Below are 72,089 nucleotides of genomic sequence, written 5' to 3' on the forward strand. Positions count from 1 at the left end.
TGATGCAAAATCATAGGTTTCTAAATCATTATATAGAATTGCATAAAATTCACAACACAGAAACAGGCCATTCGCTGGTGTTTATGCTCCACACGAGCCTCCTCCTACTTTATTTACTTCATCTCACCCTATCCACAAATCAAATTTTCATACCTTTACAGATGATTTGCCTAAAATTGAAACTATGTGCATCCAATGTGCCTTAATTGCACAAATGCCTGGTCCCAAAAAACAGTCTAAATTGGTCACTGGACGTATTTGCAATATCAGTCGGAACTAACATGGACAAGAAGACAATTGCTGTATAAACTTTGACTGAGCACTAGGTGACACTATCAACAAACAGTAACAAGTGACCTCACAAACTGAGGCTACATTCACAAAGAAGTCCTTACTACTTGAAGGAATAGAAATTTTAAGGCGCTGCTTTCCTCCAGTTAGTTTTATTTCCCCTTGTCTCTCCAAATCTCCTGAAGGTGGTGACTCTACTGATTGGCCTCTAGTGCAGTAAATAAAATTGTCACTGCCTCCTTGGTAAACGTCAGCCCATGGAAAACGGAAGCCTTTGAAAAAGAAAAGTCTTTGGAAAACCAATCTCTTTGGTAAACTACAGGAAACTCTCTTTTAACCGGCACCTGAATTATCTGGAAATCTCTCTTAACCGGCAAAATTCAGGAGTAGGTTCAGGTAAGTTTTACTATATATTAGTGGCTGTGTAACCAGGGTTCCTGGATCTGTGGCCGTGTAACCGGGACTCCAGCACAAGTGCCGTGTAACCGGGGCTCCTGCACCTGTGGCCGTGCAACAGGGACTCCTGGATCTGTGGCCGTGTAACCGGGGCTCCTGCACCTGTGGCCGTGTACGGGGCTCTCGTACCTTGGTAAGTATACCTCTCTGTAATCCGGACTTTTTGATCAGCTGGCACCACGCCAGTTCTGTCGGTGCCGGATAAAAAAGAGTTTCCTGTAAACTCATGGTTAATTCACACTCTCGGAAAACCCACGCTCTTGAAAAACGGGCGCCAGATCTGATCCTGCCAGTTTCCCGCGGGCAGTTAGGTTAAAATTCCCCTGTTATCATTTCGGAACAGTAGTGGTCTCAACACTGAGCCCTGGAGTATCCCACTTAGTACTTCCTCCACCCTGACATGATTCCACTAATGATTTTTATTGTTTTTTTACCCTTCAGCCAATTTCTTACACAGTCCCAAGATTTGCCCTGAATTCCCACAGCTTTGAGTTTAACTTATAACCTTTCATGTGGATTATTGTCAAATGCTATTTGGGAGTTTAGGCACAACAGGGCTGATTTTAACTAGCTGAAATCAGTTTTAACAGGATAGTAATGGTCTCAAAATAGGGTCAGTAGACTAACTGCCTCTTTAACACCAATACTCCACCAGGCATCATTTTAAAGGGGCCTTCTCATGGGTGGCCAGAGTGCCTGCCTGTTTACTGCGCAAATAGGGTCCTGTGATGTACGTAGGATCCTGATTGCAATTTTAAGGGACACATGGATGTTTGTCCATGTGTCCTGGTGTCGAGTGGCCTTAAAGGGACTGCTGATGGTCACTCCAAAAATAGCCCTGAAACATTTTCCATGTTATATTTCTGTGGAGCCAGGAGGAGCAGGAGTGCTCTTCCTGGCTCTACAAACATACTGCAAACTGATGTCGGCTCGAGCTCTTCCGCTTCTGCTTTGCCAGGACCTACCTGCAGGCTGCACAACATCTAAACTAAAGTGTGGTCAGACCAAGGTCCTATATAAGTTTAACATAACTTCTCTGCTTTTTGAATTCTATTCCTCTAGAAATGAACCCCAGTGCTTTATTTGCATATTTTATGAATTTGTTAACCTGCATCGTTACTTTTAGTGATTTGTGAATCTGTAGCCCTGAATCCTTTGCTCCTCTACCCCATTTAGACACTTCCTGGATATTAACTATACCCACCAATTTTGTGTTGCTTGTAAGTTTTGATATTGTACTTCCGATTCACGAATCCAAATCATTTATGTAAATGGTGAACCACAGTGGTCCCAGCACCAATCCCTGTGGTACACCATTTCCCACCTTCTGCCAGTCTGAGTAACTTAAATGACTATTTATTGCAAATAACATGTACACAATTTTAAATGAAATTAAAAGATAATTGCCATCTGCTTATCCTGATGTTTTGTCTGACATTGCCCTCTGCCAGATAATACTTAAGTCATTCTTTACATTGCAATTTTTAAAGTGTTAACAAAGATATCTCGATACTTAATATTTAAAGATCGTCCTAGCAATCATTTTGTTTGAGATAATATCATGATATATTGCAAAACTGTTCTCAATTTTGCACTGAAACAAGTTCACATGCCTCCCCTTGTAAAAAAAAAGCTTGAGAGTCTCCCAAACAGAGTTTGTAAACAAATTGGGGAGCAGTTGAAGTGGCTGCTACTGAGTTTACACTGGATTTAGATCTCGATCTGAAGTATTATTAGGAGAGCGCAATATGCGCTGCAATAATATTTACACCTACAACAAGTTGTATGAAAACTGACGTGATTATTTCATTACCATTAGCGTTGCTGTTACTCTAACTGTGAATTGTGTAATTATTCATGTAAATAGACCCTAATTAAATTTTGACACACTGACTAATTCCTCTGCTTCTAGACTGAATGTGGTTCACCCAGGTTAAGTGTTTAACAATTTAATAAGGCCATTGTATGTAATTCTGGAAGGACCATCTGTAAACATTTGAACTTGTTAACTAAGTCCAGGAATGAAAAGCATATGACGTGTACTTTCACGTCTATTTCCCTGGATTCTGTTACTCTGATGTGGTACCGTTCCATTGTTACAACATCCGGAGTCCACATTAAACCAAATAGTGGTAAATATATATTTTGGGTTGTTTCCCACAAAGCATAGCTGGTTAACCCTGGACAGGTTGATGGTTAGTCACAAAGCCAAGTACAGTACAATAATAATAATGCGCTGCATACAATTAACATAAAATACCCCTAAACACTGGCAAAGCATTCATGAATCGAATGTAGAAGAAGAAAAGGTACAGGACTGACTGTTTCGTAACACTACATCTGATCTCCAGCAGTGTCCTTGTTTAAAATGTCAAGGTTTCTAACTTGACTCTATTGCGCCACTGACATAGAATAGAATAGACACTTTCGGCCCAAGGTGATGAAACATAAAAAACTCTGTTTTCAGTTAGGAAATTTTTTTGTTTCTAATCAGCAAATGATGCAAGTGTAGCTATTTTCAAATTCAAGTATTTTTAATTTATTATTAAAATTCATAAATTATAGTGCAAAAGTCTTACTGAAGGCCTACCTGTACAAATTAAACTGACCACTTGGCCCACTTCTGACTCATCGCTATCCTCTCTGTGGTGTTTTCAAATTAGTTTTCCAGGAAATTTTACAAAAAGTTCACAATGGGAAGTTTGGCGTAATTAATGGCGTACATAGCTGTTCATGCTGTTCAAGGAAATTCCGGGCCACTAGGTCAAATTACTATGTCAACATTTTCCATTACATTTCTCTATGTCCACTGTCACAATGGCCCAGAACTTGGTGTCGGGGGCTTGCCGCGCGTGCAAGCCCCCGATGTGCACTTACTCGGCGCGCCGACATCTGAAACCTGGCCCGCAGTGGATTTCCTGTCAGTGGCCCGGTTCTGATGTCGGCGCGCTGTGCTAACCTGACCCAGCGGTGTAGTTAGTGCGATGTGCCGGCTGGGATCAGGTGAGCACTGTTCAGCCAATCAGGGGAGGGGAAACTTCATTCATAAGTTTGAGAGTAAGAACTGTCAAACTCATGAAAAGTACTGCACCCCAAAACACTACTTAAACTTTAAATAAAATTTTAAAAAACATCCCAATCTTTAAATTAAGTATAAATAAGTTAAAAAAAATAATTTAAACAATAATTTTTTTTTTTGAAAAAAATAAATTTTTAATAAAAAGGGTCTAAAACTAAACTTACCTTATTGTAGATTCTTTAAAATAATAAACCTGTGGAAATTTTTTTTCTAAATTGCACTAAAACACCACTTACCTGTAAAAATAAATACTTACGTGTGCTTTTTACAAGCGTAAAGACCGGAGGCCTTTACACATGCACAAATCCCCCAAAACAGAGGAAACTCAAGACGCACGTGCTGCCCCCTACAGCGCACGCACTAGCCTCTTCACCTCTTGGGTTAGAGGAGAGGAAATGCCGGTTTTCAGCGCATGCGCTGTGCATGCTGAAAACCGGCATTTCTTCCGGCCAGACGCGTGAGTACCCCTTCCGTACTCACGTGTTTGGGGAGGAATTACTGCCCCATTGTAGTGGTAGCCCTTCCCCCAATGTAGGCACTGTGTTAGATTTGCCCAGTTCTGATCGGCATTTGGATTTTTATCCTGTTTCTGAAGTGAGACAACATGAAATTTTGTTCTCCTTTTAACTTTTGATTGTTTCGACTAGATTTTTCCTGTTTCTGAAGTGAGACAAGTTGATTTTATTTTTTACTTTCATGAAACTTATTTTTTATTTTCATGAACAGTCTTCATACTTTTACCTGTTAGCTGCAAAGTGCACACAGATGTGGGATTTTTTATATATAATAGACATAGATATTTACACTCTAAATGAAGTTTTAGCTATATATCAAAATTTACACTATCAATATTAGCACTATAAATATCTACATTAACATTTACTGTACATATAACATATTTACAGTATATAGTTATATGTCAATATTTACATTATTACTATATGAAGATTTGTTCTATATGTATATTTATGCATGAATACTCACACTATATATTGACATCAAATTTTACAGCACAGGAACAGGCCATTCGGCCCGACAGGTTTATTCTGCTGTTAATGCTCCACATGAGCCTCCTCCCACCTTACTTCATCAAACCCTAACAGCATATCCTTCTACTCCTTTCTCCCTAATAAGTCCTTCCCCTTAAATGCATCTATGCTATTCACCTCAATCACTCCATGTGGTAGCAAGTTGCACAATCTCTGAGTAAAGAAATTACATTTATATATAATTTTTGCACTATTATATATAAGCATTTGCACTATATTAACAATTGTATTTGATATATCAACATTTGCACTAAATATATCAATATGCACTATATATATCAGTATTTACACTATATATATACATTTGCACTATATTCAAGAAGGAGTTAGGTATATTTCTTAAGGCTAAAGGGATCAAGGGATATGGGGAGAAAGCAGGGACAGGGTACTGAATTTGGATGATCAGCCATTATCACATTGAATGGCGGAGTGGGCTTGAGGGGCCGAATGGCCTACTCCTGCTCCTATCTTCTATGTTTCTATGTTTCTATATCAATCTTTTATTTAGGCCTGCTTTTATCAGCGTAAGAGTTTTAAAAAACAGAAAAATAAAATAATGGCCCAGAAATTCGGGTTGGGGGCTTCCCGCGGGTGCAAGCCCCCGACCTGCACTTACCTTGCGCGCCGGCCGTTGAGCTGTGGGCCCGCATGGGATTCCGATCCTGGGCCTGTTCCAACTGCCGGCGCGCAGTGCTTGCGTATCCCAGGGGCGCAGTTAGTTCGATCACGTGGGCCATGGAGAGCCAATCGTAGCAGGGAATCTCTATTCATAAGTCTGACAGGAAGTGCTGTCAAACTTATAAATACTATGGGCCCCAAAACATCACTAAATCTTCAAATAATTTTTTTTTTAAATCACATTTTTTAAATAAACTATAAATTACATGAAATAACTATTTTAAACAATAATTTAAGTTTAAAATTTAAAATTTTTTTTTTCTAACGGCTAAAAATAAACTTACCTTTCTTTAAAGTATTTAAAAATAATAAACCTATGGAAAAAATGTTTTAATTTTAATTAATTCACCACTTACCTTGTAAAAAGCAGGCCTTACGCCTGCTTTTTATATGTCTAACTTCTGCAGACTTACCTTACCGGGAAAACCTGTAAAAAAAAAACACCGAAATTCGATGTGCATGCGCAGCCTCTCCCGCGCACGCATTCGACCTCTGAACCCCTGCTTTCAGGGGAACGGAAGTGCCGGTTTCCCGCGCATGCGCAGTGCATGCAGGAAACCGGCACTTCCATTGGGCTTACGGGTGAGTACCCCGTGCGTACTCACCCGTGGAGACCCGAATTTCTGGGCCATTATCAATAATTTATACATTTAAAAACTTATCAAATAAGGTAAGTTTATTTTTAGCCCCTTTAAAACATGTAAATTTATTTTTCAAAAAATTTATTTTTTGTTTTAAATATTTAATTAAATGTCATTTTAATTAATTTTAATGTTTTTTTAAATTTATTTGATGTCTAGGAGTATTTTTTTGGGGTATTCCCATTCATACTTAGGGGGATTCCATACATACGGAATCCCGATAAGATTGAATGGGGATCCCCCTTCTGTCGTTCATTGGTCCGGCCCACGTGACCCCAGGGGTACTTGCGAACCGCCTGCGCCCCTGGGATACTTGGGCCTCTGCCCACGCATACCCGGAGAAGCCCAGGACCGCAGAGTCTCCGTACCTCCCAGACTACCAGGTAGGCACGGATTTTATTTGCGGATCGGAGGCATTTCCCCACTGGAAGCCTCCGACCGCAAATTCAGGGCCATTATATGTTTATAAATCAAGATTTGAAATATACATTTTTATTTATCAAAATAGTAATATTAAATGTACTACGTGTAATATTTTGCAAGAATTGAGTTTCCATAATGGAAGAAATCTTAAACAACTGTTTTCCACAATTAACTGGCGATTGCTTGAACAAAGATGTATGCCTAGCTGATTTCCAGCACTCGGGGGATTACTGCCAGCAGTTAATGTGGAAACGTTTGGAGCGGCTATCCAAGTGGAATGGAAAATATTCAGGATTTTACATGTCACCATATAAATGATCTGCACGCTTTTATTTTGGTTGCTGCTTCAAAGGATGTGAACATAGAATATGGTTAATTTGATGAGGAGAGTAAAGAGGATTAGTTCTGTACGCCTGAAGGAGACAGATTGGTTTTACAGAATGAGAGGACAACAACTGGGAAGAGTGATGTCAGCTGAAGTTTGCTTTAAGCTTCCTAAACTGTGCTGTATGGGAGGTAGACAGACAGCAGGCATCTAAATGTGATTGGATTAGACATGCCTGTAACTCTGAAGTGGCTGCACAAGTCTCTGTTGAGCTGGTGCTGGATCTGCTGTGAACCTGCTGAGGTGCTGGTCTACACATTTCTGCTTCCCCAGCATGCCATCTAGATGTTTCACTATCAATGGACAGAAAACTCCTACGTGCTGCTCCCTGTCTTCTTAAGCAGCAGACCTTTAACCTATTCCCGCTGAAAGCTGGGATCTATCACTACCATCTGTTTGCATGACACACAGAACAGGAAATGGACGTGCCATTGCTAAGAGCAACACTAGAAATGATTTTGTCCTAAGGAGACCCTGATGGTTATTCACGATCTGTTCAGTATAAAGTGTGTTTTTGATACATTTTTCATTGTTTTTTATTCGGATACATCTTATCACCCCTAAAAACATTAGTAAGTAGGGAGTCTAATATTTCCAGTGAATCTCAAAGTCACTGCGTTTATCAGCACAAAAGATATAAATTCAGCAAAATGAGAGCAAATAATTTCTTGAAATCAGTCTGCAGAATTACCAATATAATTCCATAATAATATTTTTCTTAAAAACATCATAATGGGGTTAGCGTACTGAACACTGAAATATTTGCAGGTAGGCCTATATACACACCATATTTATCATCCTGTAAGATTTGTTGATTAGAATGAAAGGTAGTTGGATGTTATAGCACAGAAACTGGCTGGTATGTGCCTGGATGTTTTCTTAGGGGGTGACTTTCCGAAATCTTTCTCTGCTCTGCCACCATATCTTCGCCGGAGGTCTAGCAGAACCCGTTTAATTGTGTGAACAGGGTTTCCACCGCACATCCAGCGAAGTTCTGACGGCGGAGCAGGAAAAGCTCTCAGGAAATTTGCACTGTTAGGCCAGAATTTTGCCGGCGCTCCTAGGGCGGGTTCGGAGGCGGGTCCGCTGTCAAAATCTAAAAGATTGACAGCAGGTCGGGATCCCGCTCTGAACCCATGTCAGTTTCCCAAGTGCGGGGTCTGCCTGCGCTTTGCAGAACCGACACTAAGTGGCGGATCAGCCAGTTGAGATAGTTAAGAGGGTCTTTAAAGGTAGTTGAACAGCATTTTACCATTATATATAAAAAAAATTAAAAATATATAATAACTTATGTGTGTGTGTGTATATATATATATATATATATATATTCTCAACCGACAATTAGGCAAACCAAAAAAATAAAAATTGTTTTTTTTTCCTTTGCTTTTTTTCTAGACTTTTCTAGACATTTTTCCATGATGCTCCCGTTGCTCGGGGATCACGTCAGGTAAGTGTGTCGGGTTCTCTATGTCTCTCCATTGCTGTGAATAAGTGACAGCTGCAAAAGTGGTATAAAAGCTACCATTTCACAGCTGTTCACTTTCAAATGTCAGAAGTTTGAGCCTTCAGGATTTGGAAGACAGTTTTGAGCTGTATGCAGTTTGGAAGTGTTTGGAGGAAACTCTCTATCCACTGTCACCTCCTTAGAGCAAGCTCTCTCACCATTGACAGATCGTTTCTGTCATCTCAACTTCAGCTGCCGTCTATTCCAGCAACATCGGTGCCCTTGAAAAAATCTCACCTGGTCCTCAGAATCCCACCACGATCAGCCCCAACACCAACATCACCAGGCACACCAGCAGCACCAACAACAACACCAACCTTCTCCGCAATCACCTGATGCTGCACAGAACACAGGGCATCAGCACCCAACCACATTGGTGCCCGGGAGACCAGCGATGGCCTCACCATGGACAGATTTACTTCACTTGACGCTGAACACCCCAGCTGCTACATGATGCACCAGGTTGACACCACCCAACACCACCACCACACCAGCATCCCTACAATGTCCAAGCCATTCCTTTTACACTCATCACCATTGGGGAGGAGGTGTGGGGGGGAGGGTACCGTTATGTCTCACCATTCACTGGAACTCACTAAGACACTTCCAAAGGTGCACACAAATCTGTCCAAGAAGGTAAAGTGTTGAAAATAAAAATTTCAATGCTTGACAACACATCAACAGATACTTTACATGAACATTGGCTAAAGCACACAAGTGCCTACCATTGTGTGTTGTTAGTTTGAATGATTGTACAAGGATGAGCGTGAGTGTGAGGGGTGGCTAGTGAGATGGGGATGTGATAATGTAGATAGAGAGGGATGGGTGGAGGTGTAAGGTAAGTTGGTGTAAGGATGTGCAGGAGTAGGGTAGGGAAGGCAGAGTGATGGGGATATGATGAGTGGCAGAGGAGGATGAGGTTGAGTGTGGCTTTGCAGTAACGTTTCGTGATCTACTGAGATCATTGAAAGGTTTGCGCCACTGCAGCCTGGTCCTCCTGATGACATCCATGCTTGTGTCCTCCTGTGCAATGTGGAGCCAGGCTGTGTTGGTGTCCTGGGCAGGTCTCTTCCGCCCATTGGAAGGGAAGAGAAACTCCCTGTGTGCTGTGACTCCCTCCATAAGTCATGGGAGAGCCTGGGTGCAGCCGTACACCTTTGTGCAGTGCTTGTCAGTGTTTGCAGCACCTTAATGCTGCAGGACACTGACAGCACAACAGTCAAAATCAATGTGGACATGGTCCCTTTAAGGAAACCGGCTGATGACGTGTCATCAGATGATGTCGTCAGACCTGCTTCCTTTTAATTGGCCGGGAATCTCGCAGGGCGGGCTTATCAAGCCAATCAGGGCAAAATCACTTGGAGGAGGCGGGATGAAGACGGGTGCGGGGTTTGAGATCACTGTCTACTCCGGCTGCACTGGACTCGCCACGGCTGGCGAAATCGCGGCCTTAGTCTTTTTTTACTCTTGATATCTAGACTGTTGCTGTCTTACCTGCTTGTCTCCCAGAGTACTACTGAAGAGTGGAGGCTGAACAGTGCTTTTAAAAGGCTGCACAGAAATTTCCTGCAAGTTCAGCTCCCTACACCCATTTAGCATGGGTTTTACACCAGTATGCAAATGAGCTTACCCAGGAAACTTGCATGCTACTCCCTCTGCTGGCCACCAATCTTGTCGCAGCAATGATTCGCTTTAAGGGGCAACAGTGGAGTTAATCATATTGAAGACATTTGAGGCCTTTAACTAACAATATTTGTGGTTGTAGTTCTAAACCCAGGCAGCAGCCGTTCATTCACCACCTCCCCTCCACTCTCGCAGGGAAACTTCGGATGGTATAAAGAGAGCAGCGAAGCATATTTTCTATTTGTGAGCATGCGTAGTTTTTTGAAAAAGGGATAAGTTGACTGCAACCTAAGGTTATCCAAATGGATCCAATGGATAAAAGTTAGGTATTTGTAAAGTAAATCAAAACTATCCAGCTTGGATCATCTTGAGTTTTCAATTTGGATGGTTTGAACTCTAAAATATTTGCTTTAAGTATAATCTTTATTTAAATGCATGTTTCAATTTTTAACAATATGAAGAATTGATTTGAAAATAAACATGTCTTTTGAACTGATTGCTATTTTAATTATATTAGTTGTTGAATTTGTTCTCCTTTATTTTCCTGAGAAAACTAGCACTTGCAGAACGCCTTTAATGTCTCAGGGCCTCTCGAAGTACTTCGCAGCCAGTGAATTACTTTTGAAGTGTAGTTACTTGTTTTGTAGGCAAACGTGGTGGCCAATTTGGGCACAGCAGCGGTAAACAAAAGAGGGTAGAGATTCCAGTGGCACCGTTGTTGGGTGGAACTCCGACCCGTCGCTTTGGCTCTTCCATGACTTTATCCTGAAGCCTGGGCATGGGGTCATTACCAATAATAGGGGCTGGGGGCCCACATCAGTAGTGCTGCAGCAGGGGTTCCCACTCAGCAAACAACACAGAATCTCAGAGCAGCGGAACTATAGGCAGGTAGGCTAAAGAATTTATTCCCTCTGTATCAGGCCCAGAATCAAATGGCATTTGATCCCTCTTTCCTGGTGGGGTCCACTTGCAGCCCAGAACAGCATCTATCCATGCCTTCTGCAGGCACCAATATGACTGGGCCTTATGGCACCATATCTAATAGTCGTGACACTTCCAAAATACTTCATTGGCTGTAAAGCGCTTTGGGACACCATGAGGTTGTGAAAGGCGCTATATAAATGCAAGTCTTTCTTTTTCTTTCCTATCTGGTGGGATTCCCGGGGTATCCCAGGGCTGTGGTAGCAACATGGGGGAGTGGGGCAGAAAGAAGTGCCCAATTCTGCCTGGTCGGGAATTTCGGTCATTGTTTGTATGCGATGGAATCTGGAACTTCCACCAACTCTAAGCCTGAATTCCACCTCAAGAAGGAGTTGAATTTCTGGGCTAAGAAATCTAGATTATGCCTCCCTCCATTAACTGAGCTGAATCTAAACCCACTTCCTCTTTACATCTGGAACCAAACAGGAATTTAATACAACTGAAAAATACTTAACACAAGCATTGCGTCCACCACCTTAATCTTAATTTGCTCACATCATGGCACACTTTAGTCCCAGTTGAATGAGACTCCACTACAGAGGTTTAATTTCACATTTATTCCAAAGTAAGATAATTTAGATGCTGAATTTTAATTTGGAGCAATTTAAATTTTAGTGTTAATAAAACTTAAGCTTATTGTGCCGATAGAAGAGCAGCTGACAGATTGGTATTACAAAACGAGTCACATTCTGGCTTGCTACTCTGAACAGAGTATTTGTACTGTCTCCAGCCTAGAAATAGTGTGTCCTTGTTGCTTCATAAACTGCCCGGTTCCTGATAAGCCTAATTCCTGAGATAGCTACTGTGCTTTTAAGCTTGCTTCAAAATAAGCGGCGTCCTTTTATGTGACTTGCTCTGCCAAGGACAGACTGACCATTCAGCTGACTGGCTAATCAGTAATAGGTAACATTGCTGGGTCTGACCGTGCTCTGCAGCAGCTCAACTCTTTTCCACATATTTGCGAAATTGTGCACAGAATAAATGACATGAAAGAAGAAACCGAAAGCATAACTGTTCCCCCGTGCGCTGGGTATGTCCATCAGCTACCCTCATTACAACTGATTTTATATGATGAAATATCCCCTGCTCACCACAGAAGTCAGCGATTATAAATCAGATATTTTTTTTTTGTAACTTAAATAATTTAAAAAGCATTCCTCAGTAATGGAAATGAAAAATCTGCAAAAGCTGTTTTGTTTAAAATCAGCATATTTGGAGTGTCCGTGAGGTTTGGCGCGCGAGTGCGGTTTGGTGTGCCTATGCAATTACTCAGGACTGATTTTTTTGGTTCTCCCCTCTGCTCCAGTGCTGCATTGAGGTAATAGACCTGGAATACGCTGCACCTGTCCAGGCCCAAGAGCACTGGGAGTTTCTATCCTGGGCTATTAACGTGGCCTGTGAATACCACTACTGTAGGCCTGTCCACTGGTTGGACTTTGTGCCAGAAATCAGTGCAGAAAACAGGAGTGCAGCTGTGGGAGCCTTCAGGCCCGCAGAATCTGGGCTTTCTGGCTGCTGCCAAAGCCCAAAGGTCATCCTAAGGGGTGGCAGTAAAAGTTTCGCTGACTTTCCTGCTCCCTCTTCAGCTTGACCCCAGGTCCCCTCCCCACAGGCCCTCTGATTCACACTGGTCCCCAGCACCAGGCGCAATGCCTACTTTTTCGAGCATGAAACCAATAGGCGAAGAGGAGTTAGGTGCAGGAGACTGGGAATGTAACCTCCCACCTCATTCCAGTGGGATTGTCCGGTCTCCCTCTACTGCAGGCGCTGACCCTGGTTCCCACCTCTGGGAAGCCTTGGAAATCCCAGGATTATGTAAAATGGAGGGAGAACTTGCAAAACTTGGGAATGTGAACACCTGGGGGCAAAGGTCAAGAGAATTAGTCCTTATAGCTGTCAAGAAAATCCCTAGTCATTAAATTAATGAAAGGTACACACTTTAAGATGTCATAACCCACCTTCTCCCTTTACAGATGCTAACTGACTTGCTCTGTATTTCCAACATTTTCTGTTTTATTTCATATTTCCAGAATCTGCAGTTTTCCTTTTTACTTTCCTATTCATTAATCATTTGTTTGTCTGATAGCCATTGCTTTGCTCCTGCATCTGATTAAACAGCTGCTCTCCTGTCGGTGATTTTCAAAGATTACTTTTAAAAATTCACATCTAAGGGCTTGTGCTGGAACACACAAATATGTTCACATGGGAACTGCTGATTTATGAGGCACCAAAAAGCACTGGAACCAATTCATCTGGATATAAGAGCTTTCTTCCATCAGGATATAATTGGTGTTGATTTTAAAGAGCAGAGTTAAAAGGTAAAGGGTAAATATTTCTGTGACCTATCTTACTGTGCATCACTGTCCTATATTGAAATTATCCTGTGATATTTTGCTCAATGTTCACAGCTCAAAAAATTCCAGGCTCCTTTGTATAGTCTGTTTCTCCAGAGTTTCCACCAACAGCTCAAAACACATGGGCCTATGTTTTCTTACGTTGTCGAGTTTTCACTAAAGGTACATTAGAGTGGGACTTCAATCCATGGCACAATCCTGGTCGGAATCTCTAGGTGGGCCCCACTTTAACTCTTCAATGGTTAAATACACTTGATCTCACTTGATGTGTCTTGATGTATTTCCTACATTACAACAGTGACTACACTTCAAAAAGTACTTCATTGGCTGTAAAGTGCTTTGGGACGTCTGGTGACCGTGAAAGGCGCTATATAAATGCAAGTCTTTCTTTTTCCTCTGAACTTACTCCAAACCCCTCTAGAGGCCCAGGAAAATGGGAATTATCAAGGTATCTGTGTCCCACCAGAAGGGTTGTAGATTTTCGGGGCCATTTACCTTCTGATGGTACAAAAATCAAGAGTCAATTGTGACTCGTAACAACTACTTTTATTTTGATACTTAAAATATCTATAAGCAAATGTTTTGCTCCAGAGGCAGAATCACAAGACACTGCAAAATGTTGGAAAGTGCACCAAAAATGTTAAAAAAAAACAATTTCTTGTGAGGCCATGTCAGGTTTGGATAAAAATACAATATACGACTGTAATTAGTCAGAAGCAAAGTTCTTGTAATTTGAAGATTGTATGAAGACTCCCTTTAAATGCAATCAGCAAGCAATGCTAAATGCATCCTAGTAACGGGTGGTCCAAAGGTAGAAATGACAGAAATCGGATGGTTGACAACACAGCAGCACTTAAACATTATTGACATACGCTGGCCAGTATTTGGGCGGGTGCTACTGGCCACTGACCTCAAGCCCAAAGGAGAATGGCCTTCTGAAACAACCCAAGATCAATGGAGCCTAACACTGCCCCGGAAAGCTCGTTGACTGGTAGGTGACCTGAAATCCTCCAATGACTCTTTCACCATTTGGCTGGACCTTTGGCAGTCTAAAGCTGCTATCAGACTGAGAACAGAGTTCTTCATGCCAGTACTATTTGCTCAGTGTACATGATCAAGGCACAGGCATCGCTTTCATGCGAGACAGCTTTAGGGAGACGCCAGGTAATCAATAATAGAAAACATGGTTTGTGTTTCCAGGCAGAGCTTATCCAGATTTTCAAGGATATTCTAGTTGTACAGTAAATTACTTTTAATGTCATTATTTTCCATGGAAATGTTTGTGCCTGTGCCTGCTCAAGCAATTGCTGCAAAATATATTTGTATGTAGAATAGTCAGTTATTTGTACAAAAAGTGTGGTAATATAGTTTTCAGTATTTGCATATTGGAATCAACGTTAATTAGTTACCAGTTTCCTTACGTGTGTATCAGTTTTCTGTTACATTTTGTGTGGCATATCATGACCATTATGTATCTGTGATACCATGTGCCTGTGTCCCCTTGGGCCCGTGTGCCTGTATATCCTTGGGCCCGTGTGCCTGTGTCCCCTTGGGCCCGTGTGCCTGCGTCCCCTTGGGCCCGTGTGCCTGCGTCCCCTTGGGCCCGTGTGCCTGTGTCCCCTTGGACCCATGTGTCTGTGTCCCCTTGGGCCCGTGTGCCTGTGTCCCCTTGGGCCCGTGTGCCTGTGTCCCCTTGGGCCCGTGTGCCTGTGTCCCCTTGGACCCGTGTGCTTGTGTCCCCTTGGACCCGTGTGCCTGTGTCCCCTTGGACCCGTGTGCCTGTGTCCCCTTGGGCCCGTGGGCCTGCGTACCCTTGGGCCCATGGATTTGTGTATCCTTGGGCCTGTGCAACTGCGTACCCTTGGGCCCGTGTATATGCATACCCTTGGTCCCGTGGATCTGCGTACCCTTGGGCCCGTGGGCCTGTGTCCCCTTGGGCCCATGGGCCTGCGTAGCCTTGGGCCCGTGGGCCTGCGTAGCCTTGGGCCCGTGGACCTGCGTAGCCTTGGGCCCGTGGACCTGCGTAGCCTTGGGCCCGTGGACCTGCGTACCCTTGGGCCCGTGGACCTGCGTACCCTTGGGCCCGTGCATCTGCGTACCCTTGGGCCCGTGGACCTGCGTGCCCATGGACCTGCGTACCCTTGGGCCCGTGTAACTGCGTCCCCTTGGGCCCGTGGACCTGCGTGCCCATGGACCTGCGTACCCTTGGGCCCGTGTAACTGCGTCCCCTTGGGCCCGTGGACCTGCGTAGCCTTGGGCCCGTGGACCTGCGTAGCCTTGGGCCCGTGGACCTGCGTAGCCTTGGGTCCGTGTAACTGTGTACCTTTGGGCCCATGGACCTGCGTAGCCTTGGGCCCATGTACCTGCGTACCTTTGGGCCCGTGTACCTGCGTACCCTTGGGCCCGTGTACCTGCATACCTTTGGACCCGTGTACCTGCGTACCCTTGGGCCCATGTATCTGTGATAACAATAGCCAGAGTGAGCAGGCACTCACATTCGCCTCTCTGGCTGGCTTCCCACGGGTTCAAGGTGCCATCGATTACACACACATGGCAATTGGAGCACCACCACAGCAACCAGGAGTTTATATCAAAGGATAGTCGTCCATCAATGCGTAGCTGGTGTGCAACCACAAGAAGAGGTTCCTGCAGGTGTGCGCCAGATTCCCTGGGAGCTGTCATTGATGCTTTCATACTACGGCAGTCCAACATTCCAGACCTTTTCATTCCAGGAAGCGGACTTAATGGTTGGCTCATAGGAGACACGGGATACCCACTTCAAACTTGGCTCATAACACCTGAGGAACCCACCAATGAGGTGCAGGAGTGTTACAACGAGACCCACATGACCACAAGGTGTGTCATAGAGCAATTTATCGGAATGCTGTAGATGCACTTCAGGTGCCTAGATAGGTCTGGAGGCACCCTTCAGTACTCGCCAGCGAATGTGTCCAGAATCATAGTGGTGTGCTGCGTCCTGCACAATATTGCGCAGCAGAAAGGTTTACAGGTGGAGGAGGATGAAGCCGCTCATCAGGCATCTTTGGATGAGGAGAACATTGAAGAGGAGGAGGTGGCAGAAGAGGAGGAGGAATATAAAGATGGGACACCCATAGCCAGATCAGCCGCATACATTGCTGCCAGGGATGCCGTCACAGCTAGAAGGTTCAGTTAATTATTGCGACTGGAACCACTACCAAATGAAAGCCACCACCAGCAGCGACCCAACCCCCTGCCTTGCACCAAACAGTCCTTCAACCAGGCATACACCCATTGCAGATCCACCCAGTGGGACCCGTTATGTATTGACATTCATCATGAAACAAGTGAAAGGGCGAATTGGCACTTGGGACGCAATAATGGGCAAGATGTGGAAGTGGTGCTAATCAATAAATTTCATGTGTTATAAAAGAAGGAATCGTAACAACATAATATTTTGTCAAACACCTATGTGTATACCCTGGTCTGCTTACGCTTCCTAGCGCTTCTACGTGGCGAATCCCATGTGGCTGCAGCAGAGATAGAGGCAGGCTGCTCAGATCCCTGCTCTGACTGCTAAGATGCTTTTGGCCTATGGCCTGTAGGTTTCGGAGCCCCATGAGGGCCCCGCCAGAGACTGCTCCACCTGCCTGCACCTATGCAGGGGCAAATTCTGCCATCAGGAGATGAGGCAGCATGTCGGGTACTGGCGGTGGGGCCAATGGGTGAGAAGTGGGAGTGCTTTGAGTGGTGTTCCCAATTCCCGGTCGCCTTTTGCCATCATCCCTCTCCTGGGCCAGTGCCACATCACTCCTATCACTCTGCTGCAGACCAGCTTGGTGGAGAAGAGTGGCGGGTTGTAAGGCCACGGATAAGGTATCTTGTCAACGTGTTTAAGGTGGCAGACATGTTAGCATCCAAAATCTGCATGGCCGTGGCCATGGCCTGCATGGACTCATTTGAAGCACCATGGAGGCGGCCACTCTCCCCATGGCAGACATTCTTGTAATTACCTGCTTCACCAATCCACTAGTGTTCGAGTTGGACTCCTCAATCCTTGCCGATGTTGTGGAGAGTGTGCGTGGCACGTTTGTCAATACCTTGCAAAGTTGCTGATGCATCTCTAGCATTTTATTTCTCAACGATGGTCCCGGGTTCAGCATCTGTGTCCAGCTGAGCAGAGCTCGGAGAGGATTGCGCCCCCCCGACGCGAACTTTCCACAGCTGTCCCTGCCACCAGTGTCTGCTCATGTTCACTTGTGAATTGTGAATCACCAGGTGAAAACCCAACTAACTCTTTAACTGGACCCACCGAAGTGCGAGTATTTGCGCTGGTGCATGGCTGTACATCCTGTGACAGTGCACCCTCAGAATGAATGAGTTTCTCTGAGGAATCGTTCTCATACGTCTCCAGCGACACTTGCTGTATGCATGAAGGCCCTGGAAGACAAAAAGAAAGCGATCTGAATTAGTCTTGGCAAAGTGACAATCTTGACTATCACCGTACTCCGTTTTCTCATAGTTCAGCCATTGATGAAATAAAGTCAGCATGTGTGTCAGATATTTTTAAATTCTGTCACCAGCCATCTGCGAGCTCCCAGTCTCTCCAACTCAAATTGAGAGGGACGCAGATGTACCACTTACCTCTGTCTTGTTTTGCACACTTTGTACAAAACTAATAAATTGCAGGACAACGGAGTATTACAGTTTAAACTATTTTAATGAAGCATCAGGTCTGTAAGCTTTCTCAATCAAACAGCAGCACCGTGTGGACAAGATGGAGTCAGGGCCCCTGGGTCTTCTAAACAATAGCAGTCCTTACAGATGCCTGCAGGCCAATGACAACTCAGCATGTGATCACATGTGAATATAATAGGTATTCCTTATAGATGCCTGCGGGCCAATGATAAATCAATATGCAAATGTTACATCCCCTTTTAAAAGAAAATGTTATGCATTACTTTTGAACCTTTCTTCTACATAATGTTCTCAGTAGCATCAACATATAAGTAAACTCAACATTTAACTAGCACTGAAAACATCTCAACATTTCAATAACGATGTACAGTTTTTTTAGGGCAGCGATTCGCCTACACCCTTTGGCAGTTCACAAGTCAAGGATAACGCTAAGTCAAGGATAACTCTAGGCTTGACCTCTCGTCCCGACCTTGTGTGGTATGGAACTGAGCATGCTCCTGAATCGGTCAACAAATCAGGTTCAGGTTTAGGTTCAGGTAAGTATGATGTGTTTTGTGTATTGCTCTGTTCATCACACCCTGTTGCGCTGATCCTCTCGTCGGAATGATGGTGTTGTTCCTTGGTGTTCAGGAGGTGCCTGCGATTGCGGCGGTACACCTGTCCTTCTGGGGTGCAGACGTGATATGATCGCTCAGTGTCAGCTGGCTGGATGACGACTGCTGGCTTCCAGTAGTCATGCTCCTGGATTCTGACGGATTCTCCATTGTGCAGCGGCGGCAGTAGTCTAGCTGACCTGTCATAGTATCTCTTTTGGTGTTGCTGTCTCTGTATACATTTTGCATGCACTTGCTTGCAGCTGACAACCTGCCAGGGCCTGTCTGGGATACGATGAGGTATCATGGGCTCTTTGACATTTGATGGGCGGCGTTCTAGACAAATGGAACATTTTCTGACAATGTCCTCAATGTGTTTGCACATTCCGGGCCAAAACATAATGTCACGTGCTCTTTGTTTGCATTTTTCCATGCCCATATGTCCAGCATGAATTTTTTTCAACATCTCTTCTCTGAGACTGGTAGGAATGATGATTTTCTCCCCTTTGAAGACGATTCCGTTGATTTGTGACAGTTCGTCTCTGTGGTTCCAGAATTCAGATATGCTCTGAGGGCATTTCCTCCTTTCCTCAGGCCATCCTTCATGTATGACTTTGCTCAGCAGTGTGAGTTGTGCATCTTTCTCTGTTTCTGCTCAGATCTCCTTCAGTTTTGAGTCACTCACAGGTAAGCTGTTGTACACCATGTGCACCTGCACATCCATGCCTTCACTGAGGCTGCTGTCCTGGTAGCTAAGAGACTTTCTGGAGAGTGTGTCTGCGACAGGAATGTCTTTGCCTGGATGGTGAATGATTGTGAAGTCGCACTTCTGTAGCTGAAGGATCATTCTCTGTAGCCTTGGTGGGGCTGCGGCTGGTGGTTTCCTCATGATTGACTCGAGGGGCTTGTGGTCGGATTCCACAATGACTTGTCGGCCATAGACGTACTGGTGGAAACGCTTACATCCGAACAGAATTGCATATAGCTCTTTCTCGATTTGAGCATAGTTGATTTCACTGTCTGTGAGAGATCTGGAAGCGTAGCCGATGGGCTTTCCTTCTTGCAGTAATACTGCGCCTAGTCCGTTCTTTGATGCGTCCACTTGTAGTCTGAGCTCTTTGTTGGGGTCAAAGTAGGCAAGAACTGGTCCTGGTTCTCTGGTGATTAGGTCTTTCATTTTCTGAAATGCTGTGTCATGTTGTTTGTCCCACAAGAACTCATTGGATTGTTTGAGCAACTGACGCATGGGTGCGTTGATTTCGGAGAGGCTCGGGGCAAACTTGGCTAAGTAGTTAACCATGCCTAGTACTGTCTCTAGCTCTGCGCGGTTCTTCGGCGGCTCCATCTTCTTGATGGCGGAGATTTTCTCTGGATCCGGCTTAATGCCATCAGTTGAGAGGCGATGCCCGAAATAACTGATCTCGGTGGATCCGATTATGCTTTTCACGGGGTTGAGCCGGATACTTTTCTCCCGTGATCTTTGTAGCATCGCACGGAGGTTCCTGTCATGTTCCTCTCTATTCCTGCCATAGATGAGGATGTCGTCTACGATTGCGACTACTCCGTCGAGGCCTTCATAGGTTTTGTCAATCTTCCGCTGGAATTCATCCTGAGCTGAGATAAGACCAAATGGTAAACACAGAAATCGGTAGCGTCAAAATGGTGTGTTGAACGTTGTTATCTTAGATGATTCTTCCGTGAGCTTGATAGTCCAGTATCCTGATTGTGCGTCCATTACACTGAAGTAACGTGCTCCCACTAGCTTGGGTGTGATGTCATCTAGCGTTGGTAGAGGGTAGTGAGGGCATTTGATAGCTTTGTCCAAATCTCTGGGGTCGAGACAGACTCTGAGCTTGCCTGTACGTGGTTTCTCAACCACTACTAACGCGTTGACCCACTCTGTCGGTTCTGTTTCCCGAACGATGATTTCTGCATTCTCCATGCTCTGCAGCTCCTCCTTCAGGCGACTACGCAGAGCAAGGGGTATCCTTCTCGGTGGGCAAACCCCAGGGGTTGCTGCTGGGTCAAGGTGAATAGTGCATTCACCTGGGAATAGTCCGATTCCTTTGAAAATGTCAGCAAACTCCTCCATGACTGTCTGCTTCTCAACTGGTGCTGTCAATGATAGCACTAGCTTGACGAGGTCCATGTCTAAACATGCCTTTAGACCTAGCACTGGAGGTGCTTGAGTGTCAACAATGTAAAAGTTCAACATCATGTCGCTTTCTTTGTACTTGCATTTCATCACGCATGTGCCTTTTACAATGAGCTGCTCACCCCCATAGCCGGTCAGTCTGCGTGAGGTGGGCTGTAGCTCACACTCATCCTTCAAGCTGTGATACTCACTTAGAGGAATTACATTAACCTGAGATCCAGTGTCTAGTTTAAACTTAAGCTCTTTGCCCTGTTTTCCTATCTCAATATCGGCAAAAGCTTGCTCAGTCTCTGAAATCTGTTTTTTCTGTGACACACTGAGTGCAGTGCATTGAGTGTAAGCAGAGTTTGGTAAGTGGGAGAAAAAGTCATTTAAGTGTATTTACTGAATTTTAGTGAGTGAAAAAGTTAATTATTTGAAGTAAGTTAAATTTTTTAGAGTAAATTAAGCTGTTGGGGAGTTTAAACCGGAAGTAGAATCCGGGTATAAAAAGGGGCGGGCTTAGTGCGGCAGCGCTGAGTGCAGTGGCATTGAGTGTAAGCAGAGTTTGGTAAGTGGGAGGTGAGGGGGTGTTTTTGCTCTGTTTTGCTTCCCACTCTCAGGCTAATCCAGTATTGCGGAAGCGGAGCAGTGAGACAATTCAACCGGACAGGCCCCACAGACAGCATTCAAAAGGAAGGTTGGTAATCAGCTGGTTGGTAGGTACTTTTCCTTCTCTTCTATACCTTTAAGTTGGTAAGTCCTATGAAATAGTGGTGTAATATTATCATCTATTTCGGGGCAGAGGGCCTTCATAACTAATAATAAGAAATTTAATTAATTACATAGATATGGGTGAACAGGTGATGTGTTACTGTTGCGAAATGTGGGAGCTGGTGGACCGCATTGAGGCTCACGGTGATTACATTTGCGATAAGTGTTTGCTGCTAGAGGAACTCAGGCTCCGTGTTAAAGAGCTTGAGACCGAGCTTCAGACACTGCGACACATCAGGGAGGGGGAGAAGTTCCTGGACTCTATGTTTCAGGAGGTAGTCACACCTATGAAATTAATTAATGCAGATGTAGTCCATGGTCAGGGACAGGAAAGTGTGACTACGAGTGAGGCAGGTACAGGGATCCAGGAGGTAGTGTTGACGGAGACGCAGCCCTTGCTCTTGTCAAGCAGGTTTGAGGTTCTTACTCCCTGTGAGGGCGGGAGCGGGGACTGCAGGGAGGATGAGCAACCTGGCCACAGCACCGTGGAACAGGGGGCCATTCAAGTGGAGGGAGTAAAAAGAAATGTTGTAGTGGTAGGGGATAGTATCATTAGGGGGATAGATAGGGTTCTCTGCAGTCAAGAGCGTGAGTCCCGAAGGCTGTGTTAAGGACCAGGGTTAAGGACATCTCTTCTGGGCTGGAAAGAAACTTGGAGTGGGAGGGGGAGGATCCAGTTGTCATGGTCCATGTTGGTACAAATGACGTAGATAGGACAAGGAAGAAGGTTCTGTTAAAGGAGTATGAGCAGCTAGGGGTCAAATTAAAAAACAGAACCTCAAGGGTAATAATCTCTGGATTATTACCTGAGCCACAAGCGAATTTGGCTAGGATAAATAAAATTAAAGAGTTAAATGCGTGGCTCAAAGACCAGTGTGGGAAAAATGGGTTTTGCTTCTTGGGACACTGGCACCAGTACTGGGACAGGAGGGAACTGTTCCATTGGGACGGACTTCACTTGGTCAGTGCTGGGACTAGAGTCCTGGCGAATCATATAACTAGGGCTGTAGAGAGGGCTTTAAACTAATTAGTGGGGGGGAGGTTTCTAGAGAGCAAATAATAAAAATGACAACAGAGAAGGTCATAGACTTAGGTAGCAGTGGGGGAATTAAAAAACAGAATGTGTCAGGAAGGGACAGAAGGTATGGTGTAAAAGGTAAAGTAGTAAAGGGAAAAAACAGGAACTAAGTGTCACAAAACATATTTGAAAGTTCTTTATCTGAATGCACGTAGCATTCGTAACAAAATGGATGAGTTAACGGCACAAATAACTACATATGGGTATGATCTTGTGGCCATTACAGAAACATGGCTGCAGGGTGACCATGACTGGGAATTAAACATACCAGGTTATTTAACAATCAGGAAGGACAGGCAGGAAGGAAGGGGAGGTGGGGTGGCTATGTTAATAAAGGAAGGAATCACTATAATACAGAGAAATGATATTGGGTCAAAGGAGCAGGATAGTGAAACAGTTTGGGTGGAGATAAAGAATAATAAGGGGAAAAAAACACTAGTGGGCGTAGTCTATAGGCCTTCGAACAGTTGCAACTCTGTTGGACGGAGTATTAATCAGGAAATAGTTGAGGCTTGTAATAAGGGAACAGCTATAATTATGGGGGATTTTAACTATCATATTAACTGGACAAATCAAATTGGGCAGGGCAGCCTTGAGGGTGAGTTCATTGAGTGTATTAGGGATGGGTTTTTTGAGCAGTATGTAACTAAACCGACCAGGGGGCAAACAACCTTAGATTTGGTCCTGTGTAATGAGACAGGATTAATTAAAAATGTCCTAGTAAAGGATCCCCTTGGAATGAGTGTCCATAACATGGTTGAATTTCATATTCAATTAGAGGGTGAGAAGATTGGATCTCAAACAAGCGTGCTGAGCTTGAATAAAGGAGACTATGAAGGTATGAGAGCGGAATTGATTAGAGTGGACTGGGAAAATAGATTAAAGGGTAAGACGGTACATGATCAGTGTGTACATTTAAGGAGTTATTTTACAACTTCCAAAAAAAAAATTCCACTGAGGAAAAAAGGGTGTAAAAGAAAAGATAGCCATCCGTGGCTAAGTAAAGTAATTAAGGATAGTATCCGACTAAAAACAAGGGCATATAAGGTAGCCAAATCTAGTGGGAGGATAGAAGATTGGGAAGTGTTTAAAAGACAGCAAAAAATAACTAAAAGATTGATTAAGAAAGGGAAGATAGATTATGAAAGTAAATTAGCAAAAAATATAAAAATAGATAGCAAAAGTTTCTATAGTTATATAAAAAGAAAAAGGGTGGCTAAAGTAAATGTTGGTCCCTTAGAGGATGAGACCGGGAAATTAATGGTGGGAAACATGGAGATGGCAAAAACGCTGAACAAATATTTTGTATCAGTCTTTACGGTAGAGGATACTAAGAATATCTCAACACTGGACAAACAGGGGGCTCTAGGGGGGGAGGAGCTAAATATGATTAAAATCACTAAGGAAGTGGTACTTGGTAAAATAATGGGACTCAAGGCGGATAAATCCCCTGGACCTGATGGCTTACATCCTAGGGTCTTGAGGGAAGTGGTGGTAGGGATTGTGGATGCATTGGTAATAATTTTCCAAAACTCCCTGGACTCAGCAAAGGTCCCGGCAGATTGGAAAACTGCTAATGTAACACCCTTATTTAAAAAGGGTAGTAGGCAGAAGGCTGGAAACTATAGACCTGTTAGCCTAACATCTGTGGTTGGTAAAATTTTAGAGTCCATTATTAAGGAGACAGTAACGGGACATTTGGATAAACATAATTTAATAGGACAAACTCAGCATGGTTTCATGAAGGGGAAGTCATGTTTGACAAATTTGCTTGAGTTCTTTGAGGAAGTAACATATAGGATGGATAAAGGGGAACCAATGGACATAGTGTATTTAGACTTCCAAAAGGCATTTGACAAGGTGCCACACAAAAGATTATTGCTCAAGATAAAAAATCACGGGATTGGGGGTAATATTCTGGCGTGGGTGGAGGATTGGCTCTCTAACAGAAAGCAGAGAGTTGGGATAAATGGTTCATTCTCAGACTGGCAATCAGTAACTAGTGGTGTTCCGCAGGGGTCAGTGCTGGGTCCCCAACTCTTTACAATCTATATTAACGATTTGGAGGAGGGGACCGAGTGTAACATATCAAAATTTGCAGATGATACAAAGATGGGAGGGAAAGTAGTGAGTGAGGAGGACATAAAAAACCTGCAAAGGGACATAGACAGGCTAAGTAAGTGGGCAGAGATTTGGCAGATGGAATACAATACTGGAAAGTGTGAGGTTATGCACTTTGGCAGGAAAAATCATAGAGCAAGTTATTATCTTAATGGCAAGAAACTGGAAAGTACTGTAGTACAAAGGGATCTGGGGGTCCTGGTGCACGAAACTCAAAAAGTTAGTATGCAGGTGCAGCAAGTGATCAAGAAGGCCAATGGAATGTTGGCTTTTATTGCTAGGGGGATAGAATATAAAAACAGGGAGGTATTGCTGCAGTTGTACAAGGTATTGGTGAGACCGCACCTGGAATACTGCATAAAGTTTTGGTGTCCATACTTAAGAAAAGACATACTTGCGCTCGAGTCAGTACAAAGAAGGTTCACTCGGTTAATTCCGGGGATGAGGGGGTGGACATATGATGAGAGGTTGAGTAGATTGGGACTCTACTCATTGGAGTTCAGAAGAATGAGAGGCGATCTTATTGAAACATATAAGATTGTGAAGGGGCTTGATCGGGTGGATGCGGTGAGGATGTTCCCAATGATGGGTGAAACTAGAACTAGGGGGCATAATCTTAGAATAAGGGGCTGCTCCTTCAAAACTGAGATGAGGAGAAACTTCTTCACTCAGAGGGTGGTAGGTTTGTGGAATTTGCTGCCCCAGAAAGCTGTGGAAGCTACATCATTAAATAAATTTAAAACAGAAATAGATAGCTTCCTAGAAGTAAAGGGAATTAAGGGTTACGGGGAGCGGGCAGGAAATTGGACATGAGTCTAGGTTCGGAATGGTCGTGGCCCTGTGGGTAGCGGAGCGGGCCCAGGGGCCGTGTAGCCTGGTTCTGCTCCTACTTCTTGTGTTCTAATTCTGTTAGATTTCAGGAGATGGTTTTATTGCTGTTCCTGGCTGGGGTGGAGATCGCCTTTACAGAAGGTAAGTACTGTAGAAAATATAGGGACAGAGTGATCTCCTGGATGAGTTTTGATCGCCTAGATGGGTCGGAGAGGAATTTCCCAGATTTTTTCACCCAAATTGGCCATTGGTTTTTTTTTTAACCTGGCTTTTCGTCTCTCCCGGGAGATCACATGGGTTCGGGTGGGATGGAGAGTGATAGTATATTTGAGGTTAGGATCAGATCAGCCATGATCTTATTGAATGGTGAAGCAGGCTCGAGGGGCCAATTGGCCTACTCCTGCTCCTATTTCTTATGTTCTTATGAATCAATAAACAGTTCCTCTGCATTTGGCTCTCTATCTGGCATTTGGCTGTCACTCACTGTGTGTACTGTTTTTACGAAAACAGTCCTGCAAACTTTAGCAAAGTGGTTCCGTTTACCACATTTAGTACATTGCCTTCCTTTGGCGGGGCATTGCACCTTTTCTCCATGCCAGTTGTTTCCACAATATCCACAGTTTTTGAAGCGATTTATGTCTGTGTCGCCCATTGTTAGAACTCTCGCTGTTCTTTCTGTTCTGAAACACGCTCTCTGGGCAGTGTTCTTTGGTGTGTATCTATTAACTGCGTGCACTGTCTGTTCACTCGAGCTGCTCGTGGCGCCGGTTATGGTTTTCAACTGTGCTTGGGTTATCTCGTGCGATCTAGCTATGTCTATAGCTTTGTCCAGCGTTAGCCCGGACCCAACATTCAAAAGTTTCTCTCTCACTTTAGCTGAATGTATTCCAAACACGATGCGGTCTCTGACCATCTCATCTTTATCTGCATATACACAGTCTTTTACCAGCAGTTTTAACTCATTCTGTTGAATCCGTGATTCTTAAAGTATGATATTTTCCAATAACTACACGGAGGCTGTAACTTAACAATCAACAGGTGTTTACTGGAGGAGGGTAGTCTAAAGACTGACAGTACAGAGGCATGCTCAAGGCTTATATACAGGTGTGGTCACTGCCGGTACTACAGTATACAGGAGCTGTAAAAGTAGTTCTCTCTTAAAGGTACATACACTACAGATGGGGTGCCAATCAAGCTGGCCGCTTTGTCCTGGATGGTGTTGATTTCTTGAGTGTTGTTGGAGCTGCACTCATCCAGGCAAGTGAAGAGTATTCCATCACACTCCTTACTTGTGCCTTGTAGATGGTGGAAAGGCTTTGGGGAGTCAGGAGGTGAGACACTCGCCGCAGAATACCCAGCCTCTGACCTGCTCTTGTTGCTAAACTATTTATGTGGCTGGTCCAGTTAAGTTTCTGGTCAATGTTAACCCCCAGAATGTTAACGGTGGGATATTTGGCGATGGTAATGCCGTTGAATGTCAAGGGGCGGTGGTTAGACTCTCGCTTGTTGGAGATAGTCATTGCCTGGCACTTGTGTAAGCATCGAACACAGGCCCCAAGGATTTTTGGTATCAGACTTTTTGAATGACTGTTGGTGCCTGTTTGGAGAAGATGGGAGGGGCCTAGGTGTTCGTGGACCGGCGATTCCAGCCAGGCCTACAAACTAATTATGGGAGAATGTCTGGGCAGACAGAATTCTCTGGGAAGACAATGGGGTCGATTTTCATTGACCTGTGGAGTCGGGATTGGAGGCATTCGGGGGGTTAAAGTCCCGAATTCAGGGGTCCCGACCCCATCCTGCCCCCAACCTGCCTCCATGTAAGTTTCAAAGGAGGCGGGTACCCGCCCCGCACTGGGACCCGCCTACCCGAGGCGGGAAGGGATTAGTGACAATTAACTGCCTGTTAACAGGTAGTTAACTGGCAGTTTTTAGCCTAATCCCTATTTTAAATCTTGAAGTGTGGGATTCCCGACGGCTCCAAACCACGCCAAGTTAGAGGAGTCGGGCCGTCGGGTTGAAGGGCTTGGAGGGGCCGAGATGTCGGTGTTCAGGTGAGTGATGGGTGCATGAGTGCAAAGGTAAGTGTGTTTGGTGTGTCTAAAGTGTGTAAAGAAGTTTAAATTACCTGTACTTACCTTTTCAGCCTTCCTTCCTTTAGGTTCAGGGAGTCCCTCATCTCATCGGCACAGAAAGCAGAATGGCTGCGAACTGTCAAAAGTGACAGCCTGCAGCTTACTGTGCAGGAGAGATTTCTAACTGAGTCTGTGGAGAAGGACTCATGTTAGAAGTAAGACTGTCAGTGTTTGACAGCTTCAAACAGCTGTGAAACGCTGATATTTCATCTGTCAAAACGTCTTGACAGATGAAATTTCAGTCTGTGACGTCACCTGTTGCCGGGTGGCCCTTAATTGGCCTGCTGGGCGGGCTCAACAAGGTCAATCAAGTTAAAATCGTGTGGATTGGCTGCATCTCGATGGAGGCGGGACTATAACCCCGAAAGTTGTAGTCCCGCCTCCTTCCCGACTTCTGAATGAAAATCACCCCCAATGGGTCCAGGGAGATGACTCATACAGTAATGAGCACCTAGATGGCCCCGAAAGGCGGGAACCGGACAAAAGAGGACCATTGTAAATTAATGGGAAGCCACTTAACCCAGGATCAGGTGAGAAGTGCGGCCCATCATCTGCCATTAACACCAGCACCTAGATGGGATAGCCCCGAAAGGCGGGAAACCAGACAAAGAAAGGGTGATTAAAAAGACATCACTGCAACTACACAGACCAGAGTGAACTTTTGGGATATAGAGAAAGCAGCTTTGCCATTTTCTCTCTCTCTCGCTTGTTACCAAGAACCGAGCACTCCGTCCGGGACGGAGAGAAGAAACCACCACGAGTGACAAGAGCCTTGCCTTGCCCTTCAACTTGTAGGAATGAACCTCAAAACTGGGACTTGGATACTGCATCAGCGATACGGAACCAGGAGACACACTCTACACAGGGAAGCAGCGAGCAAGAAAACGGTCAATCAGTGTGAACATTGTCCAAGCCCACGCATCCTTAAGACCACCGGTAAGGTGTGAGGGGGTGTTGTGTGTCCCAACCAATCCAGAGGGGTTTAGTGGGGAGGTTCTGTGTGTATTTTATACTCTGCATAGCAACACAGTGTGATTTTAGGCATCTTAATACGAGACAGGGGCCTGTTCGACGGGCCAAGTTGTATTGTTGTACTGTTTGTTTTACGCCACCAGGCAATTTACGTACTGGAGGCGGGTGTGTGTGTTAACCTTATTAAACACCATACGGTTGAGTCTGAAAAGCTTGTCTGTGTCCCAATCCTGTTCACTGTAATTCCTGTTGAATAGAACTAAGTAGGAGAGGTGATTCGAACCACCAAAGCAAACCACCTACACTTCTGTGGCGCGAATGTTACCTGCCACTTATGAGCCCAAGCCTGAAATTCGTCCAGGTCTTGTTGCATGCGGGCATGGACTGCTTAATTATCTGAGGAGTTGCAAATGGCACTGAACACTGTGCAGTCATCAATGAACATCTGCATTTCTGACCTTATGTTGGAGGGAAGGTCATTGATGAAACAGCTGAAGATTGTTGAGCCTAGGACACTGCCCTGAGGAACTCCTGCAGCGATGTCCTGGGGCTGAAATAATTGACCTCCAAACCATCACAACCATCTTCCTTTGTGCTAGGTATGACTCCAGCCAGTGGAGAGTTTTCCCCCCCGATTCCCATTGACTTCAATTTTACTAGGGCTCCTTGATGCCACACTCGGTCAACTGCTGCCTTGATGTCGAGGGCAGTCATTCTTACCTCACTTCTGGAATTCAGCTCCTTTGTCCATGTTTGGACCAAGGCTGTAATGAGGTCTGGAGCCGAGTGGTCTTGGCGGAACCCAAACTGGGCATCAGTGAGCAGGTTATTGGTGAGTAAGTGCCACTTGATAGCACTGTCAACGACACCTTCCATTACTTTGCTGATGATTGAGAGTAGACTGATGGGGCAGTAATTGGCCAGATTGGATTTGCCCTGCTTTTTGTGGACAGGATATACCTGGGCAGTTTTCCACATTGTCGGATAGATGCCAGTGTTGTAGCTGTACTGGAACAGCTTGGCTAGTTCTGGAGCACAAGACTTCAGCACGGCAACCATGATGTTGTCGGGGCCCACAGCCTTTTCTGTATCCAGTGCACTCAGCCATTTCTTGATATTACGTGGAGTGAATCGAATTGGCTGAAGTCTGGCTTCTGTGATGGTGGGGACCTCAGGAGGAGGCCGATATAGATCATCCACTCGGCACTTCTGGCTGAAGATGTTTGCAAATGCTTTAGCCTTGTCTTTTGCACTCACGTGCTGGGCTCCACCATCATTGAGGATGGGGTTATTCATGGAGCCTCCTCCTCCCGTTAGTTGTTTAATGGTCCATCACCTTTCACGACTGGATGTGGCAGGACTGCAGAGCTTTGATCTGATCCGTTGTTTGTGGGATCGCTTAGCCCTGTCTATAGCATGCTGCTTCCGCTTTTTAGCATGCATGTAGTCCTGTGTTGCAGCTTCCCCAGGTTGGCACCTCATTTTTAGGTACGCCTGGTGCTGCTCCTTGCATGCTCTTCTACACTCCTTATTGAACCAGGGTTGGTCCCCTGGCTTGATGGTAATGGTAGAGTGAGGGATTAACCAGGCCATGAGGTTACTGATTGTGGTGGAATACAATTCTGCTGCTGCTTTTGGCCCACAGCGCCTCATGGATGCCCTGAATCTGTCCCATTTAGCACGGTGGAAGGTGTTCTCAGTGTGAAGACGGGACTTCGTCTCCACAATGACTGTGTGGTGGCCACTGCTACCTGCGACAGGTAGATTGGTGAGAACGAGGTCAAGTAGGTTTTTCCCTCATGTTGGTTCTTTCACCACCTGTCGCAGGCCCAGACTGGCAGCTATGTCCTTCAGTAGTGATGCTACTGAGCCACTCTTGGTGATGGACATTGAAGCCCCCCACCCAGAGTATATTCTGTGCCCTTGCTACTCTCAGTGATTCTTCCTAGTGGTGTTCAACATGGAGGAGTACTGATTCATCAGCTGAGGGAGGGCGGTAGGTGGTAATCAGCAGGTGGTTTCCATGCCTGAAGCCATGAGACTTCATGGGGTCCGGAGTCAATGTTGAGGACTCCCAGGGCCATTCCTTCCTGACTGTATACCACTGTGCCACCACCCCGGTGGGTCTGTCCTGCTGGTGGGTGGTCCTACCCAGGGATGGTGATGGAGGAGTCTGGGACATTGGCCGAAAGGTATGATTCTGTGAGTATGACAACCTGTCAGACTGTTGCTTGACTAGTCTGTGGGACAGCTCTCCCAATTTTGGCACAAGCCCCCAGATGTTGGTGAGGAAGGTTTTGCGGGGTCAGCTGTGCTGGGTGTGCCATTGTCGTGTCCATCCTCCATCCGGTTTTATTGTTTCTTGTAGCGGTTTGTTACACCCGAGTGGCTTGCTAAGACATTTCAGAGGGCAGTTAAGAATCAACCACATTGTTGTCTGACCAGGTATGGACGGCAGATTTACTTCCCTAAAGGACATTAGTGAAGCAGATGGGTTTTTACAACAATCCAATAGTTTCACTGACACTAGCTTTTTATTCCAGATTTACTTAATTTGCCATGAGTGGGATTTGAACTCACGTCTCCAGATCATTAGTACAGGCTTCTGGATTAACTAGTCCAGTAACATTACCACTATGCTACTGTTCCCAAGTGATGTGATGGAGTACGCTTGGCAAGGCAGAGTGAAATGCAGAGGTGGTGATGGAGCGGTATGGTTACATTACAGGATGTAGGTGAATCAGCAAATGTACTCACTTTGCCTGACCAGGTTACAACAACAACATTTATATAGTGCCTTTAACATAGCAAAACATCTGAAGGCGCTTCACAGGAGTGTCATCAAACAAAATTTTACACCAAGCCACATAAGGACATATTAGGGCAGACGGTGGCAGGTTTTATGGAGCATTGTAAAGGAGTGAATTCCAGAGCTTACGGCCTCGGTAGCTGAAGGCATGGCCATCAGTGGTGGAGCGATTAAAATTGGGGATGTGCAAGAGACCAGAATTGGAGAAGCGCAGATATCTCAGAGGGTTGTAGAGCTGCAGGAGGTTACAAAGATGAGAGGGGCGAGGCCATGGAGGGATTTGAAAACAAGGATAAGAATTTTAAAATCAAGGTGTTGCTTAACCGGGAGCCAATGTAGGTCAGTGAGCACAGGGGTGATGGGTGAACAGTTGCAAGTTAGGACATGGGCAGCAGAGTTTTGGATGAGCTTAAGTTTATGAAGGAGTATGTTGGAATGGTCAAGTCTAGAGGTAACAAAGGCATGGATGAGGATTTCAGCAGCAGATGAGCTGAGGCAAGGGCGGAGATGGGCAATGTTATGGAGGTCGAAATAGGTGGTCTTAATGATGGCGTGGATAAGTGGTCGGAAGCTCATCTCGGGGTTAAATACGACACCAAGGTTGTGAACAGTTTGGTTCAGTCTCAGACAGTTGCCATGGAGAGGGATGGAGTCGGTGGCTAGGGAACGGAATTTGTGGCAGGGACAGAAGACAATGGCTTTGGTCTTCCCAATACTTAGTTGGAGGAAATTTCTGCTCACCCAGTATTGGATGTCAGACAAGCAGTCTGGCAATTTAGCGATACTGGAGGAGTCGAGAGAGGTGATAGTGAGTTAGAGCTGGGTGTTGTCAGCGTACATGTGGAACCTAATGTTGTGTTTTCAGATTATGTTGCCGAGGGGCAGCATGTAAATGAGAAATAGGAGGGAGCAAAGGATAGATCCTTGGGGGACACCAGAGGTAACAGTGCGGGAGTGGGAAGAGAAGCCACTGCAGGTGATTCTCTGGCTACGACTGGATAGATAAGAATGGAACCAGGCGAGTGCTGTCCCACCCAGCTGGATGATGGAGGCGAGGCATTGGAGGAGGATGGTGTGGTCAACAGTGTCAAAGGCTGCAGACAGGTTTATTATGATGAGGAGGGATAGTTTACCACGGTTACAGTCACAGAGGATGTCATTTGTAACTTTGATAAGAGCCGTTTGTGGCAGAGGCGGAAACCTGATTGGTGGGATTCAAAGATGGAGTTACAGGAAAGATGTGCATGAATTTGGGAGGATTAGGTTGTTAAACTGCTTCCTGCATTGCATCCAAAACTGGGTCACAATGCGCCTGCTGCTCATCTCCTCAGCCACCTCGAACCATGCCTGCTTGATGACAGCAACAGGTTTCTTTCTCCCATTGCTGGGGAAAAGTATGGCCTGACTGCACCCAGCAGTAATTACAGGGAAGCATAATGAAATCTGGGTGCTGCCCTTTGCTCCTTGTGCATCCAGCCTCCTGGCTCCTCCAAATTCCATTTCTGCATTGGCCCTTTAAATAGCGAACTTCAGATTACGTCATGCGGGTGCGAATCACACCCGCTGCACAGCTTGGAGACGTGAAACCCGGAAGTCAAAATTTATTGCCTCAATCAATCTGAAATCACAGAATCCGACCCGCTGGATTTACTTCTGGGTTTTGCACACGCATCACCCCCTCCCCCACTTGGAACCCACCTTTACATTAATATCGGGGCCATTATCTTTTTCACTAAGACTTACCTGGGATGGTTTAAGATTCCTTAATGTGGGTTTCTAGGATGACTAAAAATGGCTTCCAGGCCGTCTCTTTGTAGGCAGGAAATGAGGAAACCTGGCCAGACCAGTGAAATTCCATCAATCTCTTGATGGCCTCGCCCCGCCTATCTTACCGATCTTCTCCTGGCTGATGTTCCTGCACGGATCTTCCATTCCTTTAACACCAGGTTTCTCATCACCCCTCAGTCCCTCTACTCCTCTCACACCTTCACCTTACCTCTCCCTATCTCCACTACTTACAATCTCCACACTTCTCATTCCCTTTACTCCTGACACACAACATCTCCTCACCCTTTATACCTTTGCTCCTGTAATACTGGATTTCTCCCCTGCACTTTGTCCCTCCCTCCGCTAACACTTTCCCCTTGCTCCTTGTGCTCTCCCCTCTTCTAACACTGAAATTCTCCTCCGCCTGCCCCACCTACATTCCTTTCACACATTCTCCTCAACCCTTGCTGTTTCTGCTCCTTTAACATGTCCTCATCATTCACTTCCTCTGCTCCTCTAACACCAGACATCTCTTCACCTCTCCCTCTCTCCATGCTGCTAAAACATTTGCCACACTGCTCATTCACTGCACTCCTTTAACGCCTTTGCCTTGTCTCTTGCGTCCTCCATTCCTCTAGCACCAGAGTTCTCCTTGCCCCTCACTCCCGTTGCTCATCTTGTTGAGATTTAACATTTTGTGACTGAATATTTGCCATCCTTCTCGAACATAACCAGCATTTATTTTAATATTTTCATTGCTGGCGAAAGGGCAGCCTTTACCACCTCTGTATTTAACTTGTGTATACATTTTTGTTTTGTTACAGTAGTTTTTTTTTCTCTGTTGTTAATGTTACTTTTGTAATTCGCTGCTGTTTTCCTGGTTGCGCGTTGTGGTGTGTTAGCCGAATGTTTGCTTGCTGCTATGGTAGCAGTTGGAGGAAGCGCTCTGTGTGGCACACTGGGTTTTAATGCTTTGTGTAGACTGTGTGTCTGCCAAGTGGGTTTAATGTCTCTTGTGGCAGAGGTTCCCAAATATGGTATCAAGTAGTGCCAGGAAAACAATCATATCCAACATTTATTGTCCACTAGGCCCAGTTCCACTCTATAAAGAGCACTTTCATCCCACCTGTCAAAAGCAGATTTTATGCCAAATCCAGTCTCTAAAAGTAAAAGGTTGTACTTGTGCTTGGGGATCCAATGTTGTAACTCAGAATTTAATTGTTTTATGTAATTTCTGTAAAATAGCAAAAATAAAACCAATATCTATAAAATATTTTTTACTGTTTTATTTGAGATTCAGTTATAGATTTTACTACTCATTTCATGTATTACATCTTACCTTTTGAAGGCAGTGTTAGCAAATTCAATAATTACTCATTTCAATTAATAATGTAATTAATTTACTAGTTAACTTAATTAATTAACCTTCAGATTATTATTTATGATGCCGGACTCAAATGTTTTATAAGATTGTAGATAAGATTAACAGAAAATTTTAAAAATTATCTGGATATCAAAAAGTGCATATACTCCATGTCTGTCATCACAGAGGTCAGAATCTAATATCTTCTGTTGTTCAGTATCAAACATGAACCATTATATCAGGGGAGGAAGGAAATCATATTTTATATGAATGCACTTTATTTTTCCATTTTTTTTCTTCAAATTTGATTTTTAACCCTCAGACTTTTGGTGGATCCAAGGAAATTTGAGCCTCCCTGGACTGACTATAACTTCTCTTTTTCAGCTCATGGACCTTCTAACACTTAATAAAACACGAACATTCCAGTAAAACAAAATGACATCAAAAGTAGAATTTCCACGGGGAACACAGAAATAACAACGCCAACTTCCAGACATCCCCAGCAAAGTTAAGCCAACAACAGCAAGACAGGAGGTCAGCCTCATACAGCCAGGTCAGATTCAGTCACAGAACACTGCGCCAGTAAGCTGCTGCAGGACTTTAAGTAATCTAAGCCTCTTACCCCCCCCCCCACTAAATGGGCATGTGCCCAATCACAAGCGCAACATGTATCCAGTACATGCCCACATTACAACAGTGACCACACTTCAAAAGTACTTACAGGAAACTCTTTGGTATCCGGCACCGATGGGACCGGCGTGTTGCCGGTTGATCAAAAATTCCGGATGACGGAGAGGGTTATCTACCGAGGCTATTTTTAACAAAGAAAAATAAAAAAATCTAGAAATGTGCAGTATACAGTAATTGGGTACCCACCTACAGAATGTTGTGTTAAATGGATGGTGGAAGATTCTTGATTAATTACAGTACTGCCAGTTGCGGGTAATGCAATGCAATGCAATGACTACCAGCAGCGTAGGCGACACATAGTACCCCTGTAAAATGGTGGATCAGAAGAGACTACCGGCAGCGCAGGAGGGTCAGACTCCTGTTACAGGGGTATTGAGGTGTTCGGACTTCCGACAGCGCCAAGAAGCCGAGTAGTGGCAGTTTGGAGAACTACCCCCACTGACTAACTCGGCCACCGTGGGAGACTCGGACTCGGCAACATTGCCGGTTATTGAGGTGTTGTTTTTGGAGTGAGAATTTTGCCGGTTAATAGAGAATTCTGGATATTTAGGTGCTGTTTAAACGAGAGTTTCCTGTAATTGGCTGTAAAGCGCTTTGAGACATCCGGTGGTCGTGAAAGGCGCTGTATAAATGCAAGTCTTTCTTTCTATACTTTACTAAATATCTGTCTATGGGCATTTTCTGTCTGCAAAATCGTATTCCTGTTTGTCAGTTTTTTTCATTATACATTCCTATGCCTACATTGAAAATTGAAATACCCAATGTCAACTGGCTCCTGTCACTATGAAATTACAGTCTCAGGCCACGAGGTGTAATAGTGACCAAGAGCCAGTTGACGGAGGACATTTCCATTTTCAACGTGGACATTGGAATTTAGAATGGGTGAAATTCACAAAAAGTGTGATAGCAAGAAGTGACAATTTGTAGATAGAAAATGCAAATAGATTAGATTGCATTTTATTACCTCCTCCCCCCCCCCCACACACACATACAAATGCAATCCAAAAAAAAATCTCACTTTTTTTTTTAACAAGATCACAAGATTATTACAGATGATGAAGCCCATTCAGCCCATCTTAATGTATCCATTCAGAGAGCTCCTACCTTAGGCCATTGTAGCAACCAATTGTTTCTTAAATGATTCTAGCGTTTTTGCCTCCACAACTCCACCAGGAAGTTTATTCCACATGTTGGTCACTCTGTGTGAAGAAGAATTTCTTAATAACAGTCCTAAAATTAAGTTTCACTAGTTTGAATCCGTGTCCTAGTTCTACTTCCAGAGTTTACTTTAAAGTACTATTCTGGGTTAACTTTTCCTATATCCTTAACAATATATCTCTATAAGATCACCTCCTGATCAGGCCCCCCTCCCTCTGTCCTTTCCCCAACTCACGGTGCTTACCTAAGTGCTGCTGCTGGTGAAAATCGTCCTGCAGAAAGGCCAGCTGCATGTGGAGGCACGACAGGTGCTAGCAGCCCACCTAAATTATTCAGATGAGGTTCGTAGCATCGTCGCTTTTGAGCCTGAATTTGGGCGCCGACGAGTGTTTTGAAATATTTTTTGGTTTTGCAGGCTGATTTACAGTCTGACAGGCCGCAACGTCTTTCCATATGCCCGTAACCTTCTTTATATCAGCCGATAGAGTGGTTAGCCCTATTGGCGGGAGCGTTTTATGGGCTCCCACAACCCATACGACGGTGGTGGATACCCACACCCACCGGATGCAAGTATCCCACTGGATGTCAACCCAGAATTCAGGGCTGAAGTTCCAGTTTCCAGCGGAGAGGGTTTCAAACACTGACTCAGAGGTGGGAACGCTACCATTAAGCTTCCTGCATTACAGCAGTGACTACACTTCAAAAGTACTTCTTTGGCTGTGAAGCACTTTGTAACATCCCGAGGATGTGAAAGGTGCTACTTAAATGCAAGTTCTTTCTTTCTTTCATAATTTAGAATGCAAGAGAGGCGCTCCTTAGAAACTGCTGATAATTCAATGGTTATTGTTGTAGCCAATTATGATTTTGTATCTTAAAAATGGTGTGCCTGAATGTAAATAAAAGGCTCCAGAAATTAAAGGGATAGTTGTCATGCTGGGATAGTGATTCCCTTTTTAGGCATTAAGGTAGGACTTTAGCAACTTGAATAGGAAGAAAATAAAACAAACCACTCGTGGTTAAGTGGCTTCCCTCATTCATGAAAATTTTCCAGGCTCATTTGCTCACTGGCAAAGCTCCTTTGCATAGATTGTTGAGACAGAACACTTTTTCTGCCGAGCTAAAATTAGAAGCCATGACTCCTTTTTTAAAAGAACTGTGCATTACATATATTTTCTTTTTAGTTTTTCCACACATACTGCTATGATGCTAGATTACAAAAAAGAGCACATTTTTAAAAAGAGGATAAAGAACTTGTTTGCACGAGTTTAAATACTTCCCCTTGTCACATAGATTTTCTTGATGGAAAACGTTCCCTTTTTAAACTTCGTGGTACAGAAGAAAAGGCCTGCCTAATTCCAACAGTCAGTAGGGTCGCCTAGATAACGTTTAATTTATCCATAATCAGTTGCTGAAAAAAGGAAACATCTGTTCCTGTGTTCACTGATTGAGAGCCTGAAAGGGAAAAAAAGCTTCTCATGTGTAAATGAATAACTGCAGCCGTGAACTACCAGCTGCTCCTAGAATCTGTCTCTTGGGCTCCCTAGAACTGGCTGTGGTTATATATTGCTTAATTTTACTACAGCACTAAAACACAAAGGGGCGGGTATAGCATTGCAAACTACTGTGGATCAATTTAAATGATACACTTAGGTTGGTCTATCGCTGACCCATCCAGGGAAATTGATTTGACAGCTAACTTGCACCGCAAGTGTTAGCTTCTATAGAGCTCCACTGTGGAGTTTCAAAGGTTCCGCCATTCTACCGGTGTCTGCGAATAGTTAGTGAGCACTAATGAATGGCAGTGCATTCACAACACAACCATATGTGAGCCCTACACATGTACAAGTAGTTTCCTCTGGGTAAGAGCTAAATCTGCAAAAACTGATTAACAGGTCCCCAGTACAGCACTTGGGCATGCTGTGATGAATACCAATTTAATACTGGGCAGAGTTGTACTTTCTCATTTCCTTCCTATATGTCTTTAAAGTCTCTTTTAATATGGCTACATTCCTTAACACTATGGCAGTTTCAGCACCTATACATTTACAGGCAGATTATTTATGTTAGCAATTGAATTGATTTTAGTGTCCCTTGCCTTGCTCTGTCTTCTTTCATATAATACTAATGTTTGCTGATTGTAAGTGCTGCTTTAAAAGCTAATCACATCTGCATATTTATTACACCATATATATTGTAAGTTGCTATTTTTTGCAGTGGCAGACTTATTTTTGCAAGCGTTATAAAGATTCTTTTAATTATGAGGCTCTTTAAACGTGGAAAAGTTCAAGTGTTAGTTTATTCACTCCCTTGAGTTGGAGAGCTAGGGAGGGTGGGTTATGGTAAGGCTTACACTTTTGGTCAATTGAAGGACAAAATAAACTAAGTAACCAAATGCTAATAAGTTGCGCTTGTGACTGTCAGCAGTGCTCCTCTGTGCTTTTTGCTATTGGAGCTCATTGATAATAAATGCCTGCTGCCTGGTTTTACACTTAGATTGTGCAGTGCACTTTCCCCGCCGCCACTGCAGTCGTGTGTGTGTGGTCTCCACTTCAACTCACAAGACAACACAAAGGACACAGCATACTGGGACACAGAAAGACTTTTTGTAGCTCGTGAATGTACTCGCAGGAACTTGGTTTAACACTTGTCTTTGCAGAACATTCTTCTGCATCACTGCTTTAACATGTGTGGGGGAGGGGCAGTCCCTTTGATGAAGTGCGAAAGTGTTACATTTTGCCAGTGGCATCTGTGAATAAAAGTGATTCTGCTCTCTGAGATGCATGTATCTTGTCAGAAATTGAAATTATTTTTCTTGTGTGATGTTCAGAATTAACAGAAAACTTTAATAAAGCAGAGCATTGAACGGTATCATAATCTATGCTTTACGTGGTTGATCACGGTTTCCTACATTACAACAGTGACTACACTTCAAAAGTACTTCATTGGCTGGAAAGTGCTTTGGGGCGTCCTGAGGTCGTGAAAGGCGCTATAGAAATGCAAGTCTTTCTGTTCTTTTTAATATGCCTTTATCAATTATGAGTGTCGACACTATAAACAAACCAGTGGGTTGGCGACTCACCTTTGTGAATCCCCTTTACAGCTGAAATGTGTCTGACCAAATGCACTACAAAAATGTTGTAAATAATGAAGCAAGTACTATTTCTAATCTGTAAATGTACGAGTACTGAAACTGTCATGATGTTAAGGAAAGTAGCTATATTAAAGGAGACTTTAAAGACATATAGAAAGAAAATGAGAAAGTACAACTCTGGTTCATGAGAAAGTGCTACTTTCTGTTGCAGAATTCCATTGCAATTACTAATTGAAATCTCAACAAAGAAAAATAAATTCAACTAAGAGATTTTTTTTGGTATTCTACTCATACATATTTTCTGACTTGTGTAATTAATCAGGTTAGACTAATATCTTCACACATGTTCCCTCACATCTAGCCCAGCTCCTTCAATGCCATCAGCTGGCTGCTGATCCCTCACATTTAAACTCTGTCCCTTTGTTACCGTTCTCTGGTTGGTGAGCCTTTCTATCCGGCCCTGGCCCTTCACTACCATCCTCAGCTGCTGATAAACTGGGCCATAAAAATAAGGCAGTCACTAATAAAGCCAATAATGAAAGTGGAACTTGCTACCACATGGTATGATTGAGGTGAATAGCATCGATGCATTTAAAGAGATAAGTACATCAGGGAGAATGGGCTAGAAGGACATGTTGATGGGGTGAGAAAAAGTAAGGTGGGAGGAGGCTCGAGTGGAGCATAAAAACCAGCATAGACCTGTTAGGCCGAATGGCCTGTTTCTGTCTTGTAAAATTTTAAGTAATTCGATGACACCCTCCCAAGACAAGTGGTAGTTTTTCTTGGGCCACATTGTCATTTGTTTTTATTTTTAAAAAAAAGCTTTTAGAAAGTCTCCCACAATGCAACTTGTAGTTTTGAGTATTATAAATAGGGACATAGAATACAAGAGTAAAGAAGTAATAATGAATTTGTACAAAACATTGGTTAGGCCACAGTTCGAGTACTGTTGGCAGTTTTGGGCACCCCATTATAGAAAGGACATTAAAGCCATCGTGAGTCTTCCGCATAGATTTACCAGGATAATGCCAGGGTTGAGAAACTATAGTTATGAGGTGAGACTTGAGATACTTGTACTGTTTCCACTGGAGCAGAGAAGTCTAAGGGGAAATTTAATAGAGGTTTTTAAATTTATTTGATAGAGTGAATAGAGAAAGACAATTTCCTCTGATTGGGATTTCGGTGTCGGGGTGGGGTGGCGGCGGGGAGTGTCATCAATTTAAAAATATCACTAAAAGAGCGGGAAAGAGGTTAGAAGAAATGTCTTTACACAGAGTTGTTGGAACATGGAATGGTTTGCTACAGTGAATGGTTGAATCAAAGACTATTGCTATATAAAAAGAAAAAGGGTGGCTAAAGTAAATGTTGGTCCCTTAGAGGATGAGACCGGGAAATTAATGGTGGGAAATATGGAGATGGCAAAAACACTGAATGAATATTTTACATCAGTCTTTACAGTAGAAGACACTAAGAATATCCCAACACTGGACAAACAGGGGGCTAAAGGGGGGGAGGAGCTAAACACGATCAAAATCACTAAGGAAGTGGTACTCGGTAAAATAATGGGACTCAAGGCGGATAAATCACCTCGACCTGATGGCTTACATCCTAGGGTCTTGAGGGAAGTGGCGGTAGGGATTGTGGATGCATTGGTAATAATTTTCCAAAACTCCCTGGACTCGGCAAAGGTCCCGGCAGACTGGAAAACTGCTAATGTAACACCCTTATTTAAAAAGGGCAGTAGACAGAAGGCTGGAAACTGTAGACCGGTTAGCCTAACATCTGTGGTAGGTAAAATTTTGGAGTCCATTATTAAGGAGACAGTAACAGGACATTTGGATAATCATAATTTAATAGGACAAAGTCAGCATGGTTTTATGAAGGGGAAGTCATGTTTGACAAATTTGCTGGAGTTCTTTGAGGAAGTAACGTATAGGGTGGATAAAGGGGAACCAGTGGACGTAGTGTATTTAGACTTCCAAAAGGCATTTGACAAGGTGCCACACAAGATTATTGCTTAAGATAAAAAATCACGGGATTGGGGGTAATATTCTGGCATGGATAGAGGATTGGCTATCTAACAGAAGGCAGAGAGTTGGGATAAATGGTTCATTCTCAGACTGGCAATCAGTAACTAGTGGTGTTCCGCAGGGGTCAGTGCTGGGTCCCCAACTCTTTACAATCTATATTAACGATTTGGAGGAGGGGACCGAGTGTAACATATCAAAGTTTGCAGATGATACTAAGATGGGAGGGAAAGTAGTGAGTGAGGAGGACATAAAAAACCTGCAAGGGGACATAGACAGGCTAAGTAAGTGGGCAGCGATTTGGCAGATGGAATACAATACTGGAAAGTGTGAGGTTATGCACTTTGGCAGGAAAAATCGTAGAGCAAGTTATTATCTTAATGGCAAGAAACTGGAAAGTACTGAAGTACAAAGGGATCTGGGGGTCCTGGTGCACGAAACTCAAAAGGTTAGTATGCAGGTGCAGCAAGTGATTAAGAAGGCCAATGGAATGTTGGCTTTCATTGCTAGGGGGATAGAATATAAAAATAGGGAGGTATTGCTTCAGTTGTACAAGGTATTGGTGAGACCGCACCTGGAATACTGCGTACAGTTTTGGTGTCCATACTTAAGAAAGGACATACTTGCTCTCGAGTCATTACAAAGAAGGTTCACTCGGTTAATCCCGGGGATGAGGGGATGGACATATGAGGAGAGGTTGAGTAGATTGGGACTCTACTCATTGGAGTTCAGAAGAATGAGAGGCGATCTTATTGAAACATATAAGATTGTGAAGGGGTTGGATCGGGTGGATGCGGGGAAGATGTTCCCGATGATGGGTGAAACTAGAACTAGGGGGCATAGTCTTAGAATAAGGGGCTGCTCTTTCAAAACTGAGATGAGGAGGAACTACTTCACTCAGAGGGTGGTAGGTCCATGGAATATGCTACCCCAAAAAGCTGTAGAAGCTACATCATTACATAAATTTAAAACAGAAATAGACAGTTTCCTAGAAATAAAGGGAATTGAGGGTTACGGGGAGCGGGCAGGAATTTGGACGTGGGTCTAGGTTCGGATCGGTCATGGCCCTGTGGGTAGCGGAGCGGGCCCAGGGGCCGTGTAGCCTGATCCTGCTCCTATTTCGTGTGTCTAATTCTGTTAGATTCAGGAGATGGTTCTGTGATAGTGGATTGGCGGTTGGGATCGGATCGGCCATGATCTTATTGAGTGGCGGAGCAGGCTCGAGGGGCCGATTGGCCTACTCCTGCTCCTATTTCTTATGTTCTTATGTTCTTATGTTAAAACTGGATAAGTATTTGAAGCAAAGAAAGATACAAGGATTGTTGTGGAAAAGAGCTGACACAAACAATGGGGCTAAATGCTCTACTCTGTGCTTACATATCGCATCATTAAGAAATCTGAAAGTTTTAGATTTGAAAATCCCAGTACTCCTGTTTTTAATTCTAAATGCAAATTGTGCTAACAAAGATAATCAAACCAAAAATTATTATTCTCCATTACTTATTTTCAAACCTTTCTAGGTTCCTTACGACCCCCTCCCCCAACACTGCACCCCTACGAACACCTTGACCTTGACCAATGTTGCTCTGTAACTCGCTTAACCCCCCGTTCCATTTGATTGAGCCCGAGAATTTGCCCAGTGAAGAATAATGGGCCCAAAGCTATATCCATCACCTCTGAGTCCTCCCAGTAACCATCCTTGGCCCCCGTATTTATCCTCATCTAAATGCTGCCGCTTGACAATATCTTCCACAGAGATAGGGTCAGCTTCAATGTGTATGACACCCAGCTCTACCTCTCCGTTGCCTCTCTCAACCCCTCCACTGCCTCTGTACTGTCAGACTGTTTGCCTGACATCCTGGGTAAGCCATAACTTCCTCCAGCTAAAGATTGGGCAGATCATAGCCATCATCTTTGGCCCCTCTGTAACATAGAAACATAGAAGATAGGAGCAGGAGTAGGCCATTCGGCCCCTCGAGCCTGCTCCGCCATTCAATGCGATCATGGCTGATCATCCAAATTCAGTATCCTGTCCCTGCCCTCTCCCCTTACCCCTTGATCCCTTTAGCCTTAAGAAATATATCCAGCTCCTTCTTGAATATATTTAATGAATTGGCCTCTACTGCCTTCTGTGGTAGAGAATTCCACAGGTTCACCACTCTCTGGGTGAAGAAATTCCTCCTCATTTCTGTCCTAAATGGCTTACCCCTTATCCTTAGACTGTGACCCCTGGTTCTGGACTCCCCGACCATCGGGAACATCCTTCCTGCATCTAGTCTGTCCTGTCCTGTCAGAATTTTATAAGTTTCAATGAGATCCCCTCTCACTCTTCTAAACTCCAGCGAGTATAAGCCCAATCGACCCAATCTCTCCTCATATGTCATTCCTGCCATCCCAGGTATCAGCCTGGTGAATCTTCGCTGAACTCCTTCCATGGCAAGAACATCCTTCCTCAGATAAGGCGACCAAAACTGCACACAATGCTCAAGATGTGGTCTCACCAAGGCCCTGTACAACTGCAGCAAGACATCCTTGTTCCTGTACTCAAACCCTCTCGTTACGAAGGCCAACATACCATTTGCCTTCTTAACCGCCTGCTGCAACTGCATGCTTACCTTCAGCGACTGGTGCACAAAGACACCCAGGTCTCGTTGCACTTCCCCTTCTCCCAATCTATTGCCATTCAGATAATAATCTGCCTTCCTGTTTTTGACACCAAAGTGGATAACCTCGCATTTATCTACGTTATATTGCATCTGCCATGCTTCTGCCCAATCGCCCAACCATCCAAATCATCCTGGAGTTTCTCGGCATCCTCCTCACAGCACACACACCCACCCAGCTTTGTGTCGTCTGCAAACTTGGAGATATTACATCTAGTTCCCTTGTCCAGATCATTAACATATATTGTGAATAGCTGGGGTCCAAGGACCGATCCCTGCGGTACCCCACTAGTTACTGCCTGCCACTCAGAAAAGGACCCTGTACTCCTGCCACTGGCTCCATTCCTCTTCCCTTCCACTGTCTCAAGCTGAAGCAGACTCCTGTTCAGCCTTTGGGGATGCAGAGCCAATGTAGGTCAGTGAAGATGGGGATGATGCGCAAGTAGTACCTATTATGGGACAAGATGTGAACCGTGGAGGTTTGGAGGCTTTCAAGGTGGTGTTGGAGAAGTTGAGTCTAGAGATAAGAAAGGTGTGTGATTAAGGATTTTGGTGACAATAGATTTAAGATTTGGGGCAGAGGTGGGGGGCAATGTCAGGTGGAAGTATGTGGTTTCGGTGATGGATGGAACCTTCAGCTCTGGGTCAAACAGAATGGCAAGGATGTGTTCAGCGTGGTTCAGTTCGAGTAAGCAGCCAGGGAGGGGGATGGGGTTGATGACAAAAGTACTGAGCTTTTGGTGTGGGCTTAAAACAATGGCTTTGGTCTTCCTGATGTTCATATTTAGGAAATGCTAGCTGATCCACAACTTATGGGCACAGGTCTGGGCAGGAGGGGCTCCCCGGCTATGACAGCAATGGGGGAAGGAGTCCCAGGCTATGGCCATACTAGTGAGTTGGATCCCAGGGTCTGGCAACAAGAGGTGAACCATGGAGGCATGTGGGCTGGCAGTATAAAAGAAGGGGCATCACTGGGTCTGGTGGCATTGGGGATATCCTGGGATATAGCAGCACTGGGGTAAGTGACCCCTAGGTCCAACAGAACTTGGGAGGGGTATGGCAGGCTTAAAATCACTTCCCGCTCCTGACCTATAGACCCACCACTGAACCATTGTCACTAATTTCCTTCCTCCCCCAATCTATCCTCAGTCCTTCAGGACCTGTTGCTGGCTTAAAGCTAATTTCCAGTGCTAAATATGTTTATGCTGTATTTGCTAACAGGAACAGGTTAGAGGTGGAAGTACAGGTAAGGGGATGACTGGGTGGATGAAGAATCCACTTGGGTCACAGTGAGCCAGGACAGGTTAGTGTGGGTTGGGAATGGAGAACTGTGGCCTGGGTATAGTGTCTGACAGTTTAGGCTAGGCCACAAACCTGTGTTCCAGGCTCATGATGGAGGTTAGGCCTCAAGGGATGAATCATAATTGACGCATTTCCAAGGGGAGTCGGGTAGTTTTATAGGTTAATTTAAATAAATTTTGATTTAAAAAAAAATGTTATTATTGTGTCTCAAGGGGTTTTATACCCTTACCTATATAACAATTAAGAAGGACTCCGGGGTGGAGAGTTTAGTTAACGGCCATTTTATTTACAATGTGCTTCTTCACTCAATGCACTACATTTCCCATAGTGCATTGCAAATCACCACTACAGTATCCCATGTGGGACAATTCTAATACACATTCAAAATACACAACATATTTCCTCCCCCTTAAAATAGAATGTCCACAAAACAGAATAACTGAAAATGACTATAACTTTGGAAGAGAGGGTAGACTACCTCTACATTCTGCTAACCCTGGGGATTATTCTGCCCCATGCACACAGGTTAGCACTAACTGTAACTAAGGCGCTCTGGAGGCTGCCTTTCTCTTTGGGGGTAATGCCTAGTCTCAGGAGCAGGCTCTGGCTGGCTCTCCCGTGACCCTGCAGGCATGGCTTCCTCCCTCGATGGCACAAGAGTGGATGGTGCCACCGTCTCAGGGTCGGACGACCAGTCCCTGCTGGAGCCCCCAGCAGGTCCTTGATCCTCTGTTTCTTGGGTTACCTGTGGCGACTGTCTTGGCAGTAACTGGTCTATATGCCGTCTCCATGTTCGGTCGTCTCCAGTGCGGACTCGGTATGAAACGGGGCCCGTCTTTTGAATGACCGTAGCTGGGACCCACCGCTCCGGGGTGGTGTAGTTACGCGTGAGGACTTTGCCCCCCCACCACAAAGTGTCGTTCTTTGGACCTCTGAGCTCATCTGCTGACTTGATCCTGCTGATTGGCATGCACCACTGCTTCTGTGGACGTTGGCCTCAGCAGGTCAAGGCGTGTCCGTAGCTGCCTTCCCATGAGTAGGTAAGCAGGAGATGCTCCAGTCGTAGCATGAGGCGTGTTTCGGTATTTCAGCAAGAAAGCATTCAGGCGCTGCTTTAGAGGAGCATCACTTTTTGCTGCTTTCAACGCGTGTTTCAGCGTTCTGACAAATCTCTCCGCCAATCCATTCGTGGATGGATAATAAGGCGCGGAGAACGTGTGCGGGATTCCATTGCTCTTGAGGAACTCCTCCATCTCCTGGGATGTGAACTGTGTTCCATTGTTGGTTACGATCTGCTCCGGCAGACCAAATCGCCCGAACATCTCTCTCAGAGTCTCGATGGTTTTCTCCGTAGTGGCAGTGGACATTACTGCAACATCCGGCCATTTGGAATGGGAGTCCACCGCGACCAGGAACATCGCTCCTTCCACTGGTCCCGCGAAGTCCAGATGGATCCGTTGCCACGGTGTCGCCGGCCATTCCCATGGATGCAGTGTCGCTTCTCTTGGCGTATCCCTGGTTGTCTCACATGATGGGCATGATTTCGCTTCAACTTCAATTTCATGACCCAGACCGGGCCACCAGAAGTAGCTTCGTGCCAGCTCCTTCATCCGGACAATACCACAATGTCCTGAGTGCAGCTCGTTGAGGACATGTTTCCGCAGCTTTGGTGGTATGATCACTCGCATGCCCCAAAGGAGGCATCCTGACGTGACAGACAACTCCTTCCCTCTTGACAGGTAAGGTAGGAGCTCAGGTGGTGCGTCTGACACACGTGATCCGTCTCCTCGCATCACCCGATCCAGCACCTTGGATAGCATAGGGTCCACTCTGGTCTCTTTCTTGACCTGCCGGGTCATGACAGGGGCATTGCTCACCATGTCAAAGTAGAAAATCTTCTGCTCACAGCCTTCAGAGGGCACAGGCAGCAGAAGTCTTGACAATCCGTCTGCATTGCCATGTGCTGCTGACCTCCGGTATTTGATGTTGTAATTGCGAGCGCTTAACATCAGCGCCCAGCGCTGCATCCTGCACGCTGCCAGGGAGGGTATTCCTGTGTGTGGACCAAAGATCGATGTCAGAGGATGATGATCCATCAGCAAGGTGAATTTCCTTCCGAACAAGCAGTGATGGAACTTTTTGATTCCAAAGATGATGCCCAAAGCCTCTTTTTCGATCTGCGGGTATTTCACCTCCGCCTTGCTCAGGGACCTTGACGCGAATGCAATCGGCTTCTCTTCGTCTGAGGGAAAGATGTGGGACACGACCGCGCCGGCGCCATAAGGCGACGCGTCACAGGCCAGCTGAATCTGCAACGACGGGTCAAAGTGCGTCAACACTCTGGGGTCAGTCAAAGCTGCTTTGGCTTTCTTGAATGCAGCTTCGCACTCCTTCGTCCACGCCCAGGCCTTGCCCTGACACAGCAACTCATGTAATGGCTTCAACAGTGATGCCAGCTGTGGAATAAACTTTCCGTAATAGTTCAGGAGACCTAAGAATGACCGCAGCTGGCCGACATTTGTAGGTGCAGGAGCGTCGGCAATGGCTTTCACTTTTGACGGTGCTGTGTGTAGGCCGTCCGCGTCGATGACATGGCCTAGGTACTCCACTGATGGCTTGAAAAATTCGCATTTGTCCTTGCGAACGCGTAAGCCATATTCTTCAAGTCTTCCCAGTGTTTTCGTCAGGTTCTGCAGATGCTCGTTGTCGTCCTTTCCTGTGACAAGGATATCGTCGAGATAACATTGTACCCCTGGAATGCCGCTTAAGATCTGGTCCATAGCCCGCTGAAACAATGCTGGTGCTGACGTTATACCAAAGGGTAGGCGGCAGTACCTGTAGAGGCCCTTGTGGGTGGTGATGGTGAGGTACTTCTGTGAGTCCTCTTCTGCATGCATCTGCAAGTAGGCTTGGCATAGATCAATTTTGCTAAACTTCTGACCGCCTGCTAGACCCGCGAAAAGATCTTCAATGATGGGGAGGGGGTACTGTTCAGCTGAGAGCACAGGATTCACTGTTACTTTGAAATTTCCACATAAGTGAACCGCACCGTCACTCTTCATCACTGGTACCACGGGCGTGGCCCACTCACTGTGCGAAACCAGCACCAGGACCCCTATCTTGACCAGATGCTCCAGGTCAGCCTCCACCTTTGGTCTGAGGGCGTAGGGAACATTCCTGGCCTTCAGGAATCGTGGCTGGCTGTCAGGCTTCACCTTGAGTTTGACCGTAATCCCCTTCATACTCCCCAATTCTCCGTCAAAGACAGCCGCATGCTTTGTCAACACTGCCGCTAGCCCCGCCTCTTCGACTGACACCGCATTCACTTTTTTCCAATCCAGATGAATTTTCTCCAACCATGGCCTGCCCATCAGGGATGGATAGTCACCCTTGACCACGTAAACTGGCAGCATCATGGTTTGTCCATTAAGCTCCACCTTGACCTCCGTCTTACCCAGCATTGGGACTGTTTCCCCAGTGTAGGTCTTTAAGATGAGCTTGGCCGGCGTCAGTGATAGGTGGTTCAGTTTTTCTTTGAATAGCTTCTCTGAAATCAAGGAGACAGCGGCCCCCGTATCCAGCTCCATTTTGACCGGTATTCCCTCTAGTAGTGGAGCGACTCCATAGCCTGATGAGCCTCCATTCACCGTTAACACATGGAGATTCAGCTCCCCATCAGAGTCTGTGTCACTGTCTTCCTGTTCTTGTTTCACCATGTGTAGGTTTTTCTTTTTAGAACGCCAGTTGGATGTGTTTCCTTGTTTGTTTTTGTGTGTCTCTGTGTAGGATGGTTTGCTTTGCCCTTTACACACACGTTCAATGTGTCCTTTCTTTTCACATTTCCGACAGGTCAGGTCTTTACACCAGCAGTCAGATGGCTGATGACCTGACCTTCCACATCTGTAACACTCTCTGGCGCCCCTTGCATGCTTGTCCGGTGTAGCTACTACCCTGTGCACTCTTGTTGCAGCCCCCAACAGCTGTGCATCTTTAGCTGCTCACTCCATAGACACAGTGAGCTCCACTGCTGATTTAAGCGTCAGTTTGTCAGTCATGAGCAAGCGCTTCTGTGTTGCTTCACATCTTAATCCACACACAAACCTATCACGGACAGTGTCATTTAGAGTTTCACCAAACTCACAATGCTCAGTTAGCTTCTTTAGCACTGCAACATATTCGGCTATGGACTCACCCTCCCCTTGGTTTAGTTTGTGAAACCTGAACCGCTCGGCAATCAGCAGCGGCTTGGGTGCGAAATGTGTTTCCAAAACTTCCACAATCTGATCATATGTCTTAGTGCCGGGCTTATCCGAGTGCATCAAACTCCGTAACAAGCCAAATGTTTTTGCTCCGATCACACTGAGGAACGTCGCCACTTTCACATCATCTTTAATGCCATTTGCAGTCACGAAAAATCCGAAACGCTCTGTATAAGCACTCCATTGCTCTGCCGTTTCATCAAATGGTCCAAACGCTCCAGTTAGCATAGCCATTTTGTTATCTTTTTTTTTTATTTTTTATTTTTTCTTTACAGTCCTTTTCCTCCACTTTTTAATTTTATTTTTACAGTCCTTTTCCTCCACTTCGTTTCACTGTATCATTACTCTCCCCCTTCTTATTTATGTAACACACGAACCGCCACCTTTACGAGGCGATTGCATCAACACTAAACTGCGGGCGCGCCATTAAGAAAAGACAGGAACTTCTTACTTTAAACATCGCCGATTCCAGTGCAAAGTGATGTGCAAGTCCATCGTCCTCGTCGCCAGTTTTGTTGTGTCTCAAGGGGTTTTATACCCTTACCTATATAACAATTAAGAAGGACTCCGGGGTGGAGAGTTTAGTTAACGGCCATTTTATTTACAATGTGCTTCTTCACTCAATGCACTACATTTCCCATAGTGCATTGCAAATCACCACTACGGTATCCCATGTGGGACAATTCTAATACACATTCAAAATACACAACAGTTAGAAATTGTAGAGCCAAAATTTCTTAGAATCCGGTGCATTCTCACCTTAATTCCACAACCTGAGCCTAGGAGGAGGTCAGCACATCTTCACCAGCCAATAGGCCCAGTGGGAAAAGGCTTTCAAACTTCAATTTATTTGTTTTTTTGTTTGGAAAAGGGAAAAAAAACTCCAATTATTTGATATAAGGAAAAGCATTTTTTCTTTTCCTGAGCTTAGCAATGTCTCGGAAGTAAAAATTAAGCTTTTAATAATAGTTTAAATCTGAAACTTTACCTGATGATTCTCAGCTTGCTTCTGTCACACTCTGGCTGGCTAGCTTTGCTGTCAATCATGAACATTTCCACAAGTTTCCTCAGTTAAACATCATTTACCTAGGATAAAAGAGCCTAAAGCTAATGGTTTATTGGTATTATCAGACTCTTACACAAACAAATCAATGATCACTTGTTTCTCCCTATAATAGAAGGGAGCCGGGTTTACATTTGGTCCCTGAATATCCCTGGAGGCCACTTCCCAGCGTAAGTACCAGGATGCATCGGACCATAGTCCCGCTCCTCCACCTCACTGACTTTGTAAGGGGCAAACGTAGGCTGACACCGCCAAAGTTTGTGGGGGAAGGGTATGGGAACCAGGCGAAGCAGGTCTTTAGTGGTGTGGGGGCACATATCTGGGGGGTGAGAACCAGGCGAAGCAGGTCTTTAGTGGTGTGGGGGCACATATCTGTAGCACCACCCTTCTCCCTGTCTGCCAAAGTACCTGGAAACACTAGCAGTAGCTGGACAGCCCAGGGGAGGGGGTGCCGGTCACCCCCAAAGAACAACCTTGGTGTCCCTGTGGTCCCCTTACAAAGACCTGTGCCTATTGAATGTTGGATCACGACTAAAGACGTAGGAGCAAGAGCTCCTGACTGAGGAGTCCCACCCCACCAGCCCTGCCCCCTTGTATTGATGTGTTTGGAGGAGTGGGTGGAAGTTCCGTTCTAAAAAGGCCAGCTTAGAAACATGGCCATAAGGCTGCGACTTGGCCAAATTTGTGGCCATTCTAGTTGGACCACTGCTAGATTTACGGCAGGAGTCTGCTAGAACAGCTGCGGATTTTCGTGGCCTTGATCTTCTGAAACTCATTTTACAAATCCAAGTGCCGATACATGTTTTTTCCCCCACATTAATGTCTGCTACATCCATCATTATATTTGACCAATTAATCTATAATCTATAATGTTCAGCACCTAGATTTCCATCTTTGAGGAAATGAAAGGATCAAACTTATAAAACAGCTTAATAAAACCCCTGTGATTAGATACATTAGCACAAGTCATTTGCTTTCTCTTCCATTGCTTTGCATGGGCGGTTTTAATCTGCACAGAAAAAGTGTCTATTGTGACACTGTCGAGTTTCATTCACCTGCACCCTATGAATGGACTGTGTGGGGTAGACACGGGACTTGGTGTCTGATACCTTAGTTTGAGATTCCATTCAGTGCCACATCTTCATTGTCCACCTTCCCCTGACACTCCATGTACTGTACAGTACTTGTGAAAACATGCCGATTGTCTTTCTTCAAGATTGTGCAGCATTACCACACGCATTAGTGGCAGCAAGGCATGCTTTTAATCGTTGAGTTTGTTTTCCAGTACCTGGCAGTGAATTTTTCTTGTTAATTTGTTCTTCCTATTGAACTGTCAGTTAGCAATAAATTATTCTTCCCTGTCATTCGTACAGCAGCTGGCTGCAGGAAGCCAGTGCCTCGCTGGGCTTCAGCCATCGGCTTATTCCAGCTGTCCTGTGCTTTTTTTTTGTGAATCATAATGTGCCTGGCGCTGTACAAGTTCCTCTTAGTGCTTAATGGGGCCTTGTTAGATTTTCTTTCCCTCTTTCATCATTGTAGCTCACTCCGCTGTGTGCTTACATGAATCAATCCAGCAACTTTTTATGTCGGCGGCTACTGCATGCTTAATCAGCATGTTTACTGCCCAAGAACGCCTTGTGAGGGAGTATTCATTTAATAAGATGTCTGACGGCTGCAAAGTTTTCTCACAGGTCAAAATTTAATGACAAAACGAGTTGAAATGCATGAATCTGCATTAATCATACCACCTCTAAACCTCTGGTGAGAAGGTTGGTACTAGTTACCATGCGAATGGCCATCAATATAGTGCTCCTGCAAACACTTCCATGCATTTCCCCCCTTAAAGGTAACGGATTATAGTGACACACTCTCACTATTCAGACTGCAATTTGCATATTAACAATTTTAATTCATAAAATAGAGGCAAACACTCCATTTTCTCAGTTTTGCATTGATTGAGACCATTTACTTTAATAAGCAGGCACAGCAGTCTCATCCATAAGTGTAATTAAGCATTTACTACAGAGCACTCTTTCGACCTGAGTACACAGCACTTCCTCTACATTCATATACAGCACTGCCTCCATGCTTTTACACAGCAACATTTTTACAATAGTACAAGGCATCACCTCTACATTAGTACACAGATTTATCTCTACATTAGTCCAATCCCTACATTAAGGCAGGCTCTCACTAACAACACCTTCATTTAAGGGCCTGCACCAAACAAACAATGTACAAGTAGTCAACTTCACCCTCACTCAATATATTGGAGCGCTACAATGGCTCACCATTACCTTCAGCTTACATCGAGTAACATTCTTGTACTACTGTCTTAAGCTGCCTCGTTCAAAATTACCTGCCACAACTCATTTGAAATACAGTTAAAACCCAATTTTATTTTCCTTACCTGTGCGTGGTGTAGGTGTATTCAGTATTCCTTTCCTGGGACTTCTCCTTAGTGAAAGTATACAAGTATACAGCGGTAACAGGAAGTGTGGTGGGTGTGTGCTGGCTGTCAATATGCATCACTTATGCTAGCTCTACACCATTGATGCCATTTCAATGATAAAATGGCTGCCTAGCCTAGGCTTGCTTGCTATCTCTGATATCTGGAATCATTTGAGTGGATCAGCAGGGTGGTGCCGATATAGCGTTGCACTTAGAAACAGCTGTGCCAACTCCTGCCATTCCCCTGATGTTGGGCGGTCCCTTAGTACAGCCAATGATCTGAGTTGAAGCTGACCACGGACCTGCTATGAGGTCAATGAGGCCCTGAAAAAAGGCTCTCTCAATCTCATTCCCCCGCATGTTGTATCTGGACAAGAAAGACTGCTGTATACTGGTGTCCAAGATGCCTATAGCCCCAATCAGAGTTTTTATTAGTAAAATAATACCTGCACTTAAGGACATAATTCCCTGGAGTGGAACCTATTTGATCAAGTATGTGAAGAACACCTTCTGCTTATTGGAACCTATTTGGTGAATTATGTCCATCAAATACTCCACCAAATAGGTTGCAATAACCAGAAATAGTCCTCCACCGTTATTGCAGTGGTCACAAACATCTATATTTTTGGCCAACCAGATGGGACTTCATTTTTTCCTATTCATTTCCAATAATTTTTTTAATTGGCAACTCAGCTCGAGGGCTTATACAGATTCTGAGGGCTTTGAATCTCACAGTGCCTATCTACAAATGGAGTTTGATAGTTGAGCATCAATGTTTCATGGAACCATTTGAGAGTGTGTCAAGCAGTCTGCAACCTTTGGGGGTAAGTATGGAGAATATAGTAATCTGGGATGTTATGATTAAGGTTATCCACCAGGTGGTGCAGTAGCCAATGCTGCTACTAAGGTCAGAGGTTTGCTTCCTGTTAAGGTCAGAGGTTTGCTTCCTGCATAGGTCAGCACAAGGTGGAATGCCAGGAGGCTGATGCAGGCTGTCTGTAAACGTGTTTCCCAGTTGTTAATAAAGTACTCTTATTAATCCTAATACCTCGCCTCTTCGAGTCCTTGTCTCACTACATGGATTTATTACATTTGGCGACGAGGATAACTAAAGGACCCTGAATAAAGAAGAAAAGTCTGCCAGGACATTTAAACAACAAAATTACGAGCTACGGTTAGCTACCAGCTGGAAGAGAGCATGGCTGCCACGGTAGGAACGGTTTCCGCTTTTGATATTCCAGCACAAACCTGGGAAGAATACTGTGAAGTGTTGGGTTATTTTTTCGAAGCAAATGAAATAAATGATGCCGGAAAAAGGAAAGCCATTCGGCTTAGTTCAGTGGGAAGCCAAACCTACAGTTTGATGAAAAATCTGCTCAGTCCTGAAAAGCCTGGAGACAAATCATTTGTTGAATTAGTGGCTTTGCTAAAAGAACATTTCAACCCTAAGCCTAGTGAGATTGTACAGCGGTTCAAGTTTAATTCAAGGAACAGGAAAGAGGAAGAGAGCGTAATGGACTATGTAGCGGTGTTGCGTAAATTAGCACAAGATTGCAATTATGGGAACAACCTGAAGGAAATGCTGCGAGATAGGTTAGTTTGCGGAATTATGGACGACCGAATGCAGCGTAGATTATTATCCGAGACTAGGCTTACTTATGAAAAAGCATTGGAACTTGCTCAAGCCATAGAGACAGCGAACTGAGATGTAAAAGAAATACAGGGTTCAGACAGGGCTAATGCTACGCAAGTTGCAGGTCAGGTTGTTGTGCACAAGTTGAACATGCGTCAGAAACCACAATGTGAGCATGTGAAGGCATGTTATAGATGTAAGGGCGATCACCTGGTGAGTGAATGCTGGTTTCTGGAGGTAAAGTGCTACAAGTGTGGGAAACAAGGACACATAAAATGAGCTTGCAGGGCGAAATCACCTGTGGAGGAATCCAAACCAAAAGGGGGAGGACAGCAAAACCAAGGGAGAGAAGTGAAAAAACATAGAGCACACCACATCAGCGGGGAAGCTGAGGAAGAAGAGGACATGTTCATAATGTATAGCATGTTAGAGAACATTCCAAAAGTGGCTCCTATCACATTGCAACTGACAGTAAATGACTCTAAGGTGAACTTTGAAGTGGATACAGGGTGCGGCGTGACCATAATGAGCAAGGCAGAGTACTCAAAATTGTGGAACCGTGCAAAAGTTCCAGAGTTAAAGCCTTGCTCCCTGCATCTTAAAACATATACAGGTGAATGAGTAGCGACATTAGGTACAGCTAAGGTAACTGTGCAACACAGGGACACAGTGGAACAGCTACCTGTAGTTATAGTATCGGGTACCGGACCAAACCTGTTAGGTCGGGGCTGGATAAAAGAACTTAAATTAGACTAGGGAGCAGTACATCAAATAGATGCGGGCAAACAGTTGACTTTACAAGAAGTGTTGAGTGAACATGAGAGTGTGTTCAAGGAGGAACTTGACACATTTAATGGCCCCCCAGCTAAGATTTATGTAGACAAGGAGGCACCGCCAAGGTTTTTTAAACAACGACCTGTGCCTTATGCCATGAAGCCAAAGGTAGAGGCTGAGCTTGACCGTCTATTGAGAGAGAACATACTGGAGCCGGTGAAATTCAGAATGGGCAGCTCCCATAGTACCTGTTTTAAAACCGGACAATTCGGTAAGACTTTGTGGAGACTATAAATTGACTGTCAATCGGGTGTCCAAACTAGAGCAGTATCCTATTCCCAAAACAGAGGATCTCTTTGCAAACCTGGCTGGAGGAAAGAAATCCACAAAGTTGGATATGAGTCATGCCTACTTGCAGATTACACTGGATGACGAATCAAAGAAATATGTCACCATAAATACACACAAGGGCTTGTTTACATATAACCGCTTACCGTTTGTGTCTCATCTAGTCCAGCTATCTTCCAGAGGACATTCGAAGGTGTACTGCAAGGGATTCCACATGTTTCCATCTATCTGGATGACATTCTGGTGATGGGAAGAACCGACCAGGAGCACCTGAGCACTCTGAGTGAGGTACTACAGAGATTGGAGAGGACAGGGTTCTGGCTCAAGAGGAGTAAGTGCACTTTCCTGGGGAATGAGGCAGTGTTCCTGGGACACAGAGTGGACGCCACCGGGCTCCATCCACTCAAGGAGAAGGTACAAGCACTGCAGGACGCCCCTGCTCCTACAAATGTGGCTGAGTTAAAAGCTTACCTGGGACTGCTGAACTATTATAACAGGTTTTTACCAAACTTGTCAACTGTGTTAGCACCTCTTCACAAACTACTGCGCAAGAAGACACAGTGGCAGTGGAGAGAGGAGCAGGGGGTTTCATTTGAACAGTCCACGAAACTGATGCTGTCGTCGGATGTGCTGGTTCACTACAATGCAGAGAAAGACATAATTCTCTCTTGTGACGCTTCACCTTACAGGGTGGGGGCAGTTCTTTCACACTGCATGGAAGATGGAACTGAAAGACCAATAGGGTTTATGTCCCGAACTCTAACACCAGCGGAAAAAAACTATTCCCAGTTAGACAAAGAGGGGTTAGCAGTAATGTTTGGGTTACAGAGGTTTCACAAGTACATATATGGCAGGAAGTTCACCATATGCACCGATCATAAACCTCTTCTCTCTCTTTTCAACGAAATGAAAGCAGTTTCACAGATGGTGTCACCCCGGATCCATGGGTGGGCAGTGACGTTGAGGGCATATGAGTATGTCATCGTCTACAAGGCGGGCAAGTACCATGGGAACGCAGATGCCTTGAGCCGTCTTCCACTGCCAGGCACACCTATCCGTGCAGCTCCAGAGGACAGAGTTTTGATGTTGGAGGACACTGACACAGCACTTGTGACTGCAGAGCAAGTAAGAACATAGACAGGTAAAGATCCAGTACTGTCTAGAGTTCGAGATTATGTGGTGAGGGGATGGCCACAGCATCCGGAAGGGGCTGACTTCACACCCTACAGTGTCAGGAAAACAGAGCTGAGTGTGCAGGATGGTTGCATGTTGTGGGGAGTGTAGTGTATGTACCTTTAAGGGGAGAACTACTTTTTACAGCTCCTGTATACTGTAGTACCGGCAGTGACCACACCTGTATATAAACCTTGAGTAGGGATCTGTACTGTTAGTTTTAGAGTAACACCTGTTGATTGTTCCTCTGCAGTCTCTGTCTATTTCTTGAAGGACACCATACATCAAGATTCACGGATTTAACATTGGCGACGAGGCGATTCGAACCTACCTGCAACTCTGCAGAGGAAGGCCGATTCCAGAGACACGGGCGTCGACCATCCGGCGGAGACTCCAGTGAGGCGGGCTGGCAACAGGTATGGCGCAGACCCTTCCTGCACAGCGGCGGCTAGAGCCGACCGACGGCACAGGAAAAGGCCGAGCAGCGTCGACGGGAGCAGAGAGAGAGGGTAAAGCGCACAGGGCGCAGCCGGGGTTCAGGACCGAGCGGCGTCAACGAGAGAGGCGCGCAGGAAAACGCGCAGAGCGCGGCCGGTGTTCAAGAGCTGAGCAGCGTCCGCGGGGGAAGAAAGTAAAGCGCGGGAGACGCCATTTGAGCCGCAGCGGAGAAGAAGTGAGAGCGCGGGAGACGCCATTTTGAGCCACAGCGGAGAAGAAGGGAGAGCGCGGGAGACGCCATTTTTAGCCAGTCTAACCACACCCAGGGATGCCGAAGAGTGGCAGTGTCACAGCGTTCGACAATGAAGTCGAAGATTGGGCGACATATGTAGAACGCATAGAAGTGTACTGTAAGGTGAATGAAGTGCCAGATGCCAGGAAAGCACTGGTATTGTTGAATTCCATGGGTGCAAAAACGTATGGCTTACTGCGAAACCTAGTAACCCCAGAGAAGCCAGTGGAAAAGGATTTTGAAAGCATAGTGGCAATCCTACAGGACCACTTAAACCCCACACCGCTGCTGATAGCAGAAAGATTTAAGTTTCACAAAAGGAACCAGCATAAAGACGAAAGTAATGCTGAGTATTTAATGGAACTGTGCAAGCTATCGAAACACTGCCAGTTTGGAACGGGACTAGCAGATACTTTAAGGGATAAGTTTGTGTGTGGGCTTCAAAGTGAAGGAACCCAGAAACAGCTTCTATCAGAAAAGGATCTTACGCTGGACAAGACTTTCAACATGGCAGTATCACATGAAGCAGCCGCATGGGGCGCTGCAGAGATACAACGGAGACCGCAAGAATATGGCACAAATGAAATGTCATATGGAGCAGTGAAGTGTTATCGCTGCAGCAGAAAAACACACGACCATAAGGATTGTTGGTTCAAGGACCAAGTGTGCAGACAGTGTGGAAAAGTAGGACACATAGCAAGAGTCTGCAGGTCGGGAAAGGAAACCAGCAGCAAGAAATCTCCACAGGAGAAGTACAAAAAGGTACATAAGGTGACGGAGAGTAGTTCAGACGAACAGAAAAGTGATACAGACTCCGGAAGCAAGGAGCTGAGTTGCCTGAAACTACATAATGTAATCAAAATGGAGGATCACCAAACTATCTGGGTCACGCTCAAGATAGCCGGAGTCCAAGTGAAAATGGAATTGGACACAGGATCAGCCCTAACAGTCATAAACCAAAGGGACTACAAGCAGCTATTCTCACATATACCCTTGAGAGATACAAAGATTGTCTTGAAGACGTACACGGGGCAAAAAGTCTACCCCAAAGGAAAAATAAGGGTGAACGTTATATATAACGGCAAGGAAACACCCAAAATGGACCTATATGTATTGCCAGATGGAGGACCACCACTACTAGGACGTGAATGGATCCGGAAGGTACAGCTAGATTGGCATTCCATACAAGCACTGACTGTAGATGCCAAAAAGGATGACGACGTCACACCTGGACGACTGTCAAAAATGCTAACTGACGCACAAGAAGTGTTCCAGGAGGGACTCGGAACACTAAAAGGCATAACAGCGACGATCAAAATAGAGGAAAATGCAAGCCCAAAGTTTTTTAAGGCCAGACTGGTGCCTTATGCGATCCGCCCAGCCGTCGAAGCAGAGCTGGAAGGTTTGGAACCTTCTGGAGTACTGTCCAAAGTGGACTGGAGTGAGTGGGCTACACCCATCGTTCCTGTAATGAAGAGGTCGTTGAGTAATACGCCTGGGGAACCAAAGAAGGTTCGCATCTGTGGGGACTTTAAGGTGACAGTGAACCCAGTCCTTCACACGGTACAATATCCGCTTCCGCGGATTGAAGATATTTTCGCCTCGCTATCTGGAGGGAAACGCTTCACTAAGATTGATCTGGCCCAGGCATACCTGCCAATGGAGGTAGAAGAAGCCTCGAAACAGTACCTCACAATCAACACTCATAAAGGTCTCTACCAATTCAACCGGCTGGTGTTCGGGGTAGCATCAGCTCCGGCTATTTGGCAAAGGGCAATGGAACAAGTCCTGCAAGGGATTCCAGGGACCCAGTGTTATTTGGACGACATCCTGGTCACGGGCGAAAATGACAGTGATCACCTCGCCAACCTGGAGCAGGTGCTCACTAGATTGAAGGAATATGGGCTCCGAGCTAATCGCCACAAATGCGAGTTTTTCCAGAAGCAGATCTCGTATTGTGGCCACGTTATTGATGAAGAGGGGTTACATAAGTCCCCTGAAAAGATTGAGGCAGTAGTCAAGGCTCCAGCACCGGAAAATGTGTCACAACTGAGGTCATTCCTCGGGCTGGTGAACTACTACCATAAGTTCTTGCCGAATTTGTCTACAGTACTACACCCACTGAACACCCTACTGCAAACGGGGGTACCATGAAAGTGGAATGACGAATGTAAACGAGCTTTCCAGAAGTGCAATGAATTGATCACATCAAAAGAGGTGTTGGCTCATTTCAACCCAGCACTACCAATTCGGTTGGCGTGTGATGCATCACCCTATGGTATTGGAGTGGTGCTGTCGCACAAATTCCCGGACGGCTCGGAGAGGCCAGTAGCCTTTGCGTCTCGGTCACTAACCTCAGCCGAGCGTAACTACACCCAGATTGACAGGGAGGCCCTCAGCCTAGTGTGGGGAGTGAAAAAGTTCAACCACTATCTGCACGGGCAGAAGTTCACCTTGCTGACTGACCACCAACCACTTGTCTCCATCTTTAATCCAAAAAAGGGCGTTCCAGTGATGACTGCGCAACGGCTACAAAGATGGTCCCTTTTTCTAGGGGCGAACCAATATGAAATCGAGTATAAGGGCACGAAACAGCATGGAAACGCTGATGGGCTATCACGCCTGCCACTGCCTACAGCGGAGGAAGCACCAGCAGTGGACCCTGTCAAAATATTTTATTCGACTATAATTGAACGCTTGCCAGTAACTAATGCGGATATAGAGAAGGAGACCCGAAATGATCCGACACTGTCTCGGGTATATGACTTGACGGTGAAGGGATGGCCAACACATGGCGACTCACTGTTGCCAGCATTCTCATCCAGAAGAGAACAGCTGTCAGTATGCCAGGGGACCTTGATGTGTGGATCCCGAGTGGTAATTCCACCCAAGTTAAGGGAGAGAGTGCTCAATGAGCTTCACGAAGGCCATCTGGGAGGGGTGAAAATGAAATGCCTTGCTAGGGCTTATGTGTGGTGGCTGGGGATCGATCAACAAATCGAGGACCTGACAAGGAGCTGCTCAGGATGCCAGAAGGTCCAAAATGCACCACCACATGCCCCTCTACACCCATGGGAGTGGCCCTCCTCTCCATGGCAACGGGTGCATATTGATTTTGCTGGTCCATTCATGGACTCAATGTTTTTAATAGCCGTGGATGCGCACTTGAAACGGCCTGAGGTGATCAAAATGTCCTCCACCACCATGGAGAAAACGATTGCAGTCCTACGGACCATATTTGCCAGGAACGGCTTGCCAGAGCAGATTTGCTCTGATAACGGACCACAGTTTGTGTCCGAAGAGTTTCGGAAAGTTATGAAAAGGAATGGGGTAAGGCATTACACATCCGCCCCGTATCATCCAGCCACAAATGGATTGGCTGAGAGGTTTGTACAAACCTTTAAAAAGGCAGTAAGGGCCATGTGCGATGACGACATTCCACTGCAGTATAAGGTGGACAATTTCCTGTTAGCCTTCAGAAATGCGACACATGCAGTCACCAACCAGACCCCGGCCATGATGTTCTTTAACCGAAGGTTGAGATCTCGTCTGGATTTGCTCAGACCAAATGTACGAAGAGATGTTGAGAATAAGCAATTCCAGCACATCAATGAGAAGCCGACAAGGAGCTTCAATGTAGGGCAACCAGTCTTGGCCCGCGACTACCGAACAGAGGAATGGCAACCAGGAACGATATGCACACGGCAGGGGTCACTAACGTACACAGTGGATGTTGGGGAGAACATTGTGAGACGCCATGTCGACCAGATCCTAGAGTCACAGGAACGAGTCAACCCCATGTCTCGCGTACCTGGTGATGAACCTGATATACAGGTAGCATCTACCCCAGAAACAGTAGCATCAGAAGCTAATGAACCAACCGACGACAGGGGGCCAGAATCGCCTCCGCACCAAGAGCAAGACACTCAGGAAAGGCACTATCCAGAAAGGATCAGGAAGCCGCCCCAAAGACTGAATGTATAAATGGACTATTTTCAGTTAATGTCGCATGTTAAAAGTGTTAATTGTTAAATGAATGTTATGGTACTGTTAATCTAAAAGGGGAGGAATTGTAGTGTATGTACCTTTAAGGGGAGAACTACTTTTTACAGCTCCTGTATACTGTAGTACCTGCAGTGACCACACCTGTATATAAACCCTGAGTAGGGATCTGTACTGTTAGTTTTAGAGTAACCCTCATCCAGTAAGCACCTGTTGCTTGTTCCTCTGCAGTCTCTGTCTATTTCTTGAAGGACACCATACATCAAGATTCACGGATTTAACAGGGAGCACGAGTGATTATTCCACAGCCAGCATGACAGTCTATCCTAGAGCAACTACATCAGTGTCATCCTGGGGTCTCGCGTATGAAAGCCTTGGCTAGGAGTTACTTGTGGTGGCCAAAGCTAGATGAGGAGATAGAAAATCTAGCCAAGACATGCAGCACTTGTCAGGAACACCGGAAGGCACCAGCAGCGGCTCCTCTCCACCCCTGGGAGTGGCCGGATAAACCATGGAGAAGATTGCACTTAGATTATGCGGGTCCATTCATGGGGAAGATGTTCCTCATAATCATTGATGCACATTCCAAATGGATGGATGTTTATCCTGCAAATTCTGCTTCCGCCACTACTACTATAGACTGCCTGCGTCGGAGCTTCAGTAATCAAGGGCTACCGGAGATCGTGGTGAGTGACAATGCCACTTGTTTTATGAGTACAGAGACAAAAGAGTTCTTGAGAAAAAATGGCATAGTGCAGGTGACCTCGGCTCCATATCATCCGTCCTCAAATGGACTTGCGGAGAGAGCCATACAAACATTTAAGGAGATGATGATATGGAGCCGAGGTCACCTGCACTATGCCATTACCCATCCCATGATCACCTAGCTGCAGACCACGTCCACTTTAATCTTCTGTTTTCCAGTGAGAAAACCCTCAATTTTTGAGCATTTCTTCATAACTATAATCTCTTATTCTTGATACCATTCTAATGAATCTTTGCTGTACCTTTTCTGTGGCTCTAATATTCTTCCTGTAATGCCCAAAACTGCGTGCAGTACCCCACCTATGCTAACCAACGTCTTTTATAAATTCATTGTACATCAGGTTTCAAGGCCAAAGATGAGTCCAATTTAACAAGGATGCACTTTCCCATTGACTTTTAAACTTTAAACAAACATTGTAGAAAGAAGGGTCTTTTTTGAATTGTCTGCCAAATTAGAAAACCTCATTTTATTTTGTAGCCATTTTAATGGTCTGTTTTATGTAGATTATACAATCGTTTTTATTATGTCTTAACCTGATCCTAGATATGTCAAAGAGCAAACTTCAGTAACAAAGTAAGTCCTTTCATTACATTACTCACTTTCCTTCAAAATTTGGTGAATGATTCCCAGCTGATGCTTATTTTTTAGCTAATAACATTCTGTGGTCACTTATTCAGGCTGCCTGGGTTGCCTTGACTTTTTTGCTGTGGGGATTGATGTCCCTGTGGATTCACAGTTCCTATGTAACCCCATCCTCTATGAAATCATTCTCATTAAACCTTTGAGTACTGAGCCACTATCCAGCTTTGCAAATGCTTACATATGTACATCTATAAAAATTATTGTACATCTCTAATTCAGAATATAATTGTGACAAATCAGAAATCACTTCTGTTTAATGTCTTAAGAATCTTTATATTATATATTTTTAGATTAAGATTTGTGAGGGTACTACTTTAAATTGATTACTGAAGACCTGGTTACTCTGTGTTGGAAGGGAATCTACATTCATATGTCTGCTTAGTGTTTAAAGACATTTCTGGGAAAAATTGAATGGTGCAGTGGGTTAAGTATTAACCTTTCACCTTCGGGACCTGAGCTTAAATCCATCCCAGAGTGTTGGGATGAAAGTCTCCTCTGTCCTATGTGAAATGGATTTGCGCAGCGTCAATCCAGTTCCCAGTAAACACAAGCCTACAGCAACCTGTCTTAATTTGGCGCAAACGGACAATCTCACTCAAAGAGGCCATAGGATGGCTGGTGTGGGAAATGAAAAAAAAGGCATACTATTTCATTGGGCCTGTGGTGAGTTGTTGGAGTAGAGTAGAGGAAGTTTTGGCTGTGGAATACCTTACCTGGGAATGCTTGCTGCCTTGTGTCGGAGTCACCTACTGTGAAAGATGGCTGGCCCCAACTATACAAACAAATGGCTTTGAAATGTTAGACTATGCAAATATCATCAGATCCATCAATGACCTTTTTACACTCTCAGTCAAGAAGATGTTATTGTTTGAGATGTTGTTTGCTGAAGCTATGAAAAGAGACAAGAGCTCATTCCTGAGCCACCAGGAGAGGATGGTGGGTTTGTTGGCTTGTTGTAGCGAACATGTCAGCCAGGCTCTTTTGATGGGGTTGATTGACAACTCCAGTTCAGCAGTTCTTCATGTTCTACTGTACTACAGTCTGTGTGGAGGTGAGCGTGTGAGGGCTCTGTGAGGCTTCCACCTCATCTATACGTTTTGTTCTCTGCATGGTGTTCCAGGTTCAGCGTTATTATTTTGTGAACCTAGGAGGTATAAGATAAATGTAGTAATCTAGTGGAATCTGCTGTGTTGATCATTCGTCCAGATTAATTTTTACTTTTAATAAACCTGATTAATAAAATGAAGCTTAAGCTAAATGGCCAGAAAAAGACTCACGTCATTTCTATCAAGCATATTACAACAACAAGGGTTCAACCCTGGGGCACTCTATAATATCAGATAAGAACATAAGAAACAGGAGCAGGAGTCGGCCAATCGGCCCCTCGAGCCTGCTCCGCCATTCAATAGATCATGGCTGATCCAATCTTGTCCTCAACACCACTTTCCCGCTCTCTCCCCATGCAAAAGGCCATAGACAGGCTAAGTGAGTGGGCAGAGATTTGGCAGATGGAATATAATATTGGAAAGTGTGAGGTTATGCACTTTGGCAGAAAAAAATCAAAGAGCAAGTTATTATCTAAATGGAGAGAAACTGCAAAGTGCTACAGTACAAAGGGATCTGGGGGTCCTGGTGCATGAAACACAAAAAGTTAGTATGCAGGTGCAGCAGGTGATCAGGAAGGCCAATGGAATCTTGGCTTTTATTGCAAGGGGGATGGAGTATAAAAACAGGGAAGTCTTGCTGCAGTTATACAGGGTATTGGTGAGGCCACACCTGGAATACTGCGTGCAGTTTTGGTTTCCATATTTAAGAAAAGATATACTTGCTCTCGAGGCGGTTCAGAGAAGGTTCACTCGGTTGATTCCGGAGGTGAGGGGGTTGACGTATGAGGAAAGGTTGAGTAGGTTGGGACTCTACTCATTGGAGTTCAGAAGAATGAGAGGCGATCTTATCGAAACATATAAGATTGTGAGGGGGCTTGATCGGGTGGATGCGGTGAGGATGTTTCCACTGATGGGTGAGACTAGAACTAGGGGGCATAATCTTAGAATAAGGGGCTGCCCTTTCAAAACTGAGATGAGGAGAAACTTCCTCACCCAGAGGGTAGTAAATCTATGGAATTTGCTACCCCAGAGATCTGTGGAAGCTGCAACATTAAATAAATTTAAAACCGAGATAGACAGTTTCCTAGCAGATAAGGGAATTAGGGGTTACGGGGAGAGGGCAGGGAAGTGGACGTGAGTCTAGATTCGGATCAGCCATGATCCTATTGAATGGCAGAGCAGGCCCGAGGGGCCGTATGGCCTACTCCTGCTCCTATTTCTTATGTTCTTGTGTACCCCTCAACTCCCTTGTAGTTCAAATGTCTGTCAATCTCCGCCTTGAATATATTCAATGACTCCGCCTCCACAGCTCTCTTGGGTAGAGAATTCCAAAGATTCACGAGCCTCTGAGAGAAGAAATTCCTCCTCATCTCCGTCTTAAATGAGCGACCCCTTATTCTGAAACTATGCCCCCTAGTTCTAGATTCCCCCACTAGGGGAAACATCCTCTCAGCATCCACTCTGTCAATCCCCCTCAGAATCTTCGATGTTTCAATAAGATCACCTCTCATTCTTCTAAACTCCAATGTGTACAGGCCCAACCTGCTCAACCTTTCACCATACGTCAACCCCTTCATCCCAGGAATCAACCGAGTGAACCTTCTCTGCACTGCCTCCAATGCAAGTATATCCTTCCTTAAATATGGAGACCACAACTGTACGCAGTACTCCAGGTGCGGTCTCACCAGCGCCCTGTAAAGTTGTATCAAAACTTCCCTACTTTTATACTCCATACCCCTTGTAATAAAGGCCAACATTCCATTAGCCTTCCTGATTACTTGCTGTACCTGCATGCTAACTTTTTGTGTTTCATGTACTGGGACCCCCCGATCCCTTTGTACCGCAGCATTTTGTAGTCTCACTCCGTTTAAATAATAATTTGCTTTTTCATTCTTCCTTCCAAAGTGGATAACCTCACATTTTCCTCACATTGACTTCCATCTGCCAAATTTTTGCCCACTCACTTAACCTATCTATATCCCTTTGCAGATATTGTGCATATAATGTCACACTTTGATTTGTAGGGAGTTAGCTCACTTACAGAAATGATCCTTTACATTGTGCAAGTAAGAAATATTTGGTGTAGCACGGAAATTGCAATAGTGCTGGCAGCGAAGGTGGGGTAAGAATATTACCTGCAGACCAAAAGCAGGCGGCTCAAATTTTATAAATGTAAGTAGATTATCATCAGCAGACAGCAATGTTTAGAATGGGCGCAGGAGGTTCAGGTCATGAGCCAAAGTTTACCCAACTAGCAATGGAGAAGTACTTAAACTGGATGCTACAAAAGAATATTGCAAATTAGAGGAGGAGAAAAAAAATGATAAGTGGCATGAGGAAATGATGCCTCAGTGTAGATTCGGAGCAAGAGGAAAGTACAAACAGTGGCAGCACGAACTTGCAATGGCTGGACAATTAGCAACAAATTTGAGAAAAGCTGCAATAAATTAAACCCATGATCTGGTACGTGATAGTCTCAGTAAATCTAAGAAAGGTTAAGTGCTTAAGTCTGACAGAAATAAATTTGTAAAGTCTATCAAGATGATCATCTCTCAAGCACCCGTACTTAAATCCAGAAATAAGGTTTTTACAGGCAAAACAATTTTGACCTGTTTTGTCCCTGTAAATTGCACTTTTCCTTGGCAGCTGATCCTGGCAAGTCTGCTTTAAACAGGCATACATTATATTCAATGCAAATGAAGCAGAAAATGACAGGAAATTGGATGCATGATGTCATCCACCATTACTGCATCATTTGCATACATCTGCACATAAGTGAGCAGGCACTTTTCTTGCAGTGACCCTCATTTCCAGTGAAAATCCTGACAAATAGAAATGGATATGGATCTGGTGTAACTGGTCCTCACCCTATTTTGCGCACCCGCCCTCCCAGGTTACAGTGGTACAAGAGAGGAAAGAAAGAAGAAAGAAAGAAAGACTTGCATTTACATAGCGCTTTTCATGACTACCGGATGTCCCACAGCGCTTTACAGCCAATGAAGTACTTTTGAAGTGTAGTCACTGTTGTGATGTAGAAAACGCGGCAGCCAATTTGCACACAGCAAGCTCCCACAAACAGCAATGTGATAATGACCAGACAATCTGTTTTTAGTGATGTTGATTGCAGGATAAATATTGGCCAGGACACCGGGGATACCTCCCCTGCTCTTCTTCAAAATAGTGCCATGAGATCTAATTGGGGAGAAATTGGCCCCCTTTGCGCCTCCCGTTAGTGCCTCTGGGGGGCGATAACGGGGCGCTAAGGGCTTACTGACTGGGCGCGGCAAAATTACCGACGCCCCGAACTTCCATGGTGGGAAAACTTACTGCTTAGATCTCCTGCGCCCCGGAGATCGTGGTGTCATACGGTGCGCAACGCCCCGTTATTGCCCCGGATGTAAAATTCGCTTCCAGCCCCTGCAGCATCAACAATGGCAGCTGCAGGAGGCATTATCACCTCGGCTGGCTGCTTGGGGAGTGCTAATTAAAGGTGGTGGTGGTCAGGTAGGCCAAAATTTAAAAATGTTCCCAGTGTGCTGTATTTCGATTTTTTTTCCAGCCCACGATTGATCAGCCCTGCACTCTCTTAGAGTGCTTAGGGTTGCTATGTGCGTATCGCAGGTGCCATTGACGACTATTCCCAGCCTTAGCCTTCAATGACCACAGCATTGGCCCTTTCCTTTAAGGGAGGGAAGGAGCCTGTAAAAGCGACAGCGCTGCACGGAACATTGATCAGCACTCTGCCGCTCCCGCATCTCTCGCTCCCTTTAGCACTCGATGGGAAGTGGTAGCGCTTGATTTAGCGCTCCACTTCCCTCTTGGAGCTCTAAACCGGAAGTTCCCGTCGGAATCAATTGTGCAGTGCCCGGCGATACTTCTGCGCTCCCGCAAAAGTTATCGCCCCAAACAGGGCGCTACGCAATTTCTAGCCCTTTATGCCCCCCTTAGAGAGCAGATGGGGCCTCGGTTTAACATTGCATCTGAAAGACTCCCTCAGTACTGCAGTGGAGTATCAGTCTAGATTTTTGTGTTTAAGTCTCTGGAGTGAGATTTAGAACCCACAACTTTCTGACCCAGAGGCAAGAGGTCTACCAACTGTACCACAGCTGACACTGGCGCAACTGCATCTGGTAAAAGTGACCAGTATCTAAAAGTCAGAATTGCTCACACTGGTGGGTTTTCAGGGATGATAAACGTACCCTTGGCCAAGGTTTGGTGGGAATACACAACCAGGACGGGTCGGTAAAAGGTTGGGATTCAGTAACTGTGTCATTCAAAGAGAAAATCAGCAAAGATAACCATGAGATCCCAACAGTGAAAATATTCCAGGCACTGTTCAATGTCATAGAACATTGTTCAACCTCCTAGAGGTAAAGGCAGCTACAATACTAGAGAGCAGTTTGGATAAAGTTGCTGTCTGTACATCATAGTAAGACTGTGACTCATAAAGATAAGGTTCACGGGGCGGTGAGCTGTCGATCTGGAGTTAGAGCAGTGCACAAGGAAAGGATACTGAATGCTCTGTGGTGGCAGTTCACATAAGGGTTAACAACATAGGGAGAAATAGTATATGGACCGTAAGAGACATATACACAGAGTCCCGGAAAACGAATGCAAAGTAGCGTTCTCTGGTATACTTCCATTGTTTGGGAAAGAAGATCGCGCTGCCCAACCGATGGCACAAGCGGGAGGCCTGAAACATTTTCATGTTTGGGCCTCATTAGAATAGAACTGGTGAGCTGCTGGCACTGAGTGAGCACTGACAGGGAACTCGCCGGATGGGACTGGGCGGGAAATTTGACGGCTCATTCACGGAGCCAAGCCAGTAGTGGGCGCCTAAATGGAGAGGTAGGCAATCCGGGGGCGGGCGGTGGCGGTGTGGAGTCATGGAGGGGCCAGCAGCAGGTGGAAAGATTTTTGTTGGGCTATGAGGAGCATTCATGGCAGACAGGAAGAGCAGGCAGTTGTAAGATTTTTAATAAGCTATAGATAATTGAAACTTGGAAGGTACATCAAATAATTTTGTAAAAATATTTATTATATTGGTACTGAAAAACTATCACAGGCCTCAGCCGGTGAAGCCAAGAAGCTGATGGCTAGGTGCTTCATTTAGGAACTGTGAGCCCTTGATTATATCCTGTACCAATAATTTTCTAGCAGTAAAAATGACATAGCAACTCAGGTGGCCTAAAGGAATGAGCACAGAATGTTATCGGCATCTGGGAAACTGAAGTAATCAGCAGAGACTGCGAGGGATGAACGGAATAACTTCAATATTGCAATATAAGCACCTTTCATACTTGTGCTAGGTCTTTTTCCAGCATTTTCTGTTGTTATTTCGGATTTCCAGCATCTGCAGTATTTTGCTATCGTACTTGTGCTATGTCATGTCTGACTTGTATGAGCTGGAGGATTCCACGTCTTGTAGAGTTGGCCTGTGCTTTAAGCTTGGTCTGTACCAGTTAAACCAAGCGGCATGAAGTGTGATTTACTTGTTAGAACTCGCGGGTAATTTGAGATGACCATCCATTTTGGTACTATACGATATCTTTGCTTTAATATTTAGCGGTTTCAAAATCTGTACCAAACACAAACAGCTTGACGGTTGTGAATTCTGCTGAATATAATTGCATAATCCTTCAGAAATTTCATGTAGAGTTAAAAGTGAACACCCTATATAATTAGCTGTTGTTATACAAGGCTTAATTGCCAGCACGAGTTACTTTGAGTTTAGCTTCATGGGGAAAAGTGCTAGAAAGGAGAGAAAAAGAACCCAGAGTGTACAAAGTATTTTACAGGAAACCGTCTGCCTTGTTTCAAATTGCTTATTAGCCTTTAACTGGTTTCTTTTGTGCAACATATTTTCAAGCTCTCTTAGAAAACAGGCCCCTTACATTTTTCTCTGTTATAATGACTAAGTCATGTGTCAAATCTTTAATCTTTTGCAATCTTCAGCTGCTCAGTTCTTTTTTTTGTTAATGGCAAGACAAGCTGAATGAAGCAGTATCCCACAGTGCTCTGGGATGCCATCAAATCTGCTTAGCTGGATTCCAATGATGTCTCATGCAATTAAATGATAAGATATCCCTTTGTGGTGTCTCAATAACATTTTGTTTAAACTACAAGCATGCTACATTCCGACTATAGGTTCCCTTAAGACCTACTTGAGCTGAGGACAATGCAGTCATCCAGAGCCTGGGACTAGCCCCCTTCTCTCAGTCAGTGCTTCATTGTTCTCCACTGCCAAGGAGACATCTCTCTGTCCGATTTGTCATAATTTCTAGGAGAATTCCAGCTGCTTTCTGTGAGGAATGCAAGCGGGAAGAAGCAATTGCTTCCCCCGCACCCCCTCCCCCTCCCCCTCTCTGGAGAAAGCTTTCATCCAGAAGGTCTTGTATCTGAAAAGCTCTGTGACATTGCCCACTTGTAGACGGGCAGATGAGCCTGTGGCATTCAGCTCACAGTTCTACAATCATAAGTAAGAAGTCACACAACCCCAGGTTATAGTCCAACAGTTTTATTTGAAATCACAAGCTTTCGGAGCGCTGCTCCTTCGTCAGGTGATGTCTACAATCATGACACACAACTAGGACTAAAGTCTGCAGCTTCATATGTGGATATGTTCATATACTCCTAGTGGATGATGAAAAGGGGTTCCACTTGCTAGAAAAGAGGATATGATCTCATTTGTGAAGCATCTGATCTGGTGTGCCCTTCTCGTGACTTAACTCGAATAGTTCCACTGTGTCCCCTCCTTAAAGTGGCAAAATATCAAATGAAATACAGTTTTCCTAACAATAATCAGCCAATATAACAGAGTAGGCCCAAACACTGAAAAAAAAACTTGGGTAGAAATCTTTTCTAAAGTGGCATCATTGAAAAATATTTTCACAAGTAGAACTTCACTCTAATACACTAATGCAGTGACCTGAAATGCCACATTCAGATTAGAAAATAAAAACTCAGCAGCAATTTCAGACTGTGTCAGTCTTACTGTCCAATGGATTTAGGAGCAGGGTAACATTAGTCAAATTCCTTGCCAGTCTACAGCTATAATTGCTTCCTGTCAATGTCACTGGTTAGGAATTTGAATCAAACTGTTTGCTTTAATCAGAGAATTTATTGCTGATGATGGAAGTTTGTCATGCTGTGCTGAAAAATATACAGTGCTTTTATTAACGTGTAACATGGACGGAGGGGTCTGTCTTGGCCCAAAATGTTGAATATTTCATAGAATCAGAATTGATCATTTGTGTGTAAACATACCTGAGGATCGCAAAAGTTCACAGCCCTGCAGAGTCAGTTATAAAAAAAACATTAAACAAGACTCTTATTCAGTGTGTTTATTTTTAACAGGAGCACCCTTGTGGCATCCAGATTACTAATACTTTTAATATGTTTAAGAAATGCCAAAAATAATGTAACTGTTTACTTTTCCCCTGTAGTATCTAAGGTAAGTGAGACTTTATTTTAAAAGTGTGTTTACCCTTCATCAG

At 44.8% G+C, this 72,089-nt stretch overlaps 1 long non-coding RNA gene across 2 annotated transcripts; it reads left to right on the forward strand.

The window, feature by feature from the left end:
- Positions 1 to 6,118: 6,118 nt before the first annotated feature.
- On the forward strand, positions 6,119 to 39,431 carry LOC147105676 (uncharacterized). Of its 2 annotated transcripts, XR_015081651.1 has the most exons (5): positions 6,119 to 6,223; positions 6,354 to 6,577; positions 8,398 to 8,449; positions 35,100 to 35,268; positions 39,057 to 39,431. It is a non-coding gene; the product is annotated as an uncharacterized LOC147105676 (long non-coding RNA). The 2 variants fall into 2 exon arrangements; XR_015081652.1 differs by lacking the exon at positions 6,354 to 6,577.
- Positions 39,432 to 72,089: the final 32,658 nt, after the last annotated feature.

Source organism: Somniosus microcephalus, chromosome 17, assembly GCF_052327205.1.
Source record: "Somniosus microcephalus isolate GS21.2 chromosome 17, FLI_Smic_1.0, whole genome shotgun sequence".
Lineage (NCBI taxonomy): Eukaryota > Metazoa > Chordata > Chondrichthyes > Squaliformes > Somniosidae > Somniosus > Somniosus microcephalus.